Below are 72089 nucleotides of genomic sequence, written 5' to 3'. Positions count from 1 at the left end.
TGTGCCACAGCATTCCCAGGCACAAAACTACCCTGTTAATGACACCCTTAGAATGGAAACATCCAGGGACCTAATTGTTTGATATCCAGCTTCTTAAAAATGACAGAATGTGGGCTCTCACGCAGAGCAGAAAAACTTAGCTGGAGTTTCATCCACAGTGTCCATTAAAGGCAAGCAGGGTTGAACACTGCTGCAGAAAATCTAACCAGAGACATGTGAATATTCCCCAGTCTTTAATTTTAGAACAAGATCAAGTAATCTCTAAGTACGTGTCGCAGCATTTGGTCATGCTTTCAGTTCTCTTTTCCTTAGTCAGTTCCTTTGACAGTAAAATTACCACGCTTGGTTCTTTAACATATCACAGAAGCATCCTGTGGCACTGCTGTTATATTTACGGCCATTGCTGCCAACAGACTATTAAATCCATCTGTAAGACAGATACAGGCAGAAGTACCCGTGAATATTTAGTAGCATTTTAACTTAAGAAGTAGCCCTAGATGAGGTGAACAGGTTACACTCAGAGCAAACGAGGTAGTGCCAATTCAGAGAAGATGCATGTGGGTGGCTCTGAAATAGGACACCTTATCAGAAGTTGCTCCGAACCACACTCCGGTGGAGAGTTGTTGACAACGGCTGTCGCCCTGTAACCAGATGAAGTGAGCAGGTTGTCCTATATGTAAAAGCCACTATCACGATGCTTTATCCCCAAAATGGTCTGAGCAGAGCGATGGAAGACTGACTCAACTGTGAAAGTTAACATAGCCCCACCACAGGGAAGAAATTCGCTTTTCATCAGCTGTGCAGTACAGCAGCAAGTCAGAGATGGAAGGCTGAAAGAAAAAAAAAAAAGAAGAGCATTATAGTTCTGCAACAGGCTACTGCATAGGGAAGAGTGAATAGATCCTTATCCTGGAGCCAAGGATATCCCCTGCTAACAGGGCAAGTTCTGTTACTTGCTGGAAAGCAACTGCAAGAGCACAGAAAAGTTAGGGTAATGGGAAGAAAGTATCTAATGTGATATCTGACATGTGGTGCCAGGTAGTACAAACCTCATCCTATTCCCATACACGAATATTGGAATAGTCACCAAGTGTCACAGAAGCAGCCCACATTCAGCAGAGCAGGAATAAAGGCTTCCCTGGGATCTGTATCAAGACAGGAACATCCTGGATAGCTGTAGTATAAGGCAGCCAAAAATGCTGACTTCCAAGGAAGAACTTGTTTTTTGCCTTCTACAACAAAGGCAAGCGGAGGCAAAAAACATCAACTGGAGGAAAATTAAAAGTATAAGAAAGAAAAATTTTTGTATGTGAAAAAGACTCCTCTATCTAATTCAATAATTAGTACTGCAATTTCTGAACTTGTATGCAGTGTCCCACTCTGTTGTGGAGACACAGTGGGCATGTACATTCTTTTTTTGGTCAATGCGAGCTGTCAAAATGGCTTTATTAGCTACTCCCTCCCCAGCAGGGTTACATCCTCTAACAAATCAGCCTTCCAAATCATGTTGAGCCAAAATCATACTCAGCCAAAAAAGTTTGGAAAACTCCTTGGGCTGAGTTCACCAAGAACTACTGTGTGCTCCAGCACAACTGCCTGTTTCACAAGGGGTGTATGGCGACCCTTTGCCCTGCTCCTCAGTGCCGGACATATCCTGTTAATTTTCTTGAGTTTTTGGTGTGTAATGTTACCTTCTTGTACCTCTAGAGAATTATGTTAGTGGCACAAAAGGCAGAATTGCTGATGCCAGTTCAGGCAGCAGGAATATAAGAGACTTTAGAGCAAGTAATGCCTGAAAGAGTGGGATCAGGAGAAGACTGGATGATGTGGGGATCATGGGGATGATGACAGTGAGGATTTAGCACTGTGCCATGAAGCAACTAACATCATTACATCTTTGTTTAGAAACAAAGCTAAATTTCCCATTTTGGTGGCAGCTGAGCACCTCCCCTGCTGCATCTGCTCAGCCTGCTTCACCTTTGAAGACTAACGTGTCAATGACCATTCAGTCCATCATCAGAGAGGAACTTAATAGCAGATTGGTCTGATTACTTGCAGTCCTGCACACACACTCATTATAAGTGCAGGTAGACAATGCAGCTTCCTAAGCTTAAAAAAACAGTGTTTAGTGCAAAACTATTCTGGCCAGGTTGTGGCGGTTTATTTCTGATGAGTAATGTTCCCATTATCCCAGTAGAGGGAAATCTGGAGACATTGTCAAAAGCAGTATATCCAAAACAGGTTAAGTTTTACTGAAATAAAAACAGCTTGTCAATTGTATTAGAATCATTTAGTGCAGGTCTTTAATTTTTGATTGTCTGAATTGAAATACGAAAAATTATTTGACAGCAGACAATGATCAACTGCTGTTAATGTCAGCACACATTAAAAGATGGTTGCTTAAGCTGCACTCCCAAGAATAAGATCTGGGGCATTAAATATTACTGTTGTTATTGTTTTTTCCTATGAAAACTAAGTTGGTTTTGGTGAGTGTAACTTGAGTCCTGGCTATTAAGCAATAGGTGTTATTTGGGATTTTTCTTTCCAATTTTTTCAGAACTGGTTGACAGGACTTTACAGAATTAAAAAAGACGGGATGTACACTAATATAGCAAAAGCTTTGGGCAGTACTAAAAACTCCTGTGATTCTTACGTTCTTAGTCTTCATAAGCAGATGAGTGCCAGACAAGGATATAGGTACACCGGCAGAACTATACTTGGTAAAGATAATGTAAAATAGCTTTTCCCCTCACTCATTCCTCATCTGCAGAAAGAAGCCAGATCAGACCAATGTAAATGTGTACACAAGGGGCTGCTGCTGGGCAGCAATAGTAGCTTCACATGCCTGGGCAATGTTTAGCTAGGAAAATTCTGCAATGTGCAACTAACTGTGAGAGAAACTGAGGCTCCTGCGTAGTTATTAGACTTGAGAAAGGGTAGTTATTTCGTTATTATTCTGGTGTAAAGGAACTGGAACAGAAAATCACCACCAACATGACTTAAGATTAATTTAGTTTCATGTTTTAAGTGGATGAGAAACCCCAGTAAATGCTACCCAGCACCAAGCCAGAATTACCAAGAAGTGATAGGAAATAAAACATTTGCAGAAGCAAAGAACGACAGTCTCCCGTGGTTCTTTGGTGAGGCCCAGAGTGCTGCCTTGCCATCACAAGGAGCTTTATTTCCAGTGGGAAATTTCTCTTCCTCCCTCTGGCCTTTCCTACATGCTGCTGCCCCCAGGACTGCAGGAGCAGCCATCAAGAGCGTTATCATCTGCTCCTGATTTTCTGTAGTTCACAGCCTAAGCTGAAATCAGCAGTATATATGCAAGGCTGGAAGCAATGGTAGGTTGGTAAGGAATGTGCTTTCAGTTTAGCCATCCCTGTTATGGAAGCCATAGGTGCATGGATATTTGTCCCTAGAGCCAAGCTCTCTGCTCTGTTTTTTTTGTTTCTTTTTTTTTGGGGGGGGGGGGGGGGCGGATTGGGGGTTGGCGTTGATGGTGGTGATTGTTTTTAACCTAGGCTGTTTCCTTGTTCTGGGTGACTTGTGGCTTCACAGGTCTCACAGGCCTCAGAGCAGGGGATGGCGGTGGAGGCCCAGGGCGGTGGGAGCGGACGGGCAGGCCGGGCCTGGTGGCGGCCGCGTGGCCAGGGCCGCGCGCGGGGCCCTGAGCAGCAGCAGGGACAGCGGCCGCTTCGTGACCGCAGCGGTGAGCAGGGTCCAACGGCGTGTGAGCTGCACCCCTGGTGTGAGACAGGCTGAGGGGACAGCAGCGACTTGCATGTTTAGCCAGCTCACGTGCAGAATACCCAGTTCATGTTCCTGTTTCCATTCCTGAACACCCACCTAGCTGTTCAATTGCTTCCACTTATATTGAGTTCAGAAGGTGGGTGTTTTTCAGCACCAGCTTTATCTTCTCTGTTTTAAAATCCCTGTCACCAGCATGTAACACTGCAGCAAGCTGGAAGTACGGAATGGATAAGATCACCAAAACAAATGGCATCATGGCATGTTTCATTAAAAAATAAGCAACTCCTTTTCCAATCATCTGAGTTTCTATCTGTAATGCTGGAGTGCCTTTCAATCTGGCGAGGCAAATCCTGACACCAGGTAGGGGAAAACTGCCAAGTCCTCTGCAAACCCAGATTCCTACAGGTTGTGTATGGGAGAAGTTGGGCTGTCTTATGAGTGCTTAGGAGCTCTTACTTTGGGCCTCTTGTTTGGCAGGGCACACTACATCATGTGTGCCCAGTACCACTGTTGATAAACAGAAGTCAAGCAATTACATATTAGTTCAATTCCCCTTTTTAGTTGCTACTTCACACTACATATGAAAGTGCCAATTCCTGTGCAGCTACTGGGGGCAGGGGTAAAAGTCCTATTTCATCTTCACCTATAAAGGTGTGATCTTTGAATTACTTGAAATGTAGACTGCAGATAGGTCAGGTGACAAGGAGGATTTTAAGCCTACTGAGAAAACCACTGACAGGTTAACTCAGTACAATGTCAATTCAATTTTGGTTTCTGAATCTTTAGTAGATTAGTGTTTCCTTCACATTTGTCAGAAAACAAGATCTCTCTGCTTAGTAAGACCAAAAAAAAATATTCCAAACACGCGCTTTAAGACAGCAGCCAGGAAGTCGGCCTTCCCCATTGGCAGGACTGCCCAGAGCTTTGATTTATCTGTGCAAGCGTTAGCACTAGCACTTCTCTGCACTTCCACAAGATAAAGGCTCTGTCTGGGACAGCAAGCAGTTATCTGATCAGCAATTCAATCCTATCTGCAAGTGCTAGGTCACCAGGTTAATTGGAAATTTGTGACTGGCTTGACAGCCCGGGAAGACTGTAGTGATGCCTTGCAGGTTTGTATTTGTAAGCCAGAAGTATGCTGAGGTCAGTAAGTCAGAGGGCTCAGGGAGGCATCACCAAATTGTTTCAATTCCTGTGTCAGCAGAGTCCTGTTGCTGTTTAGTATTTTGAGATTTACTGCCGACGGGGAACTTCTAAAGCAAAGACCCCTGAGGCTAGTGATTATATAATTCTCAACAGCACAATAGTGTTTTTTGGATCTTTATAGCTCTTTTGCCTGAAGTCAGCAAACTGCAGGTTTGGGAGGTCTGTTTTCCTCAGTGATTTAGGACAAGGCATTGGAGCTATAGAGAAGCTCTGATGCCACGGTGAGAGTGAGCTGTACAGAAAGAGCACAAAAAGGGAAAGATTTTGTTTGGACAGACACATGCTATTCTGGGTAGACACCTCACTCGACTGCTTTCCTCCTGGTTGGATGTTACTGTTACCCCATGCAAACCAACAGGTTCCTCCCGCGCAGCATGTTGCTGCTCTCATAGCTGTAGCAGCACATTTCTTCCAGACCTCAAGCTGCTCCTTGGCAAGATCCAGCCCCCGGTGCTACTGCTGGTTTAGTCTTTAGGGGAATTATGGAAATGCATATTTTCTTGGAAAGGCTCACACAGTGATGGGCCAGGGAGCCTCTGAGGCAAAAAAACACAACCAAGACCCATGTCACATTCTGCAGTCTTGCTAGTAAGCGTGTACAGTAGTGCTTCTAAATTGTGGTGTGTCTTGCATTTAAAAAATAATATATATATATTGCTTTAGCAAGCTTCCAGTGTGTTGTCAAAACCTTAAAATATGAACTTATCTTTTCTAGAAGTTTACCCTCCCCATACTGCATGCATCACCACTTTTTTTTTTTGCCTGCAGCACCATGAAACCTACCATAAATGGTTTAGTAACTAAACCTATTCATGTGGTGATTGCAGTTTTCCCTCCTGCTTCACATTAAACTAGATATAATCCAAACATGCAAAAAGGAAAAATTTCTTATGGTACATGCAAAGATAAAATCTGACCTAAATACATCTGTCTAAAACCTGTATTTACACTTGATTTGAGGCCTTAACATTGCTATGTTCAAATGCAGAAACCATATGGCAAAATATTTACAGTGCTGCATGTTTACATACTGCAGTATACCTTATTTTTCAATACCTGATCATGAAAGAAGATGCAATTTTTGCTACCTGCTTAGTTTGCTCAGTAGCTTTTGGCTATTTGGAGTAAACTAATTTCTCCTCCCTCTTCCCACTTTCATGAAATTTTCATGAAATCAGTACTTTCTGCTAATTCTTAAGAGTTCTGTCATATTTGCCTAGCAACAGGGAAAACAGCAAATTAGCTTTACCAGAAAAATGTCACTCATCAGAATTAAGTGTACAGAAACAAAGGATCTATCACTTTTATTGTCAGAACCCAGCGACTGCTACAAATATTCAGGGCTGCGCAAAATATTTATATCAAAACCATCTCAGTTTTATGAGGACTGTATATGCTGTATATGCTGGGTGCCCTGATTGAATTGCCATGAGGGAAGGACATACCTAATATCCCCATTTCTATCTTATGTTGAAAGTAAACACGCAGTTTAAGAGCTGCTGAGTCACAATACGAAAGGACATATGAGAATATCACTATTCCTTCACCTGTTCTGCCTGATCTTAGCCCAGAAAGTTGACATCTTCATCTGTGAAAAGATGCAATAACTCAGTGGTGCTTGGGTTCTGACCATTACTCTGCCGTGGAGGAGGAGCCAGGAACCCACATACCCAGTTTCTGAGGAATTCTGTCTTCGCATGTCCCATGGTCACTTCTTTGCAATAAAGCACATAACATAACGCTTATGACATAGCATAAGACTTATGTCAGCTTTCTAGATTTTGGTAACAAGCAAATTTTGCAATAATTTAAAAATCTACCTTCTCTGCATATTTTTATTAGAAATAAAGCTATTATCTTTCTTTAAACTTAGACAATTGATAGACTAGCATATTAAACATGCAATACCAAATGACTTGAGCTAAATCTTTGGAAGAAACCTCAGGACCCCTTTTTTCCCCTCCTTCTCCCACCGCTCTTCTTCACTGGAAAATATCTAAAAAAATCCCTGGCAACCTTGAAATGTATTTATGTGTATGCATACATGTATAGCCAAGTAGAAAGGCATATAACTTGAATGTATCAAAGAGCTTATGTTTGAGCAGCCTGCTCAATGAACTTGCATCAAGCCCTTTTTAAGGGCATGAAAACTGCCATCTACACACACTGGAGAAGTTCAGTCTGTTTGCAGTGGTTTTATATTTGCTGAAAGATTCAATATTAGACAAGCTTGCTCCAGTCAGTGACAAACTAGTCCTGGCAGTTGACCTAGGGTGCAAAGAAAATACAACTACTATGAAGGACTTCTTCCTTTCTTTATGTACATATTCTTCATTATTTGGTTAAAGCTACACGAGTGCTAAGCCTTTTATACCGCAGGGCCTGACTCATGACATGCCACCCATACAGACATCTGTGTAGGAGTGGTGCCAGTGAGAGGTATCTGAGCTGACCAAGAACTGAGCACTTTCCCTCTCAGCAGAGGATGTCAGAGGGGACACGACTGCTTTCGGTGGTTTCCACCAAGATGAAGGTAACATACTGCATTTCTTCTTATAGTGAGGGAATAGGGCAAAGGAAAACCATTTCATTTTGTTTTGGTTTGCTTGCTTTGAGGATAATCATATTCCTACAAGAAAACATGAGGAAACTTGGCTTACAAAGAGTGCATGAAACATCTTTTATACCCCTGTTCTACTACATATGAGCTTATGAAAAAGGAAAGCTATTTTAATATCAGAAATCACCTTGAAATAGAAATTCTCTCATCTAATTCTTATTTTTCATAACTCTTCTCTGAAGAATCTTCTTCCAATAGAAAAATTTCCCAAGAGTTATTTCTATGAAAAGTGACATGGAAATAATGTGGCTTTCCATTAAATTAGCCTTTTAATTACACCAGATGCCATCTACGGTATCCCCTGTCTTGTTGTCTGTATTTACTACAGTTCTGTAAGTTGGATCATGGAAAAAAAGAACTAGATTAATGCCAGTCTGAAGCTCGGGCTTACACATTTCTCTCTCAGAGAAAAGCCTGTAATAATATAAGGTTTATTTACCTAACATGGCAAGAGTTGCAATTTAGACAGCTCTTTTTCAATGTGGGTCTCATGTTCTATGAGGATATAGAATATAATATGTTTTAAGGACTGATGAGCAGAGATTACATATTCTAAGCATGGAAATCCTCCGGTTTGTTCTGTTGCCTCCTTCAGAGGAGATTCTACTACAATCTTGAAGACACTCAGTTTCTTTCAGATATACTTTGGTATTTTTGGTTTTCCACCTAGAAGTAATATTTTTTCCCTTGGTTTGTTGATTCTGCTTTCCCTGGAGAGCTTACAGAAACTTCTCCGACTGTGCAAATCCTACAAATTTAATAGATCTCTTAGTCTCAGCTGGAACCTCAAGGCAGTATTATAATACCAGAAGAGCTATGTTGTGAATGCTTTTTTAAAGCATCTTAAAGCCCTTGTTCCTTCTTTAGAGCTACTTAACTATATTATTTAAAAAGCATGACATTATAGATAGATACAGTCCGAAGAGTGCTAATCCATTTCAGCTGCAGGCATGGTCTGCTCTGCAGGGAAGGCACTGGCTATGCAGGCTATGCACGCTCCTAAACCAGGAATGTGGCCCACACTTACACCACTTCTGGCAATGTCAGAAAGTTTCATTGGCTTTAGCAGTTAAGGAAGATTTATGTGGGAGAAGAGACTTCAGAAGCGTTACCAAACCTATTATTAACTTTTGACACTAAGCTCTCTTGTTTCGGACTGCCATTAAATGGAAAGGAGCAGCGGAAAAACTGAGAAGAGGTCAGAGTGACCTGGCCTAACTTTGAGTTATGCTTAAATGGCTAAATACAACCTCTCCTCCACTCTGGCTTTTCTTTTCTCTTCTTCCTCTGCTATCCCCAATGCTGTCAACAGACAGCAAGGTCCAAGTTTTACTCCAAAAAAAACAACTATCCCTTTTCAGACTGCTCTCTTTGGAGACAACATTATAACATTCAGGCTTGTACATAGCAGTAATTTTCTCAATTCTGTAGGACTACTAATAGTATTTATAAATTTTATTTTTTAGAGAGATCCTACAAGTATTTTTATCAAGTACTTCAGGGCTTATCATGAAAAAATATACATTATACATGTGACAAGCATGGGACATCTCTTCTATAGAAGCTTGCCAGTAATTGTACTTACAGATATGCCACCCTGGGCCACATGCTCTAGGTATCCATGCTTGAGCAAGGGGGGTTGGACTGCATGATCTCTAGAAGTCCCTTCCAATCTCAACCATCCTGTGAGTCCAGTGTGATGCTCTTTCAGTCTATATGCTCATTCAGTCTCCCTCCTCCTGCTTTTTCTGTGCTAAGTAAAAGATCAAAAACATTGAGTTTATGTCATATACTTCACTGTTATGGTCTTGGGCACCCACACACACCAGGGTGCTGCAAAGACAAAGAAGTTGCTTGTGATACAAACTTCTGTAGAGCTTGACAGTTAGTCACTACAATCTCCAGCCTGACAGTTACTGGAGTCTTAAATAACTTCAGCTAAAATAGGGCCAAAGCAGGGGAGAGTAAGGCCATAATGAGCAGCACACAAAGTCATGGGGCTATCAGAGCAGAAAGGCTGAGAAGAAGGGATAAGGCAGCAACACAGGCAGGCCTTGGGCTCAGTACTCAGGTCAGTGCCCTCCTTCCCATTCAAGCCTTCTTAGATGAGGCCAAGACAGGCCATGCACTTCCAATGCAGTGGTGCAAGCTCAGCAGTGCGTGCTCAGCTCTCAGCAGAGCTGTAACAAGCCTCCTGCTTTGGTGCCCTCATTCAAGCATCTCTACAGTCACGTTTCGTGAGGTGCAGCTTGAGAAAGAAACTGGGCTAATTTTACCACTGTAGGAAGAGTGTGGCAGCAAGTGGGAGGCTGGTGAGAGAAACCAGTGTTGCACAGATGTCTTGAAGCTTGCTTTGCTACAAACTGGCACAAGAAAACAGGTTTTACAGGTGGATTAAACACATTTTTCAAACTCTATATCTGGAGCGTACATCATCCCTCTTACTTTATGAAGCACCGTTATTTGCTTTTCACTGCAGGGAGCAGAGCTCTCCTCTGCTTGACAAACATGCCCGGTGTCTCCTGACGGTTGAAGGCACACAGCCAAATGTTTAAAGTAGCAAGATCTGAGTTAAGGCTTGAGGCTGATCATGCTGTCTAACTCCATAATTTTATTTTGTGTAACTTCTCACCCAAGCAGAGCCAACACAAGGCTGAAGCATGAGTCAAGACTTGGGCCTGCTAGTGCACGTAGAGTTTTGTCCCATGCATAGTGTTGTTGAACAGCCTATTTTGAAAACAACATATTCCCTTCCAGTTCAGAAGGGACTTTTCTTCCACATAGCCAGAATAAAGGTGGTTCTATACTGACAGCTCTTTAAATTTATTTACAGGGAAGTAGCAGACGTGGAAGATATCCAAGAAAAAAGGAATGATTTCTGACAGTGGGGAGCCAACAGTTTACCAGCTCCAAGAGGAGGCAAGAAAAAGTAATCCAGAACTTACTTAACCAGACTTGTTAATGAAAAATAGTATAATAGTTCAAGTTACTCATTTTATTCTCCCTCTCCCATATATTTCTGCTAGGTAGTGCTTATTTTTGAGTGCCAAATTCAGCAGAAAATATGTAGCTTTTTCTTTTGTATTACGCATTTGTTGGAACTTGTTACTGTCTTAGGCTGGGGGAGGGAGACATACAGGCTGTAATTTTCGTTCGTGTGGTCTTCAGAGACATGGGTCAGCCTTAAGGGACACACAGCAGAGCCTTTGTATTTCTGATAATGTGATTAACTTATGGCAGTTAAAATACTTCTCCTCAATGCATCTTGCATGATGGATGGAGGGACACAGGCTGGACGACCAGGCTAGCAGGGCTTACTAAGCAAGGTGCTTAGGTAGAGGTGAAGACACACAGAGCAACCGGAGACGGTGTTGCCAGCAGCAAAGCCTGCTAGCTGCCAGCTGGGATTTTCTGTTAAACTCTAGCAAATGAGTGTAGAAAACAGCAATAAGGCATAGACATCACTGTATCAAACAGTAACTCCATTTTAGCTTTTAGAGTATGTTGTTTTCTGCTGCCTTTTTTTCTTCCTCTAGGAACTGAAAGCTCCAAGAACATAGTCACTGAGCTAGAAATAGCAGGTTCTTAAAATACAGCTACTCAGAAAGAGGCAACCAAGAGAAATAGGCATTTGCTGGGAACACAGCAGGCATCCCAGCCTTACTCAAGCCAAGGCCATGTATTTAAAATTAACTACATTTAGTTTGTAGCGGAGTAGTTAAGAGGAAGGTGTTTGTCATGAATGGAATAATCAGTGTTAGACTGGGTTTTTCTTCACTTATTTGCTTTTTCAGTACTTAGGCCTTTTAAAGACTGACAGCCAAGTGCCCAGTGAGGAATGAGGTTGCCCTGAGTTTGACATCTAAGGTTATCCTACGGAGCTACAGAGAAGCAAAGGGAAGCAAAGTCAGACCCCCTCAAAATCAAACAAACACCCACAGAGAAACCATACGAAGTTATATTCTTTTTTTCTAGATCAATGTGTTTCATTTTTCCTTTCATGGAGCCCCATAAACCTCACCAGGATGCTCCTAGCTAGCTAGCATCATCTGTACTCAAGGAACACATGAAGAGGTGCAAGGGCAGCAGAAGAGCACAGGGGGATGCCCGACACTTTCATTATCCCCAAGAGACTTTCAAATCTTGATACACTACTTGGGTAGGTAAAATCCTGTGAGGAAAGTCAGAGGTGTTAGTGGGAATGGTGGTTGCAGATATCTCTGTGTAGTTTTGAAGAAAGCTCAGTGTTCACTGGTCTCCTTTTGTGGAAGAGGGGATTGGCAAACTAAAATGAGGTCTAATACAGTGGGATTGGGGCAGGATAAGAAACCATGGTTCCAGGTATCGTTAACTCTCAAGAACAATGTATTTAACTTAAGGCAGTTAAAATAATTCTGGTTGGCATATCTTGTGGAAAATGGACACCAGCAAGCACAGATTTTACACAAAGGCTCCTGCAGGAAGCCAGATCATCTTTGAGGCCATGAGCAAGCACAGTGCATCACCCATCTTAGTCACCTGCACCATCCTAGCCCTTCTCCCCTTTCTGAAGGAGGTTCAAAGCCAGACTCAGTTTTCGGTCAGCTTCAACAAGCTCATACCATTTAGCTGGCCATCCTCCTTGAATCATAAGGAGTGACCTGCCTCCACACACCCTCCTCTCCACCACATTCCCACCAGCCTGGAAAGCTCAATCAGATGTCCCAAAAGCATTCTTCTCTTCAGGAATGACCATGGCATTGCTGCAAGGACATTCCCCTTCTGGGCAGGCTTATCTGGCCAAAGAGAGCCTGGAAACAGAGCCTGCCAAACTTTCCTTTGCTTGCTCCAGAAACCCTGACAAGTTTTGCCTTTTGCTGTTTTCTTAACAACTCATCCGTTTGCTGCAACTTGGGGCAGCCACACTGTGTGCCTGACTTCTTAGAGAAACACAGCAGTCCCCCACCACACACCTTTCTGTGCCCTTTCTCCTCTGGGCAGGCTGGGGTTTTTCCACTGCTTCCCATAATCCATGAATGCCAAATCCAACCCACTTGCTGATCAAAGAAGTCGAACTCAACATTCACTTTGCAGTCAGCCACAGGAGCAAAATGGCATGGCCTGCAGTGCGAATCCCAGGTGAGAGCAGAGAGCTGCGTGCAGAAACACCATTCCCCGTGGCTGTTTCTGCTGTCAGTGTTGCAGCTGCGGGAGCAGCAGCCTGGCGGCAGGCCCAGCTTGGTCCTGTGTGCTGCACATCACTGCCTGTGCTGGTGGGAGCAGCCAAAAGCTGGGCTGGAAGCAGAGATGTAAAAGTGAGAGGTTCTCTCCTACTCTTCAGCCCGGGGGGCCTAAGTGCTGTCACCATCGTGAATCAGCAAAGTAGAAGCTAGCTGAGAAGGAAAGTGACCCTTAATGAGACAAACTGTGTCCTCTTCTGGATTAGTTCCTGCAGCCTTTGTACAAATTAATTATTTCATTGAAAGAATTGAGGCTCTTTGAGCCTCACTGAGTGCTGTGACCCTTTTTCCTTTTCTCAGAAGATCTGCTTTTTCATATTTTGTGATAATTGCCTGACATGATAGAGCACTCTTGTTCCCCTGCTGCATCTAAAGCAAGGTTATCTTTCTGGGTTTTGCAGTACCTGACGTTGGCAAGGGACAGAGCAATTAGTTTAAAGAAGAAAAAAATGACGAAAAATAACAATTTGATATCATTATTAATATAAAATAAATGAGTGTTACTTCTTCAAAGGGTCTGCCATACACGTGCACTTGGGCCTCTCACTCAAACAACCTTGCAATAGGTGCTGCTGCACTGGGAAGCAACTGAGGCCCTGGGTACCACCATTTGCTGCAGAGCTGCAAACGCTGCTGCAGTTTTTGAAAGGAACTGTCTAAACATCAAAATATTGCTAATGCTACCTGGAGAGCATTCCAGGAGATCTTTAAGGGTAGTTTACCTACCATCTTTCTTGTAAACGTCACTTAAATTCCTGCTGCATGTTCCCGATAATCTGTGTGAATGTGTCTGTGATGCTTTTTCAGCGCGGGGATTAAGACTGACCTGAGGTGGGAAAGAAGCAACATCGATTGCAGATAAAGTCTGAAGCGATAGTTTTGAGAAGCTGTCTAAGTTATAGGCAGCATAGGAACAGAAATGCGGACAATGTGGTATGCCAGAAACCAGGACAAAGCCACTCACAGGAAAAAGCAAGGCACTGAAATCATGGGCTGTGCAAATGTATCCTTAGCTTTGCAAAATCTATTTGCAGCTCTCTCATTCAGGATCACTGGGCCTGATGAGGAAAGACCTGACTCATTCACAGGTTCGTTTATGGTCAAAAGACTTAACTGTAAGATCTGAGCTTGGAAAATAGCCTATATTCAGTCTGGTCTGCTGTGAAAGTGGCTTTACCTTGGCACAGTGAGCAATCTAACGCAACTGCTTGGCTAGCGTGCCCACTGCCCAATTATCCAAATATTTATCACAACTTTCTAAACATCTAGTGATGCACTAATCAAGATTGCTCACACTGTGGGGCTTTTATAGACCACATGGCACGGCTTGTTGGACAGCACCGTGGAAATTTCCTACTTGCAGAGAAGCATAAATTTAGCAGGCACGTTGGGCCCGTGGAGGAGGATTTCTGCTCATGGGTGTGGGTAGCTTTCCTGCAAGTCAGCAGCTGCACATGTTTGATGGCATTTTTTCCAAGAGCAGTGACAAGGCGGCACTGACTGTTGTACTGAGGGAAAAAAGGCCCTGGTTGCCCCACTGATACTCAAGGGGCTGCAGTGACCTCCTCAAAAGGCTCCTGCAGCGGGAGGGTCTTCCTCATGGTCATTTCTTGACCTGCCTTTCCTTCGTGCAGAAACTTGCCTTTACTTAGAAAGGCAGCTCTCGCTTAAGAATCTGGCTGCAGAAGGGCTTTCTGAGGAGGTGACCACAAGTGGCTGGTATCAGGTATCTTCAGTATTTAGGACTGGGAAGAAGCAACTTACCAGTTCTGGGCCAGCCTCTGTCTTGCTATGGATGAAGATCTGGAGGCGCACGGAGATTGTGCAGCGCCTCGTGGCCCAGATAGCGTCAGAGCCCGTTCTCAGAGGACACAGCTGCGTCTCCATACAGCTCAGGCCATGGGGACAGCCGGCACTGCGGCGCCCGGAGCAGGATCTGCTGGGGTAACAAGGGTAATAGCTATGTAGGTCAGCGCAGCTCCAGCTCACCCCACATGTTGGGGCACGCTCGTGTGTTTTAAAGGCTGGAAAAGCTGCTTAAGTTTTGCAAAACCTGTCCTCTTAGTGCAGCTCTGAAATTCCAGGTTTCACAAAATCGCTGCATTGTCCGTGACATCTTCTTCTGTCACATATTTCCACTGCTCTGGTTACAATTCGGGGGACCGAGAGAGCTCCCAGGGCACCACAGCCCGGTATTTAATCCCCACCTGGGGACGGCGCCGTTGGGAGGCTCCGAGAGCAGCGGTGCCTGTGCCCGTGTGCAGAGACACCCGCACGTGAACATGGGTGGCTCTGGCCAAGGAACCAAACACAGGGACTTTGTCCCGGGCTGGCAGGATCATCCCCATGTCACGCAGCCCGGCGAGGGGGTGTGGAAATGGACCGCCGGGTGTTTTTTTAAGAGGTGTGAAGCAGCTGTAATTTCTGTTGCTTTTTAAAATTATTTTTACACCCACCCTGGCAGCACGCAGCCCCTTGCGTGTGGACACCTATCCGGCTTCACAGAAAGAAAAATTAGTTCGTATCTCATGGGCAGAGTTCAGAGCTGTCGAGCGGGGCTTCCCTTCCCAGCTCTGCTCAGCACAGAGCCCGGCTCCCCGGGGGCACCGGTGCTGCGGCCCCGGCTTCTGCCACGGAGAACCACACAGAATCCCGGAATGGCTGAGGTTGGAAGGAATTTCCAGGGATCACCTAGTCCAACCCCTCTGCTCCAGCAGGGACACCTAGTGCCCCTGGCACAGGGTGGCATCCAGGCGGGTTTGGAAGATCTCCAGAGAAGGAGACTCCACAACCTCTCTGGGCAGCCTGTTCCAGGGCTCTGTCACCCTCACTGTGTCAGTCTTGTGGAAACCAAATGCTGGCAGCAATTCCAAAGGGAGAGCAAACAGCTTGGCACCTACTACCTAAAACAGTGAAAAATGAACAGGCCTTCCTGCACTGGGCCAACAGCTTCTCCTCCCCTCCGAGGGGAGCTGGCCTAGGCGCAGGGGGGTTGGCACCCCTCTGGGCTGCCCCCCTCCCCATGTCCCCTCCTCCCAAACCCATCGCGTCACTGCACGGAATCTGCGTGTGGGCTCCCTGATTCCGCTTCCTGGGATGGTTCCCCATTTTGGGCGGGCAGAGGCGGCACAGAGCGGCCCGGGCTGTCCCGGGGACGCGGACCCACGCGGCCGCGCCGGGCCGAACCGTGACAAGCCCAGAGAGCAGCTGCAGCTGCCAGAAGGGGTGTTAGCATCAACCACCTGGGAAGCGCACGCTGCTCGCAGGATTATGAGTACCTGCATGTTTTATGGCAGCTGTAAAGATGTTTGCTAAGATAAACTATTTCAGGACATTTTCTAGATTTTACAAAATGTTGCATTAGTTTTTAATTCCATTATGTTTTTCCGTGTGGCTGATTCAGCCATTTCCCAAGCGCTTCTGCAGTTTCTGAAATCTTAGTTGTGCATTTCAAAATCCACTCCACATGGACTTTTCCTCCTAGATGTGACGTCTCAAGAAACATCATAATTGCATTATGGTCTGTTCCACATGTCTGGTGAGGATGTGGCAGCAGGTAAAGAGAACAGAGTCCAGATCCTATAGGGAGCACAAGGGCTGCTCACATCACAGCTGTATCTTCACGTCAGCAAGGTACCCAGTTCTGCCCTGCCAGAAACTGCAAAAATGCAAAGGCTGTTTATATTGCCCAGCAGATATTTCAAATTATTTACAACCTCAAAAAGCTGTTGTAATGGCGAGAGATGTAAAAAAACAAGGAGAAGCCAGCAAATCCTTCATGGCAGCGAAGGCGCAGCATGGGAGACACCAAACATGCTCTTAAGAAGCATTCCCCCTTGGCCCTGACATGCACAACGCTGGTAGAAAACCACACACACTGAATGCAGATGTCTGTACATGAAACTTATTGTTTAGTGCTTTGAGGAAAAATAAGGTGTATCTATGTAGTGGATGGCAATCTGTTTCACATTGAAATACCTTCTCCCCTTTTAGTCACTTTTACTCTGATAAAAGCTGTGTAGGTTGTTACTTCTATCTATTTGAAAAATGGAAAAGCCTGAGCCAGCTGACTGTGGTGGGACCCACCAGATCCCCAGCACTGCTGTGCGTGTTGTGCCTTGCAAAAAGCGACCTCTGCTAAGGCCAAGTGTCAAGGTAAAGCATCCTCCTCACTTAAAAAGAACCAGCACACCAAGCATAACAATCTACTTTTATTTTCTGCTAGTAGACTCTCTTGATAACTTACTACCAAAAAACAGAGGAGCAGATATGGGGAAAAAATGTAATTGGGCACAGACTACTCAACATGGCCTCACAAAGCCCCCACAAAATGCTCGAATAACTGTGTTACGACAGCTGAACTTTGCCCTTTGCGTGCCAGCTCAGCTGTTCGTGATGCGGTCGTAGATTTTTGCACCACACTGAAGTGAGTGGGTTTGGTGTTCAGCCACCCAGTGCCGGCTCTGCCGGCACCCTGACCCCCTGGGCTCCCGTGGGAGCCTGTCTGACACCCGAGCTCACAATCTCTCTCAGCGTGCCTGAAGGTGGAAATCTCGCTCAGCGGTGCTGGGTGCAGTTAACAGCATCAGTGAGAGGATCACAGGGCTGTGACGGATTCTGGTCCAAACTGAAACAGTTTGGCCAAGAAATCCCCTTTAACATAGATTCATTCCCAATCCAGTTGGCTGTGCAGTCAAATCAGGAACAGGGCTGGCACAAAACTTGGCCATAAGTAGGTGGGAGCAACCTCACTCAGCGCTGCTGGCAATCCTTTGAAGTGCTGCTACTGTCCACCGGCAGAGCCAAGACATCGCATCCAATACGTCTTATCCTCGTCACTGTATGCAGAGCTGCAGCCAGGACTACATTATGCTTGCACATGGTAATGAGGGATGCTAAACACAATTAGCCATTCATCAAACTGTTCACTGAATAGGTCACATCTTTAAATAATGCATCCAAGCATCTGTACAGCTGACAATAATGTTAGGTGACCTTGTGTGCGTGTAGCTGCCGAGCACTCTGCATTGTGCAAATGATGAAAAAGTGAATACTGTGAAAGTGAACAAGTTTTCCTCTTCTGAGACGGTAGGAGACCATGTGGAATTCTTCATCATTTTTTTTCTAATATGCTCAGCAAGACATTGCTCTCATATGTTCCATAACACGTATGACATCTGTCAAGAGCAGGGACATCACATGTTTTCTTGGGTGATGTCTTTGCTGGGTTTCCAATGAATGCAGCCACAGCTGTTTGTTCATAGCAATGATTCAAGAAATGTGACTTCTACCGAGAGTGAAGTTCTTTCAAATTTGGGTTGTTTTTTTCTGGGTCTGCACAGAGGTTCCACCTTGTTGCCTACCTTAAGGAACCCTCCAAAATTCAGCTATTGCTTCATCAGTGCACAGACCCATAGATGTAAGATAAATTTCCAGGAAGCCTTATTGTGGGCAGTCTCACTCCCCAGCTCACCCGTCACTCCACCACACTCGGGATCTCTAACCTCCCAATAAACCATGTTGCAGGTGGTCTCAGGCCCAGGCAGGCTGGTGAACTCCGCAATTCTTCATGAAGAAGGTACCGCTGTGCTGAACCTCAGTTTTAGGTCTTACGGCTGCGTAAGAGCACTTCTTACCTTCAGTAATACTCATGTAGTAGCTATATATATAGTAGCAACTAGTATGTTTTCAAAGAGTTAATAAAAAGACTCATAAACTCTTATCCCAAATGTTGAGCCTTTGAAGTCTTTATTCTGAAAGCGTTTCATGTCCTGATGTAACTGCCTGTCCTCAGGGATATTGCATTATACCACAAGATCAGCAATCTAGACCCGATTTCATCATTCTCTCATGTTAAAAGCAGTTTCTGAGGAATAATAAAATGTTAAATAATAAATGTGCATCGTTTTCTGTGGCGCATGGTTTTCTGTGGTGAGCCATGATGATAGAAAAAGGGACACGGAATGAGGAGTGGGAATTTTTATTGTTGAGTATCACACAGATGCAACACCCCAGCTATGCGCTGGCACTCCCAAACCCAGGGCCATACTTGCTTTTCTGTGAGCACGTGTGCTACTTGAGTCCTAGTCCTTGTCCCACTTCACCCATTGAATTGATCTCACAAAAATAAAAACCTAATAATTTTCCTTGGTTAACAAGTGCTGCTGCTACCCCCTAGTTTTAGAATTGGATGCATACATATATAAATATATATATATATTGCCCAGAATATAAGGTTTAGTAAAACTTGTGAACAGCTTGTGTAGCAGAGCTCGTCTTCAAGGAATGTGGGCATCTGGAATCATAGTAAGGCACCAACAGACCCAGAATGATCCTGAGGTTGAAAAAACACCACAACCAAACACCAGAACCCCACTACTTTCTTTAAATAGGAGGGAGATTTATTCAAATTCATACATATAAAATATTAAAGCTTAGGAGTCAGACCCCACACCCTCTAAAGAAATAGGGCCGCTGTGTTGGGATGTAGGCTGCTTGGGATCGCAGCTTTTGAGGGATCTGTCAGCCAATTCAGCATGCTCTCATTCCAGAGGGATGCCACCGGAATGAGCGGAGTTGTGCTCCTGCTGGAGACACCTGAACAAGCTAAAGATTAAGAGCGTGCAGGCTGGCTCCCTTGAAGAGGCGAAGCATTATTTTAATAAATGGCTGAAGTATCCTGGGTAACGGGTGTAAGTTGAAACACAGAAGTTCCACCTCCATGTGAGGAAGAACTTCTTTCCTGTGAGGGTGACAGAGCCCTGGAACAGGCTGCCCAGAGAGGTTGTGGAGTCTCCTTCTCTGGAGATCTTCCAAACCCACCTGGATGCCACCCTGTGCCACGTGCTCTGGGTGTCCCTGCTGGAGCAGGGGGGTTGGACTAGATGATCTCTAGAGGTCCCTTCCAACCTCAACCATTCTGGGATTCTGTGATCCCCTTTTCTAGGCATCCTACATGTTTTAGTGAGCCTACTGCTTTGTGGGTGCAGTAATCTCTTTTTGACTTTTCTTTCTTGGATTTGTGAGAACATTTAGAAACGAGAGCTGCCTTTACTTCAGTAGTAAATACTCCTGTGATTCTGGCTAGGTCACTGTCACTCAATTTACCCTTTCACTAGGATACACAGTTTGATAACCTTAACTATTAAAAAAGCTTTTGCAGCTGATCCTTATCTCATGGTTTTCCTCTTGATCTTTCTTTCTTTTAAAAGTAGCTTTTAGTTTCTGTAACTAGCAAATTCAACACCTTACCACACAGCAGATATTTCAGCACCATTCTTTAAAAAACCGAGCCTGAGTTTAAAATTTGTTCTAGAGGAATTAACTTTGACAGAGTCAAACATAAAAAGTAATGAATTAAGCAAAACGCAGAGTAGATGACACTGTACCTTATTACAAGGTAGATTTAATGTAGACGTATGCTTTACTGTGATACAGTATTTAATTTTACTGTGATAGGGTAATTTAACATAGTAATTTAATTTAATTACTGTCTTCTATAGACCACCACAATAAAATAATCTGTATCACCACCAAGAGCAAGCCAGAAGAAACCCCATAAGGTAGAAAACCTGCATGAGAGGTTTTGGATTCATGTCATATTAAGAAAATTCCTCCCCAAGATGAGCTGCAGAGGCCCCTGGTAAACACATGAAACCAAAGAAACAAAACTGCTCATAAAATTAAGGTGTGATCCACTTAACAACAGGACGGTCAAGTGGCATGAAGAAAACTCAAGGCTGCAAATTACTTCTTCTTCTCATGCTAACTGGTTACTCTTCCAAGAATTTTCCCTACCAGTTTGTTTGGAAGATGCAATGTATTTCCACTGCAAAAGTAATTTATGAAGAAGAAAAAGGGTAAGCCACCAACTGAAAGAAAACATTTATTGAATCAAAGTCAATACTTTCCTTTTAATATCTACAAGCCAACACTGAACTGACTTTATTCAAGAATGAACAAAATGTACAAAAAAAGTATGTCTGTTATAAAAATATGTCAAATTTTCTTTTTCTGGCTAGTGAGCTGAAGACATTTTGACAAAGGCGAGATAGTTTCAGCTAGCAGATTTCAGCTGCAGTTAGCGATGACAAAGCTGAGATCATTTCGCAGTCACAGCAGGTTTAAGACTCACTGACAAGGCGGCCCGGGAACGCTGACCCCTTGCAAAGCGGAGAGCCCACGGCCGCGGTGCTGCCGCGCGGCGGCCGCCGTGGCCGCGTCCCGACCCGCTGCCGTCGCCGCGAGCGAGGACGCCCCGACGCAGCCGCGACCGCCCGGCCGGGGCCCCGCGCCCGGCGCGGCCGCCGCAGCCGCCGCGCGCTGCTGCCAGCAGCGGGACGGGAGCGGGGCGCGCGTGCACGCCTCGTGGGAAAGGGAGGAAAACTGGGTAACTGCGGCAGCGTGAAATCAGGAAATCAGGAGAGCGAGCCATATACGACATCAATCTATATTTATGAACATGTGTGCATGTATAGAAATGAAACCGATTAAGAACAGTTAAGATCATCCTAGATATCTGCTAGGATGACCTTTTTATAATCCCCATCATTAAAACTTAATCAGGATTCAAACCATTGGCTTGTTTCAAACCACCAGGAAGGAAGAAGAGGGAAAAAAAAAAAAAGGGAAAACAAAAGGACCATTTACAGAGATCATCTGAAAACAGTGCAATATTAAATACAATTTTCACAACATGTGAAAGAGAAACATGCTTTGGAACCTGAGCAAAAGGCTTTTTACCGACTTGGTAAAAAGTCACCCTGTATGTTGTTTTCGCTGGCATCTGCTCTGCCAGATTAGTTTGTTGCTCTTAGCAACTTCCATGGCCCCGAAATATTTAGTACACAGAAACTGCCAACTACTTAGGGAGGTCTACTAAACTTTAGCTAATATTGCAGGCAGTTTGACATGCTGCTACTGGGAATGACCGTACAGCCTAAAAATTAAAAAAACTGTAAAAGGAAAAAGAAGCAGCCAAACATGATGCTTTTCTTTCTTTCTTTTTTTTTTTTTTTTAAATAGACTAAAGCGCTTCCACAACACTTAGATACGGTACTATACTGGTTTACAGTCTCGAGGTCAGCTCTTTCAAAATAAATATATTGAACATTTACAACAACTGCCTTATGAATGAATGCAAGCTCTCTCTTTATTATTTCAAGACCAGTCGGATAAAAACTAAAATAAAGACATAACTCTGAAGCAGCTAAGTTACAAGTCCTCTTTCAGAGACAGGCATGACTTGGTGCCACAGCTAAATTTTTCACCAGCAACAGTATCATCAGTCTGCAGCAAGCAATTTTTTTTCTGGCACCAAAGGGGCCACCATACAAAGCAACTTCACAAAGCATGCGGTCATCTACTCTGCTGATTTTGTAGGAAACATCATTTGTGCTTGCAGGTCCCAGACCTTTCAAAGATGTGTATGAACAATGCGAGATTAAAAATATTAATGGAAACTCACTCAATTCTAAGTTACTTGGGCAGGGAAAGAGATTTAGAGAGTAATGAGCAACTGAATGATGTGCATTAGTATTTGTGAGAGGGGTGAGGGAAGCTACAGTTGATGCTTTAATTTGCCTTAAATCAAAATGTAAAAAAAAAAAAAGAGAGAGAAAAAGCTAAAAACAATCCTAAACAGCTCTATGTCCATAGTGCTGGTAGAGGCCAATGTGTACATGCCACTGAAAGGCACGGAAGGACCAATCTGAGAAATGGCATCACCAGAGCAGGAGAGCAACTTTTCACTGGAGTAATCACAACAGGCGAACGACGAGCCATCACTTCTCTCTTGTCAGGAGCACAGAAAGCAGTCACCAAGGCAAAGAGGGGACACAGGAAAGAAGAAACAGGAACTCACATAAACCTGTAACACGGAAAACACGTGTCAGCCGCGCTCGGAGCGCCTCGACGCCCCCGCTTCTCCCTGGAAGCGCGTTTCCAAACGGGGCGCTGCAGGAACGCCGCTGCGCACAGGGATCTCACCCCGGCCTTCCTCACCGCCCTGCCGGGGCCGAGCCCGACACTTACCGGGACGGTCTCCCCAGGGTTATCCCGCCTTCGTGTCCACCAGCTGCATCTGGACGCCCGCAGACATGCCGCCGCCGTAGCCGCCCTTGGACTGCATTTGGTTCTGGATGGAGCTCACCTGCGGGAGACACGAGAGGCGGCTCAGGAGGCCGCCCGCGCTTGGCCCTGCGCCGCTTCCCGGCGCTCCCCGTCCAAGCTCTCCGCGGGAGCAGCGGGGGCTGGCGCTGGTGCAGAGGGTTTCCCTCTCTCCCGAAGAAAACCGGCTGATTCAGGCTTTCACTGCGCTGCTTCATTACTCAAGGAAATTAATCAGATCTCTCGCTGGCTTCCAGCTCTGCTCCATCTGACAAGCTGTAATTCACTTGGCTGTACGGGAACCGTTCTTTGCTAAGTGCCATCAAGCAGTGAAGTTAACATCACCACCAAGTTAAAAATACAGCAGACAATGTCGGAAGCGTCTGGATAGTATCTGCACAGTGCGGCTAATTTTGGAACACATGAAACAAAAGGGCTTTCCACATCAGAAAGCTGCCTCTGGCATGGGGAAGTTTGCTTGGGGGCTGTTTGTTTGTCTACTTTTCCTCAGAATAAAAGAATAAACTTTTTTCCTTAATTGATACTAGTTCTTTAATCCGCAGCAGATTTATTTTTTAAACCATACTCAACCTATCAACTTCTCTAGAAATAATTTATTTGAAGTTATTTCTAGACTGGTGCAAGCAAATGCACAAAGAGCAGCCCCCTGCTACCACCCACACCACTCTGGCTTTCATTGCCTTTTTTTCAGTGAAAAGGAAGAGAGAACACGGTTTTCTTTTGTGCTTGTGCTGCATGAATCAAAATAATCATCATCCCGTGCCTGCGGGAAGATAGCTCTGATGTGAAAGGTTTGGGTTTTCTTCTTCTATTTACACCCAAGCGCGCACATAACACGCACGCAATGAGCATGAAGTAACCCATGCATTTAAAGGTGCAGCTGCCCAAATCACCTGCAGCAAGAAACCAATGTCTGCAAGGCCCTGCTCAAAATACCTCCCAGGCAGCTCTTTCATATGCCTCAGAGACCGCCCCAAAATGTTCCCCCAAAAAGCTACACTAAAACAGGGGTGGAGCTTTGTCTCTGAGTGTCTTGCATGGTCTTTTCCCCTGAATGCGAAGACAAAACCCGTGACACTGTTCTAAGCAGCCCTCCACAGGGAAGCAGCCTCCCTCCCTGCCTCAGATAAACCAGGACCGCTCCTTCCTGCATGCCCAGACCCCAACTGGAGTGAAAAGGTCCTGTTTAAGGGCCTTTGCCTTTGGGAGCAGACGGGGGCCTCTCCATGCCTGTTCACGGCACTCGGAAAAGCCACCTTCTAGCTCGGTGCTTTGCTCAAGCCGCGCAGCTGGGGGTAAAACAAGGTGGCTCCCAAAGCAAAACAAACCCTCTCGTGAAATCAAGCATTTTTCGGTAGCAATCTTGTGTCCATCTATCTCATTAACAAAAAGCTAGTGCAGAGGACAGAGGCTGGACAGCAGACACAGAGCAAGTCTAATTCTCATGCTGACCAGGTGGCACTCCCAAAGCATCCTCCTTGGAGGCAATCTGAACTAGCAGCACAAAGAAGCACCATTTCTCCTCCTTCCAAGACAGCAATGCCTTCTGACGATACATAATGACACACAACGTCTGTGCTCTTCCCTGCCTGGCATCGAATTTAGATACTCTACAGACGCAATAATCCTGGATGGGGAGAAGGGTTGCACCAATTAAAGATCACACAATCTGTTGTGCTGGGGAGCCATCTCATTAATTCCTTTCTTTACCATTTTTCCCCTCCCTGTTAGGATTAGAAAATAGCACAGATGGTCCTCGAGGAAGAAAACAAAAGAAAACTAAAAGCTGCAATACATGAAATTGAAGGAGAGACTGCGGTGTATGAAGCAGAAATATAAAGCAAGAAACTTCAGCAGGGAACACAAAGGTAAAAAGGAGGTAGGTGCAGGGAAGGAGAAGGGAACCGCGCACAAGGGCTCCTACTGTTTAATTTCACCTTTGACAAAGAAGCAAGGGTCTCTGTGGGGAATGAATGCAAACAAAAAGCACAATATTTCAGTAGTCTGAAAACTACTGCAATTGAAAGTATGAGGATGCATAAAGAACAATGCTGATGAAAAGACACAGAGCAGACACTGAATAAAGAACTCCATTTATAGAGAGGAAAAAGCTAACAAAATTCCAGGTGGTTCGCCCGAGGTTTTTAGAAGGCAGAAGGTACAAACTGGTGGATGTCCACACTATGAAGAAAGTTAAGTAGAAGAATAACACATGGAGATTACACTGGTCTTGGATGCGACACTGTAAAGGATGAACAAGCAAGAAGGATGAAGTATTCCCACATTATGTTACTAAGGAAGAGGCAGAAAAATAAACACCAGGAAAAGGATTTACGCTTCTGAAAAGAGAGGCATTTTCCATAAAAATTATTCTGATATGAGGCCAGAAAAATCACCTTGGCCATTGATCCAGCACATTAACATGGAAGGATAAGAGGGGAGGGGAAAGAGGAGGGGAGGGGAAAGAGGGGAGGGGAAAGAGGGGAAGAGATGTAGCCAGGTGTGAGTATTCAAAATGAAAGAATGAAGTCCACATGGGCAGGATCCAGTGAGCGGGACTTTGTGCATGGCAAGGGGGTCCAAGGCCGCGCGTCTGCCTGCGCCCTTGTGACGGATGTGCTCCTCCCCCAGCTCATCCTGACTTCTCACACGTAGCCCTGTTCAGGTGTTAACTACCACATTATCTGATCCTGGTAGTTGCCTCCCTGATTTCTTCCCCCACCCAGACATTAACCATCAACAACAGTCCTGATGGCCCTATCCTGATGGAGAGATAAGGCTAACTGTGAGTACATCAGCCAACAGTCATTTCTGAATTGAAAGAATGACTATCAGTCAGTCTTCTTATCCTATAAATACGGGGACAGCCCAAGAGCCCATGGAGCTCTCCTTGCTTGGCAGCGGCTGCACGCTGGGATCTCCCCTTGAGCAGGGACGCCTCTCAAGGATACTCCTCGAGCTTAAGAGATCCTTCCCACTACAGATTTGTGGTAGGTGACTATAGTGCGCCTTTCTCTTTTTGAATTTGTAAACTTTACTTTGTCACTGTGCACAAATCCCTTAGTCATAAACCGTTGACCAGGTCTGGGACTAGGACTGGATCCAGCCCCACCCAGACTCCTCTCACAAGGAGCTTGGAAAGCAAGGGGGTCCAATCTGAACATCGTGACCCAACGGGAGGGCGTCCTTGGTAATTCCGTGTGTATCTTGAACCTCCATGCAGTAACTAATAAGTGACCTTGCCATAGAATCTCGTGAAACCATTGTCATTACCAATAAAACCTATTCCTATCTCTTTCCCACGAGTGAAGTGCATTGTGTCACTCACGCCCACCACCACTCGTTCTGTGACAGCTCCCCACGCTTCAGACCTCCTGGGAGGCAGCAAAGCGGTGACAGAGGGAAAGGTTCTCACAAGACGGGCGCAAACAGCTAAAAAAAACATCCCCAAACCAAGAACAGCATGCATTTTCTAACTCTATTCTCTAAGATTCTCTAACTCCAGGATTGCTCACATCATTTTATACCTCATTTTAAATACTGATACAATGTGGCATTAATAGATAATGAACTTTAATTGAATTTTAACCAGCTGAATCTGTGTTTGCCTACTGTAACTTGCTTACAGATGCTTTAGTACAGATAACTTCTCTTTAGAGGAAAAAGAAAGAAAAAAAATCTTTTGGTTGTGTCGTTAAATTTACAAGGCCTTGCCCTTTCCCAGTAGCTATTGAGTTATTACAAAAGTTTTTCCTAATCTCAGTAAGCCGTAAAATTGAATTAGCTTCTAGGCAGCTGTAAGTGACTTAACTTGCCTACAGTACGACAGGCTGACTTTTTCTTTACAGTTCTGCTTGTTGTTCAGCTGCCTCCAACATAAGTCCATCTTTACCAAAATTTACCATCTCCAAACCATTGCTTTTCCATTAAAGGAGACTGTTAAGATCAGGTGCCTTTTTTTTTCTTATAATCTATACACCGCCCTTTTCTTAGGTCACATAGTCATAAAACGAATCTGACCTTGAAAACAGATTGACATTTCACAGAAAACACCAAGCAGTAGAAAAGCAGTGTGTGCTCACAAGCTCCCTTTCCTGTATTAGCTGCTGTTTTTCACTTGCAAAGATATAAAACATACACAGCTCATATCACCTACAGGAAGCCACAAAGCCCTGCCCGTGACTTGCTCTGGAAATAGTTCACATCTCAAGTAGGGTTAACAGAGTATAGAAAACCTCAATAGGGACAAAAAAAATATTTGTAAGAACCGTGAACTAGGAAAAGATAGAAACTTTTAAATTAACTACACTAAAAAATCATAAGATACTTTAAAGAGATGTGTGTTTTTAAAGTATTCCAATATATTTCAAAATATATTGCTTTAGTTCAAAAATGCAGCATTATTTTTTTTACACTAGTCTACTAATGTCTACTAATGCCTACTTTATAGAGCAAATACTACTAAATACAAGATTTTTTTTAATGATATTCTACAATCTTGAATGCAAGTGGTTAACGTTTGGACTTAAGAACTTAGGACAGGTTGTTCTTAAGCATATAAGAAATGGTTATAAGCTCAGACTAGTTACTCCAGGCACAGCCTTCATGGGAAACATTCCCGGATCCTGTCTATGATGAAATATTCTTGGTCCGCTCACACCTACCGAATTCATCCCGCTGAACAGGTCTCCCGATCCTACGTGAGCTGTGTGCACAAAGTTTGTTGGCTCTCCGATCATGCTTCGGTCAATCCGCCGTCGTCTTTTCTGCAGGGTGAACAGAGGAACATTTGAAAATAAAAATTAATAGGCATCCTAAATATAAGACATAACTAATAAACACTATGATATTTTGTACACCATAGAGTACTTTCATAGAAGTGAAAACCAGAGTCCAATCTTTCACGCAAACTGTGACATTAATTGTACTGTACTTTTAGTTTTTTTTACTTGCAGGTTCGGCAGCAGACCTTTAGGCCAGCACTGAGATTACTTCTAATGTTTAGGCCAACCCAATATCCATAAATAGCCTTAGTACATCCCACCAGATATTAAGCAATATCTGCAATTTCATGCAATAAATTCAGTATTTAAACATCACGTGGTAAATCAAATTTGAGGGTACTTATTTGAAACAAGAATCAGAGAATGCGAGCTGAGCATACGAAACCACTAACTTAGAGAATTTGTGTCACCTTGCTGTGACACCGAGGGGTCTTATCACCTTCTGGAGATGCCCTTTGCTGATGTGCAGAACATTCCTCTGCATTTCGGCAGATTTAGTCCCAGGCGTATTCCCCCTGGAGCCTGTCTGTGCAGAAACCTTGCACCCTGCACGGTACAGCTCTGCACGTGCGAGCTGCAGCGGGTACAGCGTGCTATTAGGGCAGCATGTCCCAAAGGTCCTGCGATTCCTGCGCATTACGTCTCTCGGCAAGAATAACTCAGCCTCAGTCTTCCCAGAGCCACAACTTCCATTTGTATTAATGCAATGTAATAGCTGGCAAACGAGAAACGAGACGCAGTAAGGACTTCCCCTAATAAAAGCTGCCTCTAGCTGAACGTTGTGTCTCGAGGAGCAAGAGGGAAGAAACTCTGTCCTCAACTCCTCGGCCAGCACCTTGTGCCTACGGGGGCAGCGCGCAGCAAGGCAGGCTGGAAGCAGACACAGCACAACAGCTCAACGGCCGCTCAAGCTCCGTGGGGAGCTTCCCATCGTGCTGACACTGCTAGGCCTCATCTTTAGAGATCTCCCCCTTGCTGAGATCTTGGCACCACCCAGGCTCGAACACGAAGATAGGTGTCTGGTGTGCAGACTCACTGCTCCTGAAACGCAGCTGCAGATGAATCTTCACGAACCAGAGCCCTCAGCTATGGGAATGAATCGCAGTCCTAGTCAGCAAGCAAGAGAAAAAGAACACTTTTAGTCCTTTCCTTTAGACCTTTTCCTTACTGCTAAAGCCCGTTTCAGCAGGCTTCAGTACGTTCCTGCATGGGTATTTAACAGCCAAAGGCAGGGAAAGGGACAGCAAAACCGGCCACCTATAGACACAGCCAAACCAAACGACCTGACTCCACCAATAATATTGGTAAATTCTCCACCAGATTGACAAGGTAAACCAAATCCATCCAAAAGCCATTTTCATGTGGTGTGAAGGCTTTCAAGGAGGAAATGTTTATGGAAGCAAACCTAGATGTCTCCGAACAAGAAAGAATTAATATATACTTCATGAAAAGATATAAACAGCTAAAACAGAATCTATTACTGCATTCCATACATCAACATTTCAACATGAAAGTCAAACTCATATATATATATGTATACAGCAATCTTTCTTAAGTTATGCATGACACAAGCTAGTAAACAAGACAAGACTAAACTGAGGGATGAGATCTTTATGCTTACATTGGTTTGAGAACTGCTCATCTGAAGCGTTTGGGATACACAATGCGCCCATTTGCAAGGAGTACTTTAAATGCAGTTTCTGTATTTACGCAACACAACACTGTGAAACTGACTGTCTGCGTCAGAGTCCTTGTCCTATAACAGGGCAAGAATCTCTAGAGTCCCTTGCCATGGGAGCACACAATTCCATCAAAACGCTTTCATAACTGTCTTGATTGTGTTGAAATTTTGTTTATATTGTATTTTTGAGAATAACAGAAAGTCAGAGTCATTTGTGTAATCTAAATAATAAAGCCCTGGATTGTTGCTTTTAATAGTTTTGAGATAGTTTTAGGGTTGTGATTCAGTCAAAAACCATGTGCTATCTCAAAATCTGTCCCTCTTAAACCTTTGACTTAAACCTTTCTTTGGGCAACTCAACCTCTTTTCCTTCTGAACTTGTTGCCAAGAACACGGGCATGTGGTTAACAGCACTGAAGTGCTGCTTTCCATGAAAGCCTAGAAATGATTCTCTTCTAACCACCAGCTGCTGAACCCATAGCCGCTAGTTAAAATGAACCCCTTCCCTTATCTTTACCAAGTTTCTTTACCAAAGCTATTATCCAGCTATGCCTTGGCACGTGCCCACTGATGGCCTGAAGGAACAGGGCTAAATTTAATGCTCTGCTTAATCAAGACCCCCAGCAGTTCAGGATAAAAGCAAATAGAGTGCTTTTTTTTTTTTTTTTTTTTGTGCTGCAGGAACCCTTAGTTGGCATTTACATTACGTTACTAGGTTGGCTCAGGAGCACGCTCTTGAAGCGACGTGCCTGCCCCCGTTCCCCATGCCTCGGTTTGAAGGGCAGGGTACCTGCACTCGTGGGGCGCCTGGGCTGCGTCTCTCACAGGGGAGGCTGAAGCGGCGACGCTCGCGGCGGCTGCTGCGCTCCCTGCGCCAGGGCACAGGCCGCAGGAGCAGAGAAACCCAAAATGCATCTAACACGCATGCTGGCTCCTTGATACCGGCTGTTTGTTCCACAAAACTGCTCTGATTAGGATGTGCTGCCCTTTTTTTTTTTTTTTTTTCCAAATGAAAATAGACCTATCCAGAGAGCTAGTAAGATTCACTAGGTTGGGTGACTTGATATGGCAAGCACTGTAAAAAGCCACCTGTTTTAGGAGAATGTAACACAGGAGAGAAGAGTCGGGAAGGATGCTGAGGAAGGTTAAAACGTTTAGAAGACATCACAAACATCATTTTTGCTAGGATTTAAATCCAGACTTCTCTTATTATTTTCAGAGGTCCTGCACCTGTAAGAATACCTGTGCTACCATTATTCTATAAATGGTAAGAACTAACACACGGATTGATTCCTCAATAAATTTCATTTATTTAACCTGAAAGGAGCACAGAAGCAGCATATTCATCTTCCATTTTAGAAGAAACTAATAGCCCAGTTATGCTCTTTTCCCCTCAATATTTCATGTATGCTATTCTGTGCCTGCTCCTAATGCAAGCCATGCACCCAAGCTGATAAAGTCTTCAAGCTCCCAGAAGCACCCAAACTCTTCCGGAAACCAAAATCAATTCCAGACAGCTTTCATCTGTTCCCAACCTCCATTTGGAAGCATATCCATAAATAATTAACCTTAGAATATAAATACCATTAATCAGTTATGATAACAAGGTCTATAAAGTTGTGAGCTACACAACTTCCCATGTATATATGATGCTAGCAAAAAGGACTTAACATGCATACAACTGAGTATTTATATCATCTGAAGGCTTGTTTTAAAGTAAGGGACGTGCTTCTGGCAAGAACTCTGCTAAGTCCTAACACCGACAACCACGACAAAATCCTCATATCCTGTATCTGTGTTTTGTGTGGATCTTCGCTTGGGAGGGAGGAAAAATAATAATCATCTTATGACTAACTAACTTGTTGAAAGTCTGTAATCTTTCCTGCTATGGAATCATGGAGGATGAACATAAAAGAATATTTCATCACCTCACTCAGTTTGTTCTCTTCACAAACTCTAAAGAACTGGGATTCCAAGGGTCACACCAGCTCATCTTCATCCCACAAAAAGAATAAGCCATCCGCAATCAGCAGCACAGGGGAGGGAAGCCTGTGAGATGAAGTGTTGGATGGGACGGAAGCACCCTGAGCTTTGCACACACTCCAGGGTGTATTTCATTCCAGTTGCCATAGTGAAGCAGGGAGGAACCGGTGTCGCTTCTATTCTTAAGCTCTGAATGATCCTTTGCACCCACACAGACGGGTGTCTCTTTTGAAGTTTAAGATCAGGATTCAGAAAGCCACCAAGATTTGCATTGCCTGGAAATTATTTTTAACCCTGCAAGGTTTTGAAACTTTTGATAAGATTAAAAAAAAAAAAAATCTAGTTATACCATTTACCCAGTCTACCGGTTAGCAGAATTACAAGCATTTTATCAAAAAGTATCTTTCATAATTTAAAATGTTCTTACCCTTAAAAACTCAAAATGGAAATCTGTTTCTTTAAACGAATAATTGCCACTGATAGTTCCAAATCAAAGCTTCTTAAAAACAAACAAGCCCCCAAAACTTTTAATTTTTTGTTTGCAGATGGTCTTTCTGATCATCTCAAAATTTTGTACAGAGGTTGGGCTGCACTTCTCTAAGTTTAAACCTTCGCACAGTGGTAGCCACAATGCTCAGCTGGCCACCTTCACCTACCTGCCTGCATTTACCTGCAAGAAAAGTAAAGTTTCTGAATCTTCTCCTTTGAAATCTCTCCAGGTCTCAAACACATAACAGAAAATTTGAATGATGTCACTGAAACATTAGTAGCCTAAAAAAAAAAGTATTTTTCTGGAAGTTTTTAAAAGGAGAAGTAAAAAGCGAAGTCAAATGCAGGGAAAAGCATACAAAGATATCACCAGAAGTCACTGCGAGTATTAACCTATGTACCCAGTGGTTCAAAAGCAGCGAAACCTCCAAGTTAAAACCTCTGGCATGATATATGCAATCTGTTCCTCCAGCTTTAACTGCACCAGCTGAGCTGGCAGGAAAGCATGCCCTGCTTAATCTGCACCAGGTTTTGGACGATATCACCCAAATCCCAGTGTGACTGCAGCACAATGATGGACACTGCTTCAAAGCGCCCGCTCGCTCGCTCCACAAGCCGACGGCACCTTCAGGGGCAGAAGCCTCAGTGTGAGCCCTGCCAGGCCCCTGCCAGCTCTCAGGGCAAGGCGGTGGTGCGGGTACGATCAGGGACTGATCTCTAGGCATAAAGTGACACACACTAGAAACAGAAGGGATTCAAAGAGCATAAGTTATTCCCATACTGCAAGCGAGCATGGCTTCTCTATTAAAATTCCTCCACATGACACTTCTTCCCTGCCACCTACCATTTCATCATATCTCTACTTCAGACACAAGAAAAAGCTGCCAACTCTCCCTGCAGTGCCCTGAGGTTGTCAGCCTATGGGTTGTCTCAGATTTTTGTACGCGACTGCAGTAACTTCAAGCAAACTGCAAGAAAAGCAGCAGAAGCGCCACACAAGTCTGCCAAAGGGAAGGAACAGGCCATCTCTGCACTAACAACAAATCAGTGTCAGGGACAGACCGGAGCTGCACCGTGAGTAAGAAACAACAGGCTTCAAGTCACAAGTATTGAAGGTTAATTTAAAAAAATAATGACCAAAACTAATGCAAGTAACATGGTTTTGCTGCTTTTTTTATATGGGAGAGTATTTTTGATTCACATAAACAAGGTTAAAACTTACTTGCCAACTACTACGTTTGTAACATTTACCAAAACCTTACAATTGTGGGATTTTTCCTTGATTGTGCTTTCATATACATGTGGCTTTGGCACACATATATACTGCGCAGCCAGGCATTCTTCCTTAATTTAATATTCATCTCTGTTTGGAAGAAGAGTAGGATACAGCAAACCAAGGTGGAAAGCAAATTACATGCTGATGTGATCTAGTCTGCTCCAGTACACCAGGTTTCCAGCCTGAACCAAATCAAGATGAAGAGATCCATAAATAAAATCATAAATACATACATTATGTACAATGATGATACATCTTCGTTTTTTTGACAGTTCTTTCTTTGCCTTCCTATCTAATTACCCGGAGAAGAGGAACTCTGGCCGATCCTTGTCATAATTTCTGCTTCCTCTGCAAGATTATCCCTATTATTCTTTATGACAATCTGTTATTTTGGCTTCCCTGTTAAGAAATTTCAATACAAAACTTAAAAGTTTCCCACAAAGGCAGACATGCAGAAAAGCAAAATGAAAAAAAAAAAAAAAAAAGGAAGACATTTATTGAGGCATAATCCCTGTGCTTTACAACCTTCCTTTCTGAATAAAAGGACGAGAAACATCTATTGTATTTTAACATTAAGCAGCTTCCATATATAATCAGGTAAAAAACGCTCACGCTTTGGCACCTAATCCGAAGCACAGTAAAAAGTCAGCATCCCGAAATTCATCTTCCAGTCTATCTGCCTCTGCTTTAATACCTGGTAAACCTATTTTTAAAAAGTTATTCAGTCCTGGAAGGGAATGCAGACCACGGAAACCAAGGTATCCCCCTATCACGTCTTAGATTTGGGCAACCCAACGGTGTGAAGCTTATGCAGGTCACATTCACCTGGCAGGACTGACTGCTTCGAGCCAGTTGTGCTCACCAGCCTCAGCAGCTTCGCCAAGACACACACACAAAAAAGAGTAAGAAAAGTAGATTTTCTATTTTCTTAAATGACTGTTCTTACAAAACAGGTTTATCATCACTCTCGGCAAGAGCAGCTCAGGAACGTGCAATTCCTCTTTGAAGTCTGGTCCAAGGCTTAATAAATTTATTAGCTCTCTCCCCTCTGGGAAGCCAGTCCCCGTGAACAGAGACACGGATGCATCAGCACGATGCTGCACAGGGCAGCTTCCCAGGATGGCCATGCACACTCTTCACCACCAAAAAAACTCCCCCTGCACAAACCAGCCGGGGGGATGCCCATGGAATCAGAGCCACTAGAAAGCTGCAGGTTTTGAAACCACCTCCAAAACAGGAGGGTCAGTTTTCCAGACTGCTCAGCTGCTGCTGTACCAGTCAGCGTAAGGACTTCCTTCAACACTGTGAGCAGCCATTTACTCTACAGCACTTTGCAAGTCTGTCTTTTAAAGTAAAGCACAGTAATTTGAACATAATGAATCTTAATAAATTGGATTCTTAACCACATATTCTAATCCTTTGCCATGCTACGTTTTAGAGATATAACTCATCTTCCACATAAAACAAAAAAATTACCCATGATCCTCAAAAAATATCCCCTTACAACCGCTACAACTGCCACTCTCCCGGGAGGCAGGAGAAATGCAAACAACAGATATGCTCCTGTTTGCATTGCAGCTGGCTAGTGCGTTTGCTTTCAGGGTGAGGAGCTGCTCTGCTCATGGACCCAGCAGCCTGGGCTATCAGAGCAGCGATAGGCAACTGCAGGCAGTTTGCTAAGCTCTTTTTTTTGAAATAGGAACTACCAGATTGAGGGGGCAGCTTCCGAGCTACTGCATTTTTCTTTGACCTTCCCTCACATATAGCTCTCAAAAGCAACATTTGCTGGTGTTGAAGATTTCTGTGGTCATCCCTTCCAGTGTTAGGTTACGTCAACCAAAGGCAAAAACCAACCTGTGCTAATCTGTTATTTACTTTCTGGGATCTTCCACACCAATCAAGATATGTATTTCACAGCTTCTCCTCAAAGATAAGGCCAGCTATTAAAGCTTTCAGTGATACACGTCCCTGCTGAATCACAGCTGTTTGCTAGCTGTGTATTCAGACCTCAGGTGAAACTTCAAAAGCAGCCTTAGCTGAAGATAAATCTGACTAAGATGTCAAAGTAAGAAAAGACAAGATAGTCAGGCATTTGAAGAGGGAGAATTCATACTCCCTTAGAAGAGAAACCAGAAGTGGAAAATAAACGCTCGCCCTTGATTTTCCTCCTCTTTGATCCTTCCTGCCTTTCTTATCTGCTCTCGGGAGAAAACTCTAGCAGTGAAAGCAAAGGAGACTCTGTGTGGGCCACGCACATGATCCTACACACGTTACTTCGCGGGAAGGGTTAGGCACCTGCTTGCAAGAGGGAGCATTGCATCGCCCCGTGTCCTCCCACACACAAGCTGCTCTGCTCCCAAAAAAGCCTCTGACGTGGCCAGGGTGGCCGTTTCCACCAGCACGTCCCCCTGTGCTGTGCATCCACCTCTGCAGAGGGCCACGGGCCCAACGCCGTGTGCGGCACCGGCTCCTGTCCAACGTCCCGCGGCACCTCCAGCCAATCCCACAGGGAGGAATCCGCAGGGCCACGGGCTCCCCGTGTTCGTCTGTCGGGCACTGCACCTTTAGGATGCATCTCTCCACGCTTTCTCCCTGAAAAGGAATGCTAGAAATCTGTGCTTTTATTCATACACATATACAAGATGTTAAACATAGACACACGGATTTTAAAATATTGATAAATATTAAAGGGACACTACCCACTGTAATGTTACATTTCCAACAACCAGGCAGTAGCATACATTCAGAATTTTAACATATAACTTGGCTTTTCAGCCACAAAGGAAGGGTGATGTTAACTATATTGAATTGCCAGTGATCACTTTATCCCCAGTGCAGCAATGAAGAACTAGCATATTCACGTCCAAACACTCAAGATATCTCAAGAGGCCCCTACCATACACAAGCAGCACATAAAGAAGTACGATTAAGATAATACAAAAGATAAAATACCATCCTTTCCTCCAAATCACCGTATTTCTGTGATAAGCTTACTCCAAAACAGTAAAGGCTGGGAGTTAAAGTCCAACACAGTGATGTGACTGCAAAACACCGAAAAGCCACTACCTTTCCTAAAAGTGACTTTTCCAAGTCACTTACAATGGCATTTTCTAGCAGACTGCCTTAAAGTCTTGACTGAACGGAGTACTTTGCTGCAGATCCTACTAAATATAGTTTCATAAGAACAGAGGAAAGAGGAAATCAGGACAGGTTTTTGTGCCAGTTCTTTTGCAACAGAATTGAGTAGGCCAGCAGCACATTTAGCTATCGTCAAGTTTTATGCAGATCCAAGGTGCAGACTGGTCTAGCTTGAGAAAAGTAAGGAAATGAAGACAGAGTATTAAAAAGAGCTTAAGGCAGTTACAAATACTCTCAGAATCCAATAAATCGAGTATCAAACACACACTGGATTTAGTCTTTAGGCAACACCATTTTGCATTTACTGATTGACAAGTGACAGGAAGCACATCTGACAGCCTGCTGGAGTCACAGGAAAAGGAATCAGCAGGTCTGTTTGTATTTTTACAAAGACATAAGACAGAGAAATAAAACCTTAAAATGGCAAAAAAGCCTATTTCATTGGCTCTTTCGGACAAATTGTAAGTACAACTTTTCAGCAAATTAATCTATTTTGTAAATAAAGAACTTGTGTTGCATTGTGCGTGGCTGTTATGTCCAACAGCCCCTTTGTTTTTCGCAAATTCAGCACATCCCCACCTTCTCTGCTCTTCTCAAGTGTGTGCTTTTTGATCTGTTTACACAATATTCCATTATATTAGGATGGTGTTAGTCATCACATGACAAAACTGGCAATTGTAGCCTATGTTTTCTAAATAAACAGGAAGGTTTGCCAGATGAGGTCAAGTGACTAAGAGACAATAGGTCTTTTAAGAAATGGGTTTAGCTCACACATTAAATGAACTTGTTCAATTCTTGAGGCTTAACTCAGCTTTAAGACATGTAATAAATGAGACCCAATCTCTTGGTATAGCTGATATCTACCATCTTTTTCAAGATGTGCATTAGTACAATTTTAAGGCGATGTTTATAACTTGATTTGGCAAATACACATTTCTGGCACTAACTTGATTTTCTTTCCAACGGTAACAGCTCATTACTGTTTTTTTTAGTCCATTTAACACAGCTAAAAAGAGCACCACATAGTCACCTAAAATAATAATACTGTTTTTTTTTGCTATTGCAACCGTACTGCTCCATGTGTTTAGGCAAACTACGCAGTCCTGACTGCACAGGTAGCTCAGCTGCATCACACCCGGCCGTCGATACAAGCAGGTCTGTGAGACCAGCTTGCGATCACTCCGCAGCAGTCATCATTCAAGATATCATCGTTCTATACAGTCGCTGAATAGCATCTAATGCCGAAGATGTTACTTGGAAGAAATGCATTGCATCAGCTTGGACAGCCCTTGCTTTTGCAGCTTTCAGAGTAGCTTTTCACAACTTGGGCACCAGTGAGGGATAACAACTCTGGAGCACCAGAAATATAGAGAGAGGGTGGAAGAGGTGGGTTTGTGCAGCTTGGAGAAAAAGGACACATCTGGATGTGGTCTCAGCAGGGTGTTTGACCTCCTGAGAGAAACAAAACTTCTGCTTTCGTGGAGATGTTAGGATCAGCATAGGCTAGGGTCAGAAGCAACAGCCTCACACTGCAACACAGAAAATTCAGATTAACCTAAAAAAATCATTATGAAGGTTATCAGACACCGACACAACCGCTCAAAGAAACTGTCGAGCCTCTAGCCTTGGAAATAACCTATCGATCGGATGGAGATAACCACCTACTGAAAGTGATCTTGAACAACCTGCTATTGCTGGCCCTACCTTGGTAGGGGTGTTTCGCTAGATGGCATCCAGGTCTCTTCTACCCTCTTGAGTCTCTGATTTAGGATGGTGGCAAGGAGGAAAAATACGGAGAGGGTTAGCACTGACACTGCAAGGACACGGATGTGGTGTTCAAAGTCAAAATAATAATAATAATAATAAAAAAGACAGAATAAACAAATAATGCAGAGATATCCCAATACAAACTTTCTGCAAGTATTTAGTACTCCCTCCAAAACAATTAATTCCAAAAATCCTGACAGTGACATGCTGAGAACTGTATCATGTTCGTTTCGCTCTCTTTTTACTCGCTGACCTTTTCTGAGAGGAACACAGGAAATATTTCAGAGGTCAGCCGGCACGGTGAGAGCCACGGCTCTCGAGAGGAAACGTGTCAGGACTTACAACATGAAACCCCTCATATCCAAATGAATGTCACCCCCCCCAACTAAAACACAAACAAAACCTTCAGGTGTCCTTAAATATGTGGCGCATTGAAGTTCTTTTGCTAAGAAGTTATATATTATGCTTGCAAATCCTGTAAAATGGCTTCCCAGAGCTAACTGGATAGCTGAAACAGGTTTCCTATATATGTGCACACGTGTGCACACGGGAGGTTTGCTTCCATTAGATGTAGACTAGCCTTCTGTAATCCCATATGTGTATGTATGCACACCCTGCTCTGCACAATACAATCTAAATCAGAAATATGTCCACACACCAAACTCCACCACAGACAAGAGGAACACAAGCAGAAATAAAGTAAAAAATTGCTTCCAAACAGGATATCAGTAATAGGCACTGCCTGACACATGTGCAATCCTAATACAAAAGCAATCAATTAGTAAGTCCAGCACCTCCTCGGGAACGGCTCGTTAAAACATCTGCCTCTGAGGGTAACAGCTCTAAACCATTCAGATAAGCTCTGCCGAGCAGCTGTTTAATCCTGCACATTGTGATTCACCCTTGACTATGCCAACAAGTAAGGGCACACGTGAATTCCCTAGCCGGCAGGAGATGCATCCTCTGGGGCTACGGAGCTGGTATTTGTCCGTGGCGGAATCGTGGGGTGGAAGCTCTGGTGCTTGTGCTGCAGGCAAAAACAAAGCCACAGCACTTAATAACAACATCCTGAAGAGTCAACATTCACAGACACGCTCACCAGTGTAAAACCCTTTGTGCTTGTCATCTTCCAAGCTCACAAGTATTTCACTGAAGTAACAGCAGCTTCTTATTTGCTCATGCCAACTTAAAAAACACTAAATATTCACCTGGTTTTCTAATCGTGTATTAGACTTGTAGCTTCTCAGGGCTTGCACATAGAAATTTCACATCAAAACAAACTTGCTCTAAGGGAAGAGATTTTTTCCATAGAAATCCTCTTGCAAAGGGAAATAACTCATGTGTGTCAGCACCATGAGACACATGCGTGACTGCTGACCTTCCCGGAAATATTCCCACTAGTATTTCTTTGCCAGCTTTTCTTCCCTAGTACCAACTCATCATTACCTCTGCACAGTCCATGTAGGGTGCCCAGAAGCTCTTCTGGAGGATGCCAGCAGTTGGAGGATATTCTGGAGTATAACAGCAACTCTTAAGAGGTGTTTATACCATAGTGCGACTCAGATTTATTACAGTGATCTACTCATCTTCTGACACGCTGAGAATATCATGTAACACTAGCATAATTATATAAAGAGTTTATTTCTCTGAAAAAACTCACAATCACAGAAATCATTGGTGCTTGTTCCAACTTCCCCTCAGTATGAGCTGCCCACTCGAAACACAGCGGATCTCCAAAAAATTATTACAAAAATGAGAAATCTGTCCAGGGAGCAAATTACCAAATCCCCAGAAAAAGCAAGGAGCAAAGGGATAGCTGAACAGTGTAATGCCAATTTGTGAGCTTGGAAGAAATGCAAGAGGGCAAAGCCCTTGTGCTGAGGCACGTTTAATCAAGAAAGTCCTATTACTGACTGCACTGTTATCCTCTGGCAAAATGAAGAAATCCTTGCTGCCTCATCCAACCTCATATCAAATGGAAAACGCTGATTTCAAGCATGTACAGGCACTTTTGCACAATCTAGCTAAGACCTGCCACAGTTCTGCGGGTCTTGAGTGTAAACAAACATTAAACATTTAAATATTCTCAAGACAGACTGTCCCATATTCCTAACTTACCTGGTAAAAATTCATACCTCTGAATACAGCCTTGCTGAAAAGCTGCTTTCTCCTCTACAATCTGCAGTAAGAAGAGACACATGATCTCTGAAACATTCACTATTCAGAATTTGCCATCCAAGGAAAAAAAAAAAGAGGTTTTCAGAGGCACTCTTTGCTGCACGTGGTGTTCAGCGAGTCCTCCTGGTTCTGTTTCTTTGTCGAGGCCGCCCCTCCTGGCGCTCTCCCTGCACACGGCAGGGCACGGCGAGGCGCTCCGGCCGCTGCTCGCCCTCCCAGAGGCCACGAGCCTCCGCACCAGCCCACAAGGGCTCCGCACGGAGCGTTTGCTCCAGCGTCAAGCTCAACCTGACCGCAAAGGTTGACTAGGCAAACATACAGAAAATACGGAAAATAAAACAGCTGATTAACCAACAAAAGCATAAAATGCTGCAGGGGCACTGATTACCAGGAGAAGTGTCCTAAGTAATCATGGAGTACTGTGGCACTTGTCTACATGAACATCAATATTTCACCATCCTTACAGCAAACATAGTCTGCCTGGGAAGACACATCCTCAAGTTAGACTTGCTTTCTGTACTTCCTTTGTCTTGCTTTTCACATCTAGCTTCAAAATGTAATTCCTAATGGAATTAATAAAGGAGATTCAGACCATCCAAGGAAATAACTAACTTGTTACAAGTGATGTCAGCAGTTTTCATGTTGTTACAGAGCAACTTTTTTCCCAACACAGGAGGCAAGTAACCAGGCTGAGGGGTAGGAATGGATTCCTCCCTTTGCCAGCAGCAGCGATGGATTCAGTTTCAACAGTGATAGCCTCAGCTCTTCAGCAAAACTTTGGCATCACTGAGAAGAAAACCACGACTATCAGGCAAGTCCAGGAAGCAAGCTGACTTCATCCTCTGCTCCACAATTTTCATGTTTTTCACTGGTTTGGTAAGAAGTTTTAACAAGTTACAAATGTGAGGGTTCCAGTAAATCTATATCAAGCATATTACTGTAACGTCAGAATTTCTACTATTGTGTAATTGTCTCCTGTTTGCTCACTTTTTGGCAATGTTCTTGCCAACTAATAAGAGCATTTCTGAAGTCTGATCCATTTAAAAAATCCGTAAGATTATTAGTGGCTTTTCCAATATCTCAGATCTAGTGGCCTTGCCATAATAAAACTACATTCATGAGAAGGGAAGAGGAAGGGAAGAGGAAGAGAAAGGAAGGGAAGGGAGGGGAAGAGGAAGGGAAGAGGAAGGGAAGGGGAACAGAAGAGGAAGGGAAGGGGAAGAGAAGGGAAGGGAAGAGACAAAAGAAAAGAAAAAATAAGAAAAAAAAAAAAGAGCTCCAGCTTCTTGCATTACTGGCAACTTCAGGGCAACTGCTTCCCCATTCACGAATGTATCTGGCTTTCAGCATAAACAAGATACAGCCGATGGCAGCAACCGGCTGCAAATTCACCGCTACTGCAGAAGTCAGAACAAGGAACAGTTCACAAAACACGAAACAGAGCAGTTTTCTAAAGGGCCCTGGTGTGGGAACTTGCAAACTAGGTGCCTAATCCTAAATTAGGAATACTTATAGTAAATCTTTTTCCTTGTACTCATCAGAAAATGAAGACATATGACACCTAAAAAGATAAACACACAACTTCATTTTTCCATTAACTAGAGCTGTGGACACAGAACTGAATCATAACTGCTGGTAGGAAAAAACGATGGTACCTAAATTAGGAAGAAAAAAAAAGCCTAAAACAAAATAACCCCTACGTCCTATCTGAAAACACAATTAAAAAAAAAAAGAGTTCCAAAGCCCAAATGTCAGCTACCTTTTTTCCCAAAACATAGTCCCTATTAGGGTCCTACGACTATGCCAATAAAACAAGCCGGTTTTAAACAAAAACTTCACCAACAAGACACTTGCCAAATTCTGCAATTACCAGTTTTTAGGAAATCCCTCTGCCACAGTGCCGGGCTAAACCATTCTGAAAAAAGGCGCACTTCCATGACCACGTTTGCCATGGGCTTCATCCTTCCCAGGTATCCCGTGTGACCTCCACGTACTGCCTGCACAAGAGCTTCGCGGAGATGCTGTGAGGTTCGGCGTGCAAAGGGCACAGGCTGTGCACAACCCTCCACACGGCTGCCCCAACAGCCATTAGGACCACGTGCTTCCTGCGATAGTCTTATTATTTCATGCCAAAATACAACTACACAACACATCAAAATAATTTAGGACAAAAAGGAATGAATTTAAGTGAAATATCTCATTTTAATAGGCGTAATCCAAGCCAAGTATCCTGAACAATAAAAGACAGGCTATCATTTTACTGTTGCCATACAGACAGCCTCTGAGGGTCTCCCCAGCATTTACTTCAGACATTTGGAAATGCTGCATTAGAGACAGTTTTGAGGATCTGAAGGCTAATTTCCTACCATTTCTCGGGTGTTCACTCCATATATCCCTTTTCACTGCCTGCCTGAATGCTACCCGAAAAGAAGAAAAAAAAGAATCCTGTGGGGTAACTATTACATATGCCATTCACAGCATACATCTCAGAAAACCTTCTTCCTTCTGCTTCTTACTCTTTTCTATTCTTCAGGTCTTCAGCTCTGCTCCATTCCTGCAGAGGAATCTGCAAAGTTTCTGCCATTTGACAGCCATTCACAAATGCCCCTCACAGGGCAGCAGGTCCTCTTCCTGGAAAGAACTGCTGATGTATGAGTTACCCTCCACAATGGACCCCAGAGGCTGTGTAAGCAGAAGATAATAGAGAGTGATATTAAAGAATCCTGCCACTTTAAGCTTCTGGCAATTCCCTCACCTTCCTTTGTCCTAAACCATTTGCAAGAGCTATGTTAAAATCCCCCCTGAAAAGAAGGAAGTTGATACAGCTTTTCAGAAGCTTAAAAAGCTTATTTTTATAAAAACAATGTATGCTTGGTTCATGGTCCAGCTGCTTTTATGTAAAAATAGAAACATTACAGCTTCAGAAGTGACCCTAGGTCTCTCCATGACATCATTTGAGACTATTTTAAACATCCATTCCTTAAGCTTTTAAGTGTTAACTGTAGCTTGAAGTTTATTTGAATGTTCAAGACAATATGTATGTTTTATGAATCAAATATGTTTTAAAATGTGAATCAAATGAGTGCAAAAACGGGCAAGAACTTATATTTCCCCTCTAAGGGCAGCACAAAGGGGTTTTGTTTTCCAGCTACAAAACGAAAAAAAAAAAAAAAAACTCAAAAAGGGGCACTCTTCAGGCTCCAAACGCTCCTTCTTTGAAGTTACAATGGAAAAGTTTTGAGAAATCCACCCTCAAATAACCTATCCACCTTTGTACCTTTCCCAATCCCACCTCCTGAAGTCTCCGTTTTCAGACCCTCCCGTGTGTGCCATTGGAGAAGGCAAAATTACAGGACACTTTTCTTTAGGCGAACTGCAACAAGGGAGCGTGGACGGACGCAGCTGAACACGTGCACGTGGCTGCTGGCGTGGCTGGGGCTGTCGGCAGCGCCCCACGCAGCGCCCCGTGCAGCGCCCCACGCAGCGCCCCACGCAGCGCCCCGGCTCCCGCGCCGTGCGGAGGCGCCTGCTGAGCGCGGCCGCAGCCCCGCGACGCCTGCAGAGCCAGGGCAGCTCAGCGCCCTGGCGGAACGCTGCTCCCTCTTGGGCATGATCAAATTATTTACTAAATTCCAGTGAGCTGAAGCAAAGGGATTACTTGCAGAAAGCTTGCAGTGCCAGTGTGGGAAAAGGACTCGACTTGCCTCCCTGAACCCAGGATGACTTTGTAGACTGGGCAACTGCTAGGTTTCCTTACTTTAAAAGGCTGTTCCTTGTAAAGCGCAAGCCTTTGATGTACATTTTATTGAGCAACAAATGACTATATGGTTAAACAGGTTTTAGAGCTATATTTCAGAGAAAGCTTCAAAGGACAAATCTTGTCTTATTACAGGAAAAAGAGGACACCTAAGCCAAAGAAATTCTTCTCATTCTCTTTATAATTTTTCCTTCTTCCTCGTCAAGATATAATATGAACTGACTGAATCTGCAGCAGAAGTTGTTATTAAACTTCATAAAGGTATCATAAAGTGCCTGATCACTTCTCCTATTATAAAAAATTAAGATAGTTTGAATAGTGTGAATAGAAGGTCTTACATCAAACAGACTAAGTAGAAATAAATATTTACACTGGTGTCAAGTTCAGAGGAAGAGAGCGACAAAAACACTGACTGCAGTGCAGCATTTTGGCAAAATGAAGCACTGATCCTGGCAGCCTACTACAAGGCCAACCTCGCTGTCTTCAAAGGAAAAGTAGGACACCCTTGGGTTCGGAAAGCACTGCCACAGATGTTGCAAGACAGTCATCTCACACCAGTACTACTCACCTTAGAGAGTCCTTCTGCATGTTACACTGTTTTAGATAGAAAAAAAAAGTTGATTAGACTCAACTACTCGATGCAAAAATTCAGCAGAGCCTTCCTTCCATGCAGAAAAATGGCAAAGAACAACCTGTCACCGTAAGTGAACCCTTCACAAGTGAGAAAAACTAAGGATTACAGACCACTAGGTCTGCTACTGTAGCCATCTTCACACACCAGTCAGTCTGCTGCCTATTTTATTGGGGGTGTGCATGCATTAAAATGAGCAGATGCTTCCTCAAATATTTTTTCCATGTAGGAACCCCGAACCTCTCCGTTTCCCATGGAAATGTTGCCATTTCAATCCTAATTCCACAAGGCAGTTGAATCCTGCTGACCAGAGACGTGCCTCCTGTAGGGTTCATTTCTTTAGGGCTATGGCCATAGAGAAGTCCATTTTTATGGACCGCAGATGCTCCAGCCCTCCAACAGTTGGCTTTACCCACATTACTTTTATCATAGCAACTTAAAACACTTTTTCCTCCTCATAATCACTACCGGGAGTAGCCTAGCACTGATGGCATAGTTTTTTACAGACCTGCAGTATCTTCTTCTTCTTCTTTTTTTTTTTTAAAAGAAATTATCTGCACATAGCCTAAAGTGCTCAAAAGAATATTCACAGGTTTTAATATACAGCTTTAAAGCCATAATGAAAACACTCTTACTGCTCTCCCATGCCAAGTCCCACTTCCTTATTCTCTGAAGTACACAGATTTTAGTGCTTTTTTTTTCCTCCCTCCCCCAAAGCTCCCTTTCTTTGCACTACAGACTGAAGAGGCGTCTCATTCTCAAAGCGTAGCTCTGATGCTCCAGAGGAAAGCCTGCACTTGCACCTGATGCCTTCGCATTCTTCCCCGGAGAACAAGAGGCCGTGGGGGCTCCCGCCGGCATCCCTGCGCGCCCGCCCGCCCGCTCTCCGGGCGCTGCCTCCTCCCGATCCAGCGCGCGTGCAGGTGTGCGCATCCATGCTGTGCACACGCATGTCCGAGCAAATCTGCTTGGAATATGTGCCTGGAGGGATTTATTTGCACGCTGGCCTGCTATGTAACCATGAGACTAGTGCCCAGGAATTAAACATCTTAAAATAGTCGGAGTACAGCAAGCTGTACTTAAAACACAATTTATTCTAAGTAAATGGTTAGACAACATAAAGTTCTGTATTCATTTTATTATGGCTTTTTAAGAATTCTACCTGGAATGGGTTTGGCTTAGAAGTTCTCTGTGTTCAGAGGAATTTTATGAATCATAAAAAGTAATTTCCTTCCATAAATCATATGCCCTTTTAACAGACAACTTTAGTTTCCCGTTCCATACAGCCAAGTGTGCTTTCTTCAGAGAATTTAATTCCTGATAGCATCAGTTGCTCCGTTCCCCAAACTGCTAAAGCACACTAAAAAGCAAGTTTTATGCAAATATACATGACAAAGTATTAATAATTACATTTATGTAATCGTCTTTTTGAAACTCTGAAGTGAAATCATATCTAAAAGCCTAATACATAGTGTAATCACTTAATTAGCATCTGTTCACCGGTCCTATACAATTCTGTTCCTCCATTTTATTCTAATTTTCACCCAATTCTTTTTTCTTTACCCATATCAGGCTATACGCCACCAAACAATTTTTCTGACCTCTGCTCCCTGAAGACCAGAGGGTCTGAAGCCCAGGACATCCAGCCAACACGTGGTTCTCCAGGCAGCCTCTCTTCGCTCTTCCAGCTTGTCGGTAAAGCAGGGGTAACAACACCGACCGTCTTAAGTAAGCAGCGGGGATGAGCTGGAAAAAGCTGCATTCAGCAGTCAGCAGCAGAGCAGAAGTACTCCACTTCTTTGTTCAGTGAAGTCAGGAGATAATCTCTATCTAGCCCCAAATCATCTCCCAGGAACCACGTACCAACTCAGAAGAACCTATAGTCAAACACTAATCGAGCCCTGTCAAAGGCAGCAGGCAAAGTTAAACTACTCTCATTTGAGAACATACAAACTGGGAAGCAGCTAGTCCTTCATGCCACTATTTTTCAGAAAATTAATTGAGGTGTCTCCTTTTGGTTTAAACATCAAGTAACAGCCACCTTAAGCCATCAGTCAAGCAGAACGTAAGGTTAAGATCACACGGCAAAAAAATCATCTCTACCAGAAGCAAGAGAAAAATAATCAGGAAGACCTTGTACCTGCCAAAGTCAGCTTGTTATAAAACCACACTACTTTCTGAGGCTTATGAGCTGAATTTACAATACAGAGGAGGGGAAAAGAAAGCTGAAGTAGCTTAAAACTATTTGAAGAATTCCACGTGAGCCTCTCCCTTTAGACACCAGGCCACTCTGAACATGACAGGACAACAAATCACTCAGTGTCACACACCTGCTTGGAGGAGAAAAGTCAAAGGGAAGACAGCACCTTTCTTCAGCTGCAGGGAACCACGGCTCTATGAAGGTACACCTGGAAAGCTTAAAAATTATCTGAAAAAACAAGCTGTGGGGTTGGGAGAAGTGCTGCTTCTTCCCTCACTCTGCACCGCAGCGTGGTTCTGCAGCATTTCTGCACAACCCACCCTCTACTGTTCTCATCACTTGGAGGCAGGATATATAAATCTTGGAATACAGAAGCTGGCACTTTCGAGTGAGCAGTCAAGCCACCCTGAAGATGAAAGGCAGAAAAATCACTGCAAGCATTTACCTATTTAAGTCCTTGGCTTAGGAAGCACCTCACGAGTTCAAGCTCTCTGCAAACCTATGAAGAACAGCTGTGTTATAATTAAACAGGAGCTCTGGTACCCCACGTGTCTGACATGTCGGCAATAGTCATGACGGGTTTGAGGAGCAGCACGAAGGGCACTACCCCAGAGATGGTGGAAACAGCCCATCTCTTGGGCCGCACGGCCCAGCTCCTTCTGCCTCTAGGTGCTGACAAGCAGCGCCCCTAATGCCACCCGACCCCTTCCAGTGACCCAGCTTCCCTACTCGGACACCGAAAGCAGAGGTGAGGCAGGAACAGGAGGGGGAAAAAAAATCACTGAACTACTAACATGAAGCTGAGATTAAGGCAAGTCGAACAAACAAACCAGCAAAGAAACAAAAAAACCCCAGCAAAACCTCATGGTCCATAGGAAAAACTGTGCAGGGAAGTTGCTTTGAATTAGTTCATTTTGGAAACACTTCAGCACTACTGACAAGGTTGACTGCAAAACTATCAACTTTTGCCAGGCAGAAATCAACTGTTTCTGGTGCCATCTTCTTTTATCAGTGACTGGGACTGGATCTTGCTTTTGAAGACGCCCACTTGCTAAAAAATTTTGAGGAAAGATATAGAATTAACAATTCAAGGGCTCTAAAGCTAACTTAGGGAACCTTCCATGTTCAAGCAGAAAACTTGTGCTCTATATAGTCTGTAAATAGTACAGTATGTTTTCCATATGCCAAGAACAGCAGGACACATCTTCATCAACAGAAAGTTGCCATTATTCTTGTATTTCCCCCCTTCCCAAAAAAGTTGTATTCCTACCAACTAGCAATGTATTAAATACATAATTAGCATCAAAACAACTACCTGCAAGAATTCCTAATAAATAAATAAATTCAGGTATTCATAAATATTCAATGAATAAATACAGAATACTACCCTTTTTGTAGTAAAGACTATTCCTTGGGCATCACATCAAATATTTCAAAATATTCAGGGCCTAAATTAAAAATCTAAAGCAGCCCTTTAGGGTTTAGAAAGCAGAAAGCACAGGTCAGGGCTGAAAAATACATGCTGTTTATATAACTCTGCGCCTTTTACTATGGTGTTCCCTAAGGGTAGTTCTACAGAAACATCATTGAATAACAGAAAAAAAAAAAGAAAAAGGGGACAAAAAGGGAGGATTTGAAACATCCGAGACTTTCAGCTCAACAATGTAATTCAATTCCACAACATCTGGGAGTTCTGTAAACTGTCACCTTCTATCTTTAAAGCCTTTAATAGTCTTATTGAATGTGGTAGGCCTATCAAATTCTATGAATAAGAGAGCATAAATATTTTGGTTGCTCCTAGCGCGAACCTCCACTCACAGGGTACCGATCCTGGTACAGCAGTTTTTCAACAGCAAATATCTCGTTTTCCATGCATGTTGACTGAAGGTGATTTTTTTTCTTCATTTATTATTTCCTTAATTGCTTTGGTACCTAAATTGTATCTAATGGCCCACAATGGCAGATGTAATCCTTCACCATAGGTATCTCCTCCTCTAGGAAAAGAAACAGAGGTGAGCACATCAGTGGTTAGTTTCCTTAAGTGACTAGTCTGAGGATGATTTACGTCTTCTGTAGCCTTGTTCTCTCAGCAAATACACTCAAACGTGAACTTTTTCCATTACCACCAGAGAAGAAGGCCGGTACTTGTCAGCAGTGTCCTCTTATTAAAGGATTCAGGCCTACTAATAAAGAGGCCCATCAAGGTTATCCCACCTCTTCATTAATATTGTGCACTGTGGGGTTGCTCTACTGGACCCTGGTCTTCTGACCAAACTAAGTGCAGTCTTCCTCAAAGATCATTTTTCCTCTTCTCACTCCATTTCACCTAATAAGCCTAAAAGGTGTGGCAGGAACGTGCAGCATTAACAGCCTGACCCAATTTAAACTGGGCAACAAAAGTTTTGAATAAATGTTTTACAGCCTAGTTTGAAATAATCTGAATAGAAGCTCAACTCTTGTGGTTGCCCAACTTTAATTTCTGGCCTCTGTAACATAGTCACTTGCCCATAAATAGAGACACGAGACTGGCTTGAAGCGTAAATAAATTGCTCTTCTAACAGTTGGAGGTTTTTTTCATAAGTATGGGCTTCCCCACTTTAAATACAGATCTTTCATACCTACTTTATATGTGGAAAAGGACAAAACTTCACATTCTAATCTGTGGCACAGCAAAATCATAAAATTTTGCCTTTGACAAAATGCAAAACAAAAAGCTTCGAAAAGGACACAAGGGACAAAGAAGAATTTAAGTAACTGGAGAAGGAAGCTCAGAGCAAGGAGAAGGAGACTCTAGGTCACCCTTTTATCGCAGACCAGTCATTTTACTACAAGATCAAAGGAAAACAGAGTTCAACTGCACTGGGCAGTGGCCCAAACACAGGTGGGAGTGCACCAGATTGTGACCAAAGACTTCCCAGACCCAGATTAACTTTGTAAGTTAAAATGTACAGGACAAAAACACACAAAAAAAGAAGTAAAATAACAGACTCCTCCAAGCTCTGCCTCAGTAAGCAACCAGAGGCATGTTCTTCTGCACAGAGCTGCAGAAGAAACAGCTCACAAACTGCAGCTATGAAGCAAAGCATCTGGTAGTGGGAGTTTGACAGAATTTACTGAAGCCCACCAGCAGATGAAGGCTGTAGCACACAGGAAGCACGCTGGAGGACAGCAGCAAATGTTCATCTAGTCACTTGGAAGTGCAAAATCAGCTCACAGGAGCTGAGTTTCCCACTAATTTCTGTAAGAAATGTGGTGCAATCCTGGAAAGTGCTACTCTTCTCAAAACAAAGTGAACAAACAAAAACATTTGGTTCAGATAGGAGATTAAGACCAGGCTATTTAAAGCACTAAGAAAAACTTTCCAATGGGTGTTTCTTAAGAGATTAATATTACCCTCAAAGCGTCATGAAAACAAAGACAAAACCAACCTGTTGTCTTAAGCCTTTGTTTTGGTAAAATATAGAAGTTGATATCATAATATCTTTGCTTGCCTGATGCTTGCATCCTTCCAGTGTCCGAATGTGATAAAATTTCCCAGGCCACTAAGCAGTGAGACCTAACCCAGCCACTGGGAACATGCTTCCTTCAGCTTTATAGCTCTTCAGCTCTGCTTCCTTGCATACTCAAGATTTTTCGGTTATCATCCTGTTTTATAGAAGATGAAAGCTCTGTGTTCAGACATGCCCCTTCCATGATCTTATTATGAGTTTTACAGCCTTGGAAACAATAAGTGAAACTGTTTTCCAAGAAGCCTGTGCTTTATTTCACAGCAGCACGGTGCACCACCCAGTTAGCCTCAATAAAAGGTAAAGAGAAACTATGGATATAAGTAACACATCTCAGTAAGGAACATGATACCTTAAAGTCTGTCCTTTTAATTAAGAAACCGTCTAAAGTGCACTAATACCTAACCACAACATGGCTACTTACTGCTCTGGGGTATGCTATCAGAGACATAGTTCTAGTGAGATCAGATAAACTTCATGGCAGTAAATATACATTACTTAAAAAGCTTTGAATGTACATTTTTGTCTTCTGCAGGGGCATCCGGGGGTCAAAACCATGAAAACCCACTGGAGAGAATAAATATGCAATCCTGGAAGGCCTGCAGAGTATCAGAAATGGCTAAAAAAGGTCTAGTATACAGTCTGAATAATAGTTTTCTACCAAATTCATTGAAAGGACTCTGTGCATATATTTTTTTCAATTTTAAGTGCACTATAATTGTATAAGATAAAGATGCATACTGAAGAACTGCTAACACAATACCACTGGATTTTGCCAGAAGGAAGCAACAGACTGTTCCTGCCTCTGGGACTGAGAGAGAGATTGAAAACCCATCACTTAATGGAAGCTATAAATAACCAGAGATTCACACAACAGCTCCTTCAAGGTTTGTCTCTTTCCTCCAGCTAACAGGAAAAACAGAAAGCAAAAAATAACCCCATCCCTAATCCTCCCATATTAAAGTTGATCCATGACATTCATTGTGACCCAGATATCAGCATCTAAAAAGGTTATGAGGAAAAAAAGATCAATACTTCAGAAAAAGCCAAGTTTAAGCCCCAAAGAAACATTTTCAGCATGGAACAGAATAAGTAGCCTAGCCTTCTGCTTTTAAGGTCTTTCTTTCGAAAGACTAGTTGCTAGTGTTCCTACAAGGTCAAATTAGTTTCTGACAAAGGCAGCAAGTTTCATCCAGGGGCTGGGCTTCCAAGTGAGAGCTGCCACGCTGCCAGTCGGGCCATGGAAAAAGCCAAGATGCACTAGGCTGGGTCAAAGAAGGCGTGTGGGAGAGACAGGAGACAGTTTCTCCTCAGCAACAAATCCAACTGGCAAATTCAAGGGACACTAGGGGAAGAAGCTTTTTTGCAAGGGTGCAAGTTTCCCTTTACCTTTTGATTCAATAGGGCAGTAAGTATCTGTACCTCTGCATCAAAAATTAGCATGTTTTGTCTGCTGAACACATGATCCCACAACACCTAAAGAACAAGGAAAACTGTGTCCTTACAACTACACTGATTTACTCCTTCACTTACACTAACGGTACATGCATTGCTACATATGTCATAGAGCTCCTGGGCTCATTCAGATGTATACGTATCTGATTAAATACTCCATTTGATGCAACAGTGCACGGACAAAGAGCCGCACAAAATCACGCCGAGTAAAACAAGCTGCAAAATGCTGCTGAGAGAGGACAGCGAAACACCTACGTCCACAGTGACTTTTTGAGATGCCTCCTGAAGAGCTCTGCACTTCAAAAACGAGCAGTCTCCTATAGCATTTGAAAGGCAGATTTCAGAAACTAGGCCAGTGCTTAACAAAGTGGGACAGTTTTAATTTTCTAAGGAAATCCATACCACCTGAGCAACAGAAATATATGAAAAAGGATCCTTTATCCCTTTCCCTGCTTTAGGAGTGCATTCTCCACCATGACTCTTTCCAGGAGTCACGACCTATGGATCAGTAAATGCTGCATTACCATACCACGTACTTCTTGGACAACAGCTTAACCATACCATAATTACGAGCAAGATAGATCTTGGGTGGCATTACACAGAAGACACTTCGGTTTACTCCTTTAAGATATATAAAAAAACCCACATCTCATTTTTAATTTAAAAATATGATCCCAAAACTTTGTAAATAACATTCTGAAGGCCTGCAGAGGAGAGGTCCCCAGCTTCTCATGTTGCTGAAATAAATCGTTCCCCTTGTGCATAACAGAGGTGAGATAAAGTTGCATTTATTTATTATAAACGTTAATGGTCACATTTCTAGCATTTGTATTAGCAGTTAAAAATTAGTCTTGCTATCAGGCTTTGAGCAATTACAACTTCCATCTTCTTCCCGAAATCATCAGACATTTGGTTTTGCAATCCTACGCCTTTTCTACACAGAAATATTATCACCTGAACATATTAATGTCGCTTTGAGATTCCCTTGCATCCTTTAGAAGGCACTGAGCTCTTTTCCACACACTTTTGGGAGATGCGTGGCCCTGACATACATTCATTTAGCTTGATCATTCATTTAGCTTGATTTAGCTTGCAATCAATACAACAATTTTTCTCAGGTGTTCAGCAAGCTCCTAGTTAACTCCCCCTGAACATTTTTTCTCCACATGACTGGGCTCAAAAACATCCTCTAAGCTACTTTTGCAGGTGTATGAACCACAAGAACATTCTTGTATTTTTGTGTTCTTCTTTCATTTAGTGCTTTAAGCTGTTCTTTTATTGAGTTGTTCAGTAGGTGCTCAGTCACACTACAGTCACTCCAAATCCTAGGAAAAAAAGGAGTATTTGTGGTATTTGTGTGTCCCTTCACCCTCTCAAAATTTCACACCAGATCACCAGAATAACTGGGGCTGAAATCCTAACCTCATTTAAGTGAATGCCAAGAAAGGTGGGTGTCATTACACCTAAGTTTCTCAGCAAAAATATTACCTTTTGTCAGCATTACCCAGCCATACCTGAAGACCTGCCTTAAACAACACCAAAAGTCATTAGAATTCCAGATTTCTACCTGCTGTTTGGTAGATTTTAGAATGATAGTTTCAGTCCCTCCTCACCCTCCCCTTTTTCCCTCTCTACAACTCAAAAATATAAAAGCTCTTTTCAAAGACATTGGATAGATTTAAGATTAAGGATAAGAAAATGTCTGCATGACTAGAACAGACATTTTCTGTCCCAGCTAAGCCAAAATGGTAGGTAATTCCTTAATTCTTACTGAGCTTAGTCCAGCTGCACTCATTTGAAGAGCTAAAACATGACCAGAAAAAGGGAACAATGCAGTTAATTATGCACAAACAAAACAGAGCCAATGTTCATACTTACAGGCTGAGGCTGTTCTGCAATACAGCAGTTGAAACACAACCAGAACTCGCTCATTGTTTACAGTCTGAAGTGCAAACACTGGTGAAGAGCAGGATTCAATCTCTGCAGAAGGGTCTCCAAGCAGCGGGTTCTTTAAATAAATTCACTATGGGCTCCAACGTGAAAACCTTTTTCCTCTGTTAAACTTTTCTCCAAAGACAGGTCAGTCCCAGGACGAGCAGGTTGAAGATGAAAAGCAGTATTCGAGAGTCTTCCTTCGGAAGGTTGGTCCTAGCACCACAGAAGTGTTACACACGCGTCTCCGGTCCCTGGCGTTACGTGAGCCTGAATTCAAGAGAGAAGTGCATTACATCAGAAAGAAAGAAGATGCAGCATCTCACACCTGCAGGCAGCTGCCCACACCCGTGATTTCTTGATGGTATCTCCAAACACAGCACAGAGAGACACCAGCATGCAAGTCACACGCCTACTTCTACACGAATGCTGAAAATAGCACATACCAGAAGCTCACACGAAGCTCAGCTCCTATCTCTAACTTTTCATAGAGGAACCAGCGTGAAGAATCAGAGTCTGATATTTTACCAGCCATCCATTTCATCTATTCCAAACTTGGAAATGTCTTTTTAAGAAGGGGCAACTGACCATGCACTTGAGCTTCTTAAGGAATTCCAACCATTGACACTTCCGATTTTCCAGTGGAAAAATTACCCAGGCCATTTGCAGAGCAAAGTTTAAATGCCATTTAACCACAGCCCTGCAGCACAGCTGTCAAAGCCATATTTTTTTTCTAAATTGGGGGTGGGTGGTGGGGGAGGAGACACCAAAAAAACCCCTCTATATTCTGAAAATGTACACGAAGGGCAGATTTGGTCAGCCCACGATACTCTCTTTCCCTCTCTTCACCCTCCTACTTTGGGCAGAGTTGACTTCGAAATAAGTTACGTGTACAGGTTTGAATGTCTTCTGCAAACATCTAAAATTCCTCATGTGGAACAACTGAGGTTCTGGATTCCCATCGTTCTTTTGCTAAACTGAAGTTTATTGGTTAAACTCCAACCCAGCTTCCCGAAGAAAGATGCCTAGGCGAATTCACTCTGGTCATTTATCTTGCCATCTACCTCACACTTACTTTGTAAAATAAATGAGAATGAAGCAAAGAGTATTCAGAAAATTTTACGTTTAAACTCCTTAATAGTTCTATATATGACTGTGTCTTCATTCATAGAAAGTTTACATCCATAGCTCTGTATGATTATCTGCATGCAATTCTTTACACTATCAAATGATTAGGGGACTCCACGGGAGGCATCAACTCCGTTATCTACGTACGGTCTTGCAGGCAATTTGTCACTGACTTCCATGAGCTAATTCTGTGCCAGGGCAGTGACTCCTATTTACGGTCTTTACCAGTCCTCCACAAACTGCATATTCACAGCCAGGAGGTCCCATATTTGCTACACACCCTCCCCAGGTGACCAGGTATTTCCCAGGGCCATTGGCCACTGTGCAGACATAGAGCAGAACAGTGGCACCCTCCGCATGTTAAAAACAAAGCCTCAAGGCAGCTTCTCCACTGTTACCTGACGAGAGACTATTTAACAAATAAATATATGCTGCAGAGACACCCCCTAAGCTGCAAGGCTCTAACAAAAGCACCTGTCCTTCTGAATTTTGAAAAGGCCACATTTAAAGAAACCTTGTGTCCTTGTCTCTATCATTCTTTGTATAAAGATCAAGGAGGGAAGGGAGCAAAGGGGGAGATATTTTGCTACTTTTCCATATTACTAATACTGTAAAGTGGTGAGCAATTTTACCAGAACACCCAGTGGACGCTTTAAAAAAAAAAAAAAAAAAAAAAAACCAAAAAACTCAACAGAGCTTTTCTTTTGGCCGCTATGCTTCAAAAAGCAGTGTTTGTGCAGTGCTAACAATGCATATTTTCACTAGCCAAAAGAGATCAGCTAGATTCACAGATAAGAGTCAGGGACCCACAAAATGTCAATTATTAAACCTTGTAAAATACAAGGATATAGGTTCATATGTGAAAGGTCTCTAGAGAAGCTCTTGCTTAGCAATCAGGTAGCTTTACGTCATTATTCTCACTTCTTCTAGACAGATGTTAAAGCCTCCATCAGTTCAAAATAACACACGCTGGACCAATACAGTGAAACTTTAAAAAGGGAGAACATATGATGTTCTCTGCGGACCCAGACCCTGCATGCATCATATCTTACTTCCAGATTGGATCATATTCAATAGCTAAACCTGAAATTAGAGTGTGGATAATTCCTGTTAAGCATGTAGCAATTGTCATTTTTAGTCCAGTAACTGCACAGCTTGCACCTATTTAAAATTTGACTTAGTTACTGTTTTAAGAAGTTATGCTCCAAGTTGAAAAAGAGCACTAATTTGTCTAATACGAGCCACTTGGACTAAGAGAAATTAAGAGGAGAAAGCAAGTGCTCAGAGGGACAATACTTTTAAGTCTGAGGGACAGCAACCTGTTATAAACAGATGGGCTGCACTGATTTCCTCTTGCTGGAGAAGTGATCCGATACTTTAATTTGCAGCTCCTGAATTCCTGCCCCCGTCACTCGTGCTCTCAGCCCCTCACAACTGACTTTTGGCCAAGCCCAGAGAGATCTAACAGACCAAACCCTTGTTCTGACAGAATTTCAGCTCCTGTGCCCTGCCGTGGCACCGCTCGCAGCCCACATGGGCCCATGGGCACCGAGATGTTGAATAATACTCTCCAATAACACATGCTTCCTTGAAAACATACCTTAGCTTCTACCAAACATATAGTGCTGCGCTCAACTTTAGTTTCGTACTTCTACAAGGTAAGTTTTTTACTGTATTTTCTTCTAAGGGGAGAACAAAAATTAAGAAAAGTCTGGGGGGTGAAATAATTTCTAGCAAGTCTGGAAAAAAATTACAGTGATTTGCCCTTTTAGAAGAGCCAAATAAAAAATGAGAGGAAATTGTTAAGAGTACTGCAGTTTTATGCAGCTCACTGTTAAACATGGGGTCTTTACAGCCCGCAAGTTAATACAAAAAGCCAGATCATCAGAATGGGGAGAGAGAAAAAAAAAGGAGTTATGCTGATGGCAAAGAGATAACAACACTGTAGAGTCAACAGCAACACGCTGGTAGCTCTCTCACACTGTCAGTGGCTTGTTTACAGAACGAGTTGAAACAGGAAAAAAATCCGTTCCACTTTTCCTAATTGCTGGTTTGAGGGAGCTCCGTACAGATCACCTTGCCACTACCCACCAGGTAATTACACACCACCAGCCCTCGGCGCCCTCGTGGGAAAGCAGCCCTGCAAGCCCGGCCGGGCCCCATCCCAGCTGCGATTAACAACGTCTTAAGGGTCGGTGCCGCCTCGTGGCCGCCCCCCTGGTTCCTCTAGGAGCCCTGCTGCATCGTGAATAACCAGCCACGCTGCAAGTGTCTCCGCGTTGCTCTGCCTAGAGCCCCAGATAAACCCAGTGGGGCCCCAGACTGCAGCACACAGATCAAGACAATAGCTCCGTCACTCTTCATCTTTGCTCCTGACATGGTGTTCCTTAACCGGCAGGACACCAGACAAAAACAAAGCAAAAACTCACAAAAGCAAGAACACAGAGAGACCTGTCGCATTTAGAACCTCTGAAGTCAGCTCAGAGCAGTAATACAACTCATGTTGAAAGAACACTTAAATCTCCTACGCTGAACTTCTTTGCTCTATTCTTCAGCTTTCACATGGACATACCACTCTGATCTTACTCCTGTTGCAGAAATTGTAATTTTCACAAAGTAATGAAAAAAATTAAATGGAAGAATATATGCAGAAAGCAACAAGGTCATTTTTATTGTTCCAAAAACTTATTCTGTGGTAGCTGATACAGCACAAAACCGAAACTATTGCTTATTGTTACATACCAGTCACACAGGTGCTAGGTGGGGAGCTTGCATCAGCAGCGAGCGGGGTGAGGAGTGCCCTGGTGGGACACGGTCAGCAGCTTCTCCTGCTAAAAGAGCATTAACTTCTTGGTAGGAAATAAACAGAGCAGGAAAGGGGATGGTGGGGGGCGGGGGGGACGGAAGAAAAAAGAAACTGATTCCTCCAAGCCCTTTGCATTCAGTGCTGAAAGAGGGGCGAGACAGAATTTACCTCAGTTGATGCAAACAGACCACACTGAAAACGGAGAGCACGGTTAGAATAAAACCGCTTACTAACTGTACAGCCTGAAGCAGTCCCCTTTTTCTTTTTTTTTTTTTAAAAAAGCACCTACAAAGTTCCTTTTAAGGGTCAACCCTAAATATCCTTTTGCTATGAACTCTGCTGCAGCTTCAAAGAGGAAGTGTGGTAACACGCGTTTTGACAATTACTCGCAGCAAATAAAACCACAGGAAGACAAAGGGGGGAAGAAAAATACTGCAGGTGCTAACACCACGCCTGCATTTAACTCGTCTTGCTGCAGAGCTCAGAGTAGTGCAGTGGGGAAAAAATACGATAAAAAGATTCTGCCTACAAGACTGTGACTAGGACTGTAACTAGTCACTATAACCAGTCTCAAGTAGTTCATAAGAAATTTACTGATGCTCCTGGCATACAAGTATGACACCACAGATGACAAATTTTGCTGCCTTAAACCTGCAAGCTGCAGGTTTAAACAAAAAGCAGATCAGAACGTCCGAGTCATTTTTGGCTTTCCAGAAGACCTTTTCCGCAGGTCTTCCCCTCTGCACGTGCTGTGCCCCGGTGCCCGCAGGCTCCTGCCCAGGCGCGGCCGCGCGTGCGGGCGGCGGGCGCAGTGCAGGGCCGCGGGCCGCCTTCGCCACGCGCGCCGCAGCACATGGCTCGCAAAGGAAGTGAGAAACAGCGCGCTCTCCCACCAGCCCAATTTTGAATCTATTTTTAAAATAAGACCATTTGCACAAGCAACAGCTTAAGGCACTACCTCTAAAGACAGGTGCTTATGTGTTTTGTAACAGCAATTTAATACATGCCAAGCAGGGAAAATGGTTCTTAACTGGGCCTTGCATTTCTATGCACAGCTTAAAACAACCTCAGTGTTCCCTTTGATCCAGAAGGGGAGAGCGAAAAAAAAAAAGAAAAACAAGATTGTTTATTACCATACCTGGACTTTGCTCTGAGCATGCTTAACACCTGAATTCCCACTATGGATTTTGCACAAATCCATGGAGCTGCTGAGCCTTTGCCAAGTGGAGGGCAGGGGTCTGGCAGAGCCGCTGGAGGCCATCCATGGAGGCAGAGCAGGTTGGACTAGATGATCTCTGCAGCCCCCTTCCCACTTCAACCATTCTGTGATCCCAAGACTGACACTACCCTTACTAGGTTTTTGTCCGTGCTTAAATCCCTTATTATTTTTGGGGTGGTGGGACAAGGTCCAGCCTCAGCAATGGGGCCCTCCCTGGCGCCCATGCTCTTCGTGCTGGCTGGCGCTCGCGGGAGGCCATGACAGGAGGCCGTCGCCCGCTCCCCCATCGCAGACATGGCCCGGGAGGCGAGACGGGCTAGGAGCCGGGCTGGTGGTGCTCATGGGAGGCCATGACAGGAGGCCGTCGCCCGCTCCCCCACCGCAGACATGGCCCGGGAGGTGAGCCGGGCTAGGAGCCGGGCTGGTGGTGCTCGTGGGAGGCCATGACAGGAGGCTGTCGCCCGCTCCCCAACCGCAGCCATGGCCCGGGAGGCGAGCCGGCCTAGGAGCCGGGCTCCCCACAGCACGGCTGTGCCGGCGGGGCGGGGGGCGCAGGAAGCGCCGCCGCTGGGTGCAGGAAAGCGCGCGGGCCCACCACGGGGCTCGCGGGCCCGTCTGCCAGACGCCCGCAGAGCCGAGATAACAGCGCCAACATCTGCTCCATCACTGACAACAGCTTCCTGCTCGCTCCTTATTCTCCCCTCTGCTGTTTCCTGAGGTTTAATCTCTTTGCTTTCGAGGGCCTGGCCTTAGGGCCCTCACTTGGGCAACACCACCAACTGCCAGCCTTGTGCTGGTCCCATCAACATCTCCCCGGGCAGCCAGGAACGGAGGAGCTTCCCAAGGCCCCAGCCTCGCGGAACCGCCAAACGGTGCCAATGGCAGGGCCATGCAAACAGCCATGGCCCCAGCGCTGACGTTTTAAAGCTTTCCCGGCCTTCACGTAAGAAGGTTCAATGGCTTCAATGCGCGCTGGCTCAGTGCAGTTCTGCAGAATGGATCCACACAGGGCCATCGTATACGCGGAAAGGAGCCTCCATCCAAGAAGTACAACATGAATTTTAACGGTTCCGCTACGAAAATGCAAGATGATCAACAGAAAACTAATTACACAGATTTATTTTCTTAATAATAGAAAGCCAAGTCTAAGACATAATAAATGTATTCTGCTTTAGCCAAGACAGTCCAGGCATGGCATGTTTCGTCTCACTTATAAAGGACGTTTTTTCCCAACAAAATAAAATCAGAAAGTTTATTAAGAACAAGTAGAAAGCCTCTGAGAGCCCACTCCGAGATTTTTTCACTTTGGAAAAGTCAGCTATGCTCTAAGAAGTCAGATTTCATACTCCCTGCCCAGTCACACTTCATATTCCCTGCCCATTCATGCCAACTAACAGGATTTTTATGTTTTTTAAACCAAGTGGTCAATAACGTTATCTCCTTGGCTGACAAAGCCTATTGAGGACAGCACACAAAGGAATACCTTCTTGTGCCTCTTGTTAATGCTAACAGGTAATACCAGTCAGGGAGAAAAAATAAACAGTCCCCCTTAGTGCTCCAGGGCAGCCTCTGAGCAGGGTACCCTTCCTAGGAAGAATGAAAAAGCCCTCCCTAAACAGTCTGTAACTATTTCCTTCAAAATAAGGGTAGGATTTGATCCACGTCAGGGTCTGCTGAGCCCATTGTTTTAACACCCGTGTAGTATTACCGGAATGGGACAATTCGTAGTGGGGAGATGCAACAGCAGCCACAACAAAACAAAGAGCAGACCGAGGATATTCAAGGGACTCCCACCTGTTTTGTTGTATGACGAGAGGTAAACACTATTTGCAGCATCTACATTCCTTTTTAACAAAGGAAACAAGTGCAAAGCCATCTTGGGAATCAAGGGAAGAGAAGCAATGAAAAATAAGCTTCAAAAAGGTAGTGCTGGAACAGTGCCCCTGCCAGTTTTAACTTCTGGATGTAAAACAACTTGGCCTCGCAGCGGGAGTCTGCCCTCACCCCCGGAGGCATTTGAACGAACGCCAGCTCCGCGCTGCTGCGGCTGCCTCCGCTGCGCGCCAGGCACCGCGCTGCGAGCGGAGCCGCTGCGGGAGGCCGCGGCGGTTCCGACCCGGCCCGGCCCGCGCTGCAGCTCGCGCCGGGGCACGCCAGCCTCGGGGGCCGCAGAGGAACCTCCTCCCGCGGGGGCCGCGGCCACGGGCCCCTGCCGAGCTCCTGGACGGTGCCAGCTGGGACCACAGGCTGCGTGTGCACGGGGGAAAGGTCTCACGAAATGGACGAATTTCTACTCCTCTCCTCCCACCCTCAGCTAGAGCGCTGTTAGCACAGCACTGTGTAACAGGCACCCCAAAGCGATGCCTGGGCACTAGGGTCAGGTTTCATCTTTATATAGCATCTTATAGCAACAGCTTCTTTGCTTCCTCTGCCTCCGGGCTTTCTGCATGTCCCTTAAAGGAAAAGAAAAAAAATCATCTAAAAATAGCTGTTGAAACAAAAAAGCCATGGTCATACGGTGTAATTTAAGTCTGTGCCATTCTTCTGCAAGCCCACAGAAATCCCTTAGCCCAAAATTACTGAAAGAGAGCTATCTGAAGAGATTTCGCATATACAATCAGCTTTATCCACTCTTATACACACCAGAAGCCTTCCAAATAGTATGGCTGTGAACATGCACCGGTCTGTAGGACACTACGTACAAGATCCACAACTCAACAGCAGCCATTTCTCACAGCTAGGACAGACCATCTTGTTACACAAAGGGCTTAAAAAACAGTTTTTAAGCCCTATAATCTTCAAACAGCTAGTCTGCACTAAGCGGAACAACTACTGGCTGCAAAAAAGCTTAAGGGCAGATGGTACAGAAAAATTCTCATGCATCATAGCAATAGCCAGGATGAGAGTTTTCAATTTTGCAAATCAACAGCACGTTTTCTTTTGCAAAAAGTGACTTTTTTTTTTTTTTTTTTTTCCAAAACAGGATGAGGTATAGAGAGGGAGGAGAAAGAGAGGGGAAGAAAGTCTTGAGATTTTTATCGCTGCAGTTGTTCACACAAAGCCACTACATGGGCGCTTGCAGACTCCACTCACTAGCAGCAGTGACAACAGGAGCTAGGAGGGCAGTTTCAAAGAGGAAACTCTGTAACTCTGCATAGTATTTTGGGACCGCCTTCAGTTTATGGCTTGACTCAGACATTGCACCTGACCGAAAGAAATAATTTCTCTTTCCTTTTCCCCCACCCCAAGTTCTGTGAGTCATTTGCATCTGAATATTAAGTATATACCTTCTGGGAAGGAAGGCTACACTAGAGAGCTCTTGTATTGCCTGTATCAAGTCACTGACATAATGCTCACCTCCATGATCAAAAGCAAGAGGATGAAAAACTTACTGCAAGCATGATATTAAATTTATATTAAAAAGTCTTGCCAAAATTCCTTCCATGATATACATTCGATTGCTTTATTTTTTGTTTAAAAGAGCAGTTGAAGTTTCTGTTCTGTGGCTTATATTTTCATATATGAGAACAACTTCATGTGATCTTCTTAAGCTTTTCTTTGCTGAAGAGAGGCAAACTTTTAAAAATACAGATTTTGAGGGAAAAAAGAAACACTATTAAATAACACATATAGAAAATTTGCCATGAGTATTAACAGCCAGCTTAGAACAAAGTACTTCACACATAAGAGGCAGTTTTCAAGTACTGAAAGGCAGCTTCACTGGAGATGCCTGTATCACTGGCCTACTAAAGATACAAAGTGCCGCGCAAGATGCGCGAAGCCTTCCAGAAACAGTGATACTGTTACAACAAAGTATTTGCAATAGCAGGTACTGCCGTTCTGAAATTTTAACCTAGAGCAAGTTGCCTCCTCAGGCCGAATTGCCTTCCCTTTGCATCCATGAGAAGTTCAAGGCATTTGTCGCTAAGAATATGTAAAAAATATGAAAATAAAGGCCCATTTGGAAAATGCCCAAGGGTCACATCTTCGTCTTGGCTGAAGGAACTGGAGTTTTACTGACAGTGCGAAACGGCCTTGCTTTCCTGTGAAGTAATCCACACGTTCAACGGCACGAGGCTCACCCACGCTGGCCGTAGTCCTGCGAGCAGGAAGGCCAGACCGGAGAAGCGTCAGACTGGACAGCCAGTTGTGTTCCCCGCCAGCACGAGGGCGAGTCGCGTCTGCCTGCAAACGCCGGCCGGGGCCCGCGGCGCGGCAGGCAGGCAGGCGGCAGCGCAGGGGCGGCTCGCAGCCCTCGCTGCCGGCGCGGCGAGGCCTCGCGCGCACCCGCACTCGCCGCGAGGCCGGCACGGCGCCGCAGGGCTGCAAGGGAGCCCGCGGAAACGCTTCATGATGGGACCACCGCACTGCGCGGCATTCGAGCAGCCACGGCATCCTGCTTTACACCATTTCCTTGAACTCCAAAACAGCTCCTGTGGCATGAGCTGTGATAAATGCAAAGGCTTCTCAGACTGAAGACCCTCCTGTTCCCTGGGATGAACAGGAAATATTGTCTGTATGTTATGCTAATAGGCACCCTATTACTATACTTTATCAAATCTGTATTTAGTTATGTTCTACTGCATGCCTGCACTACATAGCATTTTTAAGCTTCACACACACAAAGCCAAGTCACTCATCTCTACAGGAGACGGCTGGGAGGACTGGGACATTATTCCCATCCATCCTCGGCCAGGCTGCTGCGCAGACTCTTCTGGAGACACCTGGCTTCAGCGGGAGTCTCTTGGCTGCTCATTCCCAGCCGCTCTCCAGCCTCAAGCCATCCCCCCAACTCAGTCATAGCTGTTGCACGTTTCCTTTGACCACCTCCCCAGCCCACCCTGCAAAACAGGGAGCGTTTCACTCATTTAAGAGGGGCATTTCCCGGCACCAGCCAGTGACCCACGTGGCACCTTGTGCTTATCTGCGATTAGCTTTGATAACTAAACAATATAGCACAGACAAGTGACAGCTTTTCAAAAGGCCAGGAGAGCTAAAGCTAACAGATGGATACTGAGATTACTGTGAGTTCCTCCCTCCTCCAAGTGAAAAACTGCTTCACCCACAGCACATTTACTCACTTATTCTGACTGCAAAACTGCTTCAGCCAGTCGGCTTTAACGCACTCGTGCAGCTGTTTTTGATTCTCCTCCCTGAGAAACACCACTTTTGATTTGCTCCTGAAGGTGTTTTGCACCAGAAACACCCTTCCTACTCTCTTCCCGATACATTCTAGACTGAATCTATTTCACAAAATCAAAATTACGCTAACAGCACAGGCCTACTTTATTTGCCACACTGAAAATGATACTAAATTTGCCAAGCACAGTCACGGTGGTTAGTCAAGGCAACCGAGCTGAAAGTTACACAGTGTTTTCTGCCTCCTAAAACCCTAAGCTTAAAAAAAAAAAAAGAAAAAAAAAAAAAAAAGTACATCAAAAGGCATTAAGAGTCACATGAAAGGGAACTGTTTTTCAGGTTCCTGCCTCAGCTCTGCATCCAAAAGCAGGGGCAGCGGGATTCAGTGCGGATGCTCCTCCATGCACGAGGCCTCACGCAGGACGAGCCGTTTTGACAAGGAGGGCGCACACGGCTGCAAACCTGCACTGTGTCTGCACGCAGGCCGGCAGGGATTTACAAGGCACGGCATTTCTGGCTGGGTTTACCCTCACAGGCAGATTATCAGCCGGCCTTTCTGCTGCTAGAAAAAAAAAATAGTACACATACAATAAAATTATGGCTCACAGTAAAGCTATCTGCTTCTCATTTTGAAATAAACCCCGCACCTAGGTCTGAGAACATGCCATATTTTAGGCTCACAAGGCCACAGACAGCACTTGCTACTGCCTTCCTATTAGTTTGCGGTTAGTTACGCTGCTACATTGTTTTTTGCCTCTGAAAGGCATGTGTGAGTAGCATTAAAGAAAAGTCACACCAACAACAAAGGAAAGCGAAAAGCCGGCAGGGCCGGGTACCTGCAAGCGGCCCGCGGAGGCGGAGGAGGCGCAGCCGTGCGGGGCCACACGCTGCTCCCCACCACGGGGGAGCTCACGGTGCGCCAGGTCACAGAAAAACAAAACAGAAAATGCCCCCAGCACAGCCAGTGTGGACTCCTGCGGTGCGCAACAGTCCTGTTTCAGTTTTGGTTTTTATTCCCGAGTCCTAGAGGAGAAAGACAGGTGACCACGCTTACTACAGAGATGACTTTTTAACAGACTTCTAAAAAACCCACCACCAATAACAAACCCATTCAGTCAGCATTTTTAATTATGTAGTGACTGAAAATGCAATCAAGTAACCAACTTAGTGTTTTCATTCATGAATTAAACAAAAAAACAAGAAGTAACAAGGAATACATACAAAAGTCCACTTATTTGACTTATTTTTGTATTTGCTCAACATTGGTAAAATATGAAAGGTTTTATCTTTATGGTCATGCTTTTGGAACATATTTATTATGCCAAAAAGCACAGAAGAGGTTGTAGGCATTATGGAACAGTTACACTTCTAAAGACATCTTAGCAAAGGAGCACATCTGCATCTGACACCTGACCTCCAAGGCCCCTCTCGCTACTCTCGTGTAGATTTAATCAATTTAACGCAAATTAAATTAATATATAGCCCATGGTAATAGCTGCAGGCAGGGGGAGAGAGAAAACAGAATGTGATTATCAGGAAACTTTGCTAATTTTTTTTCCAAGTTACAGATCGGTCTCAAAAGGCAAGTGGTGGAAGTTCCTGCATATGAGTCATTGAGCACCAAAAGAACAGAGCATTAGAAAATGGGAAGAAGAAACAAAAAAGAAAAAAAGAGATGAGTCAAAACTTGGTAAAGAAACTGACAGAAGAATGAGCAGATCTTTTCCATCTCTGCTCATTCTTTTATGATTCTATGGGAAAAAAGTCAGATAGTCTTTACCATATGTTAAAAGTTTTATTGAAAAAAAAAATCCATAAGCACACCAGGAATTTGGAATAACGCAAGGGTTTTCTACACACTTTTCAGATTGTTATGTGTTTCCCATTATCATTAATTTTACTGCCAGCCATTTAACGTGAATAAATTAGCTTAACTGCTAAAGAACATCACGTGCAACCAGGAGCAGGAAACCTGCCTGTTCTGACAGCCTTTGCCGTGACAGCCCAACTTTGGGGAAGTCTCCTGACCGCTTCTCCCTCACGCGTGTGGGAAAGAGAGGCACCACGGCAGCAGTGCTTTGTAACCCAAGACAGCCAAGGCTTTGGTCCTAGAGATGTTCTCCCTCAACCTGGTTCTACGCACAAGCATTCCTGCCCTTTTCTGCATTCCAAGTTTTGCTTCCTTGCAGAGCTAGGGCACCGAAACTGCTCCAAGTCGCTGAAGACAGAAGACAACACTTCCCACACTTCCATCCAGCAAATACTTGGTAATTTCTGAAGACCAACATACAAAATTATCTTTAAGAGTAAACATTGGAAAATCAAAACAAAAACATTGTAACTCTTGAACAAGAAATAAAAGTCCTCAGCAGAGCTTTTTCCCAAATCACATCCAAACAAGTCTTTTTCAAGAACCTTGAAAAACAGGTGAATATTCAATGCTGATTTTTTTGGGCAGTGATAAATTAAAAAAAGAAAAAAAAAAAAACCTCTGTCTTGATCTGCTTTCATTGTATTCTACCAATATAAAGTAACATGTTAAGAATTTTAATGAACTTCCTATCCAAAGGCACACTTTTGCTGCCTGAAAGAAAATCCTAAACCATGGCTCATGTTTTTTTTATTCAGAAAAAAACAAAAAAGGCACAAAAAAACACCTTTAGATGTTTTAGACATTGATTCAAAAAGAACAAAAGAAGGGTCTAGAGTTTTTTTTAGGTTAATTTTATGTCCGATGGTGAGGAGAATCACAACATTTTCCCTCTTAAGAGGAATCTCTTCAATCACTTTATTTTTTCCTGCATGGAATGAACATAAGTCTTTAAGTCAGCAATGACAAAAGTCATCTTTTGAAGGTCAGGCTGTAATGTCACAGATTGCTTCTAAGCTAACACTACCATTTGAAGAAGGAATTAGTGTTAACGCTCTTTTAGGTGGGGAATATTGAATGCAGTATATGTAACAATATAGACATAATACACAGTGGTCGTTCACAATCCACAGATACCATATCTCCACCAAAAATGTGAAATTCCGGCATCCACATTGGGAGTTACTGCGGGATACCTCCGAGTTTAATGTACTCTTACTGCTTTCACTTCCCCCTGTCAGTGCTGTCCTCTGGGTTCATAAATCACCTGCACGATAGTCGGTAGCTCTCTGGAAAACCACCCTTTTGCAGCCTTCTTAAACACCCTCTTGAGTAAAAAGATGAGTCTTTTATTTACGCAATGTATTAATATACCACTCATATAGTGGTTACACGTCAGTGCTGTAGTTTAACCCAAGTTCATACAAAACATATGAAAAAAACACTTGCCCTCTTTACTGCTATTAGTCAACAACACAACTACGCAGTCATATTGAGAGCACTGCATTTTCCAATGAATCCAAATTAATTCATAATACTTTTACATAAGTCACTAGACTCCCTTATGTTACTTTGAACAGCTTTTATTAGGACATTACAAACTTCTATAAAGCCTAATCACTTTTCTCAAAAGACCTAAACTCAATAGTCAGGCAGGGGACCACAGATGAGAGGCAAATGCCTTACAGATGGGAGAAATTACACAGGAAAAAAAATGGGGCAAAGAAACACAAAATTTGGTTTGGAAGGAGTGTTGACTTACTAATGCTGACCTACAGAACTTACTGGAAGAAAAGGAAGACAACATCCTATTTACTGATGCCATTTTTTAAAATTAAGTCACCATGTCATAAATCTGCATTTCTTTGCAAGGGTTCTGTGTCAAGCACTATTAAACTGAAAGCAAGTCTCTTACTTTAATGAGTCCGAACAGCAAATGGAAACAAAGAGTGGCCATTAATAAACCAATGACCTTGCTGAAATGCCAGATTTTTGGTCTTTTTTTTTTTTTTTTAAATCATAGAATCATAGAATGCTTAAGGTTGGAAGGGACCTCTAGAGATCATCTAGTCCAACCCCCCTGCACACGCAGGGTCACCTAGAGCACGTGGCACAGGACTGCGTTCAAGCGGGTTTGGAAGATCTCCAGAGAAGGAGACTCCACAACCTCTCTGGGCAGCCTGTTCCAGTGCTCTGTCACCCTCACTGTTAAGAAATTTTTCCTAAAGTTCCTATGGAATTTTTGGTGTTTCAGTTTCCGGCCATTTCCTCTAGTTCTGTCGGTGGCCACCAGTGAAAAGAGGCCAGCACCATCCTCCTCACTGCCTCCCTTGAGGTACTTATAGACACTGATCAGGTCCCCTCTCAGCCTTCTCTTCTCCAGGCTGAACAGGCCCAGCTCCCTCAGCCTCTCCTCATAGGGCAGATGTTCCAGGCCCCTGATCATCCTTGTAGCCCTGCGCTGGACTCTCTCCAGCAGCTCCACATCCCTCTTTTACTGTGGAGCCCAGAACTGGACACAATACTCCAGATGTGGCCTCCATGGGAAAAAGATATTGACATTCAAAATTTGATAACATGGAGAAGAGACAGCTGAGTTAGTAAGGACACTCAAATGTCTACCATAATTTTTGTTTTGCATCTAGGTGGGTTGATGTTTTTTATTGCCTGAAGAGGCTGGAATATTATTACTCAATATTCTACAAAAAGCACAGATCAAAGTCATAACTGAATGAAAAAAGAAGATCATTAACTCATAGCTTGACTTGGAGTCTTCTTCTAAATAGTTATCCAAATGTCACTTGAAAATAGTGAATTGTGTGGAGCCCATTTACTTTGAGCTTAATCATTCGAACAGATTATTAGAGGCACTAAAAAACACACCTTCGTTTCAGTAATACAGTTAATACAGTTCTCTCTAAGCTATTCCTCTCCCTAGATCAACGCTTTTCTTTCTGAAACAGCCCTCTCATGGCTCCTCACTCTGAGGTCAGAGAGACTTTCGCTATCAGTTTCATTTCATTACGCATGGTGTTTAAAATAAATACAAGATATTCTGGTGTCTTGGTTAATTTATTTATTAATTAAATTATTAATATTTATTTATTAAGAAAGGTTTCGTGGATTTTTTTCCTGCTTCACAATCCACCTTCATACAATTCACATATTCCACTTGTTTCAAAATAAATAAATATATGAATCTGTCTAGGTTTGTCCAGGTATCTGCCTTCTGTCAGTTAATACATTTGGCAGAGCTCAGTTACAGGAGCAGGAGAAGAAGGAACCAGCAATTTAACCCCAAACCAATAAACATCCCCCTCTTCCTCTCATTAGCTCCAGAGACTTGATACTATTTGCTGTAATTAAGGCCTAAGTTGATATCAGCTAAAATTCCAGACACCTTTAATCTTATTGCCAATATTTAAAGCAAACAGAGCAATCACCCTCAACAAGCAACAAGCTGCCCAGTACTTAGAAGAGAGGGGAAAGGAGCTGAAGGAGAGAAAGTTGAGCAGGAGACAAACCATGAGCCAATCCCAAGGGACCTGACTAGGCTGCAATGTATAAGTACTCACCCATACTTCTGAGAGAAAACCACTGCCCCTATTTCCCAAAGATCCCATTTTCACTCGCGCTCCTTGGAACTGAATTAAGGATGCAGCTCTTCCTGCAGCAGCCAGGTCTCTACACTAGCCTGCCTTGGCCTTCAAACATCACCCCTACTTGCCTCTGGCTTTCTCACCCTTCCCTCAAAAATACTGCTCATATCTATGCTTCTCTACATACATACTTCGAGGAAGGGGGAAAAAAAATCTTAGTATTGCATCCTGAAGTGGGAAGGGTACCATATACTTACAGCAGATATTAGCAAGAACAAGCGAAAACTTACCACCATAAGCTGGCACAGCAATGAAGTTACATATGTTTGCCTACTGTGTGCTGCTTGGCTGCTGTCATGTTACCCCTACAATATTTGCTTTTTAGGACAAGGATTTAGTTCAGGAGAATTAGGTGGGGGGAGACAGAGAAAAGGGAAAGGGAAGAAATTAAGTTCAGATAAAAGGAAAAGCATTTGAAGAACAGTAGCAGCAACTGCAGTCCAGATCAGAGCAGCATCTGCTCTGCGTCCAAGCAGCATCTCTTACATGGTATTTTACAAGTTAACTGCCTGCAAGCTAGTAAGGAAGGGGGTGGAAACCCCCAGCACACACACAGAATACTACCTTCTTTCCTCACCTCTGCAACTTTCTGCCCCAAAGCAAGAGTGACAAAAAATCTAAGGAGGCCTCGAAAATAAAACCATGATATTTCTCATGCCAAGATAAGCACTAGATACACAGCACTTGTGTTGATAAACTTACAGGTCTCAAGTAACACAGGCATATGAAATGCAACACTTGTGCTTCCTCGCTATGAGAGGAATGTTGCTGCCACACCAAGTGAGATTCTCCATAAATATAAGCCTGAAGACTCACGTGGTTCTCACATCACTCAAAGCTGTTTGTTCACTGGGGGGAAAAAAAGAAAAAGAAGGGCGGGTGGGGGATGTAACTTTCTTTATGCAAGATAGCTGCAGGACACCCAACACAACAGACTACATTTTTGTCATACATACAACGAAGCTGTAAGCAGCCCCTGCAGCGCCTTTTATCAATATGATATACATTGAAGGTATACATCAGATGTACACTTCAGGAAGTCTTCTCAAGTTCCTCTGAGACCCTTTTTGTGAACTGCCTTGATGGAGACTGCAGAACAAGCCACCGACACAGTGAAATGAATTAAAAGGCTTAGATCATGATCGATTTTACTAAAACTTCACCTTGCCAAACTGCTTTACCACTTAAGCTGTTCTCCATGGCCTGTCATCTTACTCTATTCTTTTGCTGATAAACTAAGCTACCTGTCAGAGTTATTTTGCTTGGCAAGTACTTCTTTCCATGGACCACATGATAAATACACGTTATTTGGAAGGATCATCCTGGCTCCAGGTGTTACTGTGAAGAAGCATGACAGATGAGTACAAATTTCTAACACACAATCCCATAACCTTTATACGTATTGACAGTGTCAGAAGAGCTTAAGCATATTAGTACATGTTCAACTTTAGAATTGGGAGCATGGTCTGGTAAATTTCATGTTAAAACATAAGCTCATTCTCACTTACACACTGTGGGACCTTGCTTTTGGCAGAGATCGCAGCCATTTGGAGACCCTGAGCAGTAAGTAGCAGAACAGCTTTGTTTCCTCTTAGAAACTGCTGTGACAGATGAATAAGAATCAAGAATAAAAGGCACAAAAGGTTTCAGAAGGCTGAACTTTGCCCGAAGTAGCACTCTGATTTTACACAAGTAGATCTGAAACGTTCTGGATTGAGAGATGTTATTTCCTTTGGTCCTGTGGAGACTTTTGCCCCTTTTCTCAGTTAACTCGAGCTCCTAAAGAGTTTTGTAGCCACTTTTAAGACTGTAGCCGGTTTGAAGTATCGACTTCTGGTAAATATCTTCAGGCTAACCTTTACGAACTCTCTGGTGAGCCTTCTTTTTGTGCACTGCAAAAATGCTGACGAACTCCATAATTACTGAAAATTTATGATGTAAATACAGCAGAATCCTCTCTGCTCAAAAACCTTGCGCTGCCTTCACATTTCGCTTAGTTCTCTTCTTTGTAGATTATTTAACTGCATCATAGTATTTCATTTGTGTAATCCCTTCCCGTGCAGATGAGTCACCAGGGTTCTGCTGGAGGACACAATCGAGTCTGCGTGTAGCACTGCCTTAACTAAATCAACTCAAATGCAAAGTGAACAGCAACAGCTTTGAATGACTAAATTAGCAAACACTTGTAATGTGGCAATTCAGTTCACCCTGTAAAGTTTTCCTGTATTAAACGAGATCACTTCTCCTAATGCCATGTAACTGTTCATTTCCAAATGTACATAGAATTTTTGTTAGTAGACTCAAACGATGGTGAGAGAAAAACAATTTCTTGCCTGGGATATACATTTTTTGACTAAAGCTAAGATTAAATTAAGAGAGGTGAATTTAAATCGAATTCATGGTTGCTCTTTAATATATTTTTCATAATGGTTGCTCTTAATTAATGGAAAGGACGGTTGAAGAGGACTCAGGATCTTTAAAGTCCTAACTTTACAGAAGTTGCTAGTGAAAGCAAAGAGCACAAGATATACTTGTTCAAGCTGGCATTTAAAGTTACAGACCTAA

General features: G+C 43.7%; 1 protein-coding gene across 1 annotated transcript; it reads right to left on the bottom strand.

Moving 5' to 3' along the window:
* Positions 1-21233: 21233 nt before the first annotated feature.
* Positions 21234-53878, bottom strand: CDC42SE2 (CDC42 small effector 2). Its single transcript, XM_088532674.1, has 4 exons — positions 53650-53878; positions 27591-27692; positions 22831-22948; positions 21234-22666 (listed from the first exon to the last, which is right to left on the bottom strand). The coding sequence occupies exons 1-3, from the start codon at positions 53701-53703 to the stop codon at positions 22850-22852; spliced, it is 255 nt and encodes an 84-aa protein (XP_088388800.1). The 5' UTR covers positions 53704-53878; the 3' UTR covers positions 21234-22666; positions 22831-22849.
* Positions 53879-72089: the final 18211 nt, after the last annotated feature.

This window comes from Tinamus guttatus, unplaced genomic scaffold (genome assembly GCF_059628265.1).
Source record: "Tinamus guttatus ecotype Peru unplaced genomic scaffold, ASM5962826v1 Tinamus_guttatus_pri_ptg000464l, whole genome shotgun sequence".
Taxonomy (NCBI): Eukaryota; Metazoa; Chordata; class Aves; order Tinamiformes; family Tinamidae; genus Tinamus; species Tinamus guttatus.
This window is presented reverse-complemented; position numbering and strand designations above follow the sequence as displayed.

Excerpts from the sequence above, each read along its gene's own strand:
- CDC42SE2 (XM_088532674.1), bottom strand. The coding sequence starts at position 53,703 with ATGAGCGAGTTCTGGTTGTGTTTCAACTGCTGTATTGCAGAACAGCCT. Across the intron at positions 27,693-53,649 it reads TTGCAGAACAGCCTCAGCCT|AAAAGACGACGGCGGATTGA; the intron begins GTAAGTATGAAC and ends TTCACCCTGCAG. Across the intron at positions 22,949-27,590 it reads TGTTCAGCGGGATGAATTCG|GTGAGCTCCATCCAGAACCA; the intron begins GTAGGTGTGAGC and ends TGTCTCCCGCAG.